General features: G+C 35.0%; 2 protein-coding genes across 5 annotated transcripts in view; both read left to right on the forward strand.

Annotated features, from left to right (window-relative positions):
• Positions 1–2,522: 2,522 nt before the first annotated feature.
• LOC145662633 (eukaryotic translation initiation factor 1A, X-chromosomal-like) lies at positions 2,523–30,906 on the forward strand. The gene is made up of 6 exons (XM_081728403.1): positions 2,523–2,654; positions 8,789–8,872; positions 12,240–12,343; positions 17,769–17,901; positions 20,656–20,759; positions 30,474–30,906. The coding sequence occupies exons 1-6, from the start codon at positions 2,639–2,641 to the stop codon at positions 30,477–30,479; spliced, it is 447 nt and encodes a 148-aa protein (XP_081584529.1). The 5' UTR covers positions 2,523–2,638; the 3' UTR covers positions 30,480–30,906.
• Positions 30,907–70,342: 39,436 nt separating this feature from the next.
• Positions 70,343–72,089, forward strand: part of LOC145662658 (transient receptor potential cation channel subfamily A member 1-like) — a 426,395-nt gene continuing 424,648 nt past the window's right edge. Inside the window, exon 1 of one of the 4 annotated variants that reach the window (XM_081728551.1) lies at positions 70,343–70,408. The gene's annotated coding sequence lies outside the window, so the exon portion shown is untranslated. The other 3 variants (XM_081728517.1, XM_081728526.1, XM_081728536.1) reach the window with 3 other exon arrangements.

The following is a 72,089-nucleotide window of genomic DNA, read 5'->3' on the forward strand; positions in this document are numbered from 1 at the left end:
TTTTTAGAAAGCTTAGTAGAGTGATTTTATATTTAAGCAGCACTTTACTCTTTTAACTTAAGCTACCCTAACCCGCACTTAATGTGAAAGGGTTAAAATACTTAGTGAAAATTTCAAGGGAGTTGCTACATAATTAATTGACCTGTTTTCAAAATGATTTAATATATCGGTAATCTATTAAATTCCAAATGCCTACAGAAAGTTAGGAAAGATACGCTAATATTATAGTTATTCATGCTCATGTCTCAACTAAATCAGTACGCAGTTTCGCTTTCATTTGTTTTCATAGTTCAATCACTTGTTTTGGACTTCCACCTATCAACAAGTATATAAAACATGATTCAATAACTCTATGATCGTTTAAAAGTTGTTTCAAGACCATTCGAGACTCTTGTTCGAGTGTCTTGAACAATACTCCTTTGAACGTGTAAATTTGAGGCATTGAATGGTCTTCATCAAGCATTGTTTGATCGTCTACAAGCAGCATTATAACAGTGTCGGTTTGCCCCAATGCTTTTGACTAATCCTGTATACGCATCCACATGTATATTATTAGAACAAAATTAAACAGGTGTTCTCCACAGAACATTTTCATACTAATAAGTAATTTTATACTTAGATCCAGGAGAGGAAATGGAATTTCAAAACTAAAGAAATACTAATGGGACAACCATTAGTAAATATAGTCTGTTCGAACTATGTCACAAGAATTAAAGGCCATGGAGACAGGACTGAAACACATTTTCATGTGGAAGCGATTTAAGCAATAGCGTTTTCATTCTGACGCGGGCCTTCTGTTGGGGAGTTGTTTTAACAGGAGCCCTTTTAACGCGGGTATCTTTTGATTCGAGGCTTTTGCTCTAGACAATTTTGATCGCACTTTTCTGACATGGAACCATAAGACTGAAGTTTTATCGGCTATGACAACACTGGAGCCGCCACTCAACTGGATAGTAAGGGCTTTTTGCAGAGTCGTTTTGACGTATGATTAGCATCATACTAAAGGCCTGACTAGTGCAGGAAACATATGTTACTCGAACTCTTTAGTATGGCACGCTTCAGAACGACTCTGCATAACGCCCTAATTGTTTTATATTTTTTGAAGGATGTATTACGATCTGATCAACTTCCAGTTTGTTTGTTGACTTTTCGTGCACATCCATGTTACAGTTTGTATCAACGTAGCGCAATACAGAAGATAGAAGCTATAACTACTACTACGATTGTCAATACTACTACTGGTACGGAATAACCATGGGCACATTATTTTCTATTAGATGATGTGAAACAACCAACCCTGTCTTCTGAAACTGATCAGGAACTTTCCGGAATATAGTACATTGTTCTTTATCCCTTAAAGTAGTTTCCAACCCTGCTCGTTTAATTCGGGCCAGTGATGCCAATTGAAGGGAAATTTCCCTTGGCGCAGGGAAATTTTGAGTAAATTTTGGAGAAAAGGGAAAAAGGGAAATTGCTTGTAATCTCTCAATATTGCAGGGAAATTTGAACCTCTCTTCAAACATTTATAGATTGAACATATTTACGTATCTGATTAATCTCATTAAAATTCAGTATAAATTCAACATCCTATTTGTTCCAAACATAATCCGTTGCACATATTTCACATAAATTCTCACAAGTTATCTTGCTTTGCATTCGTTAATATTTATCAACATTACATTACAACAATGCTTATTTAAAATCTTTTATCAAAATTAATCTTCCCATTGTTGAATTAAATGCAATGCAATAAGATGAAATATTTCTCAATTAAATTATCACTCCAACTATTGTAAGTTTGGTTTTCCCAATCAGAAGATGTTTTTCCCAACCAGAAAATTCATTGTGAAGAGGATTGTGAAGGACTGTGCGCACAGAATTATTAATTCTTAAGAATTCCGCATCTCTAAACTTTGTATTGTGCTTACGAACATTCCTCGTGTACAGCCAAAGACAGTAGCAAGTAGAGTTTTCTTTGTAACTGTTCGTATTCGTTTCAGTAAATATGGGAGTGCTGTTCTTAAGTAAGTACATACCAAATATATACTTAATATTTTCTTTGTACCTTAGGTTACATTAATATTAAAATCTATCATGATGTCTAGGATAAAAATTAAATTTACATAATATTTATTTTACATTTTTTATGATTTCTTTAGGTTGTCCGTCCTGACAGAGGTATTTATAGGGTTTTTCCTCAGTCACACCAGGCGAATGCACAGATTGCACCTTTAACATAGGCCCTGGCCTACACCTTTCCATATCATATTCCCTCCTCTATCGCGACGCCTTAGATACCTAAACAACAAATCAAGTTCAAATTTTGCGTAAGCTCAAAGGAAGGTTTTCAGGTTTCTGCTTGTATGTGGTTATAAGATTGGGGTGAGGGGGTGGAAGCGAAAACGATTAAAAATACGTTTACTAAGTACTTGAACGGTTTGGATGAAGGGAAATTTTGTCCGGAAAAGGGAAATTCTGAAGCTTGTGAAGGGAAAACGGCTCTGAAGGAATTGGCATCACTGATTCGGGCATTTTACTGACGTCTGGAATGTTAGAACGGAAAGAAGGAAAATTAATTGTAAAGTTAGGACTACCAGGTTATAATATTCTTTTTAAATAGTGTATTGTTTTATTAAACATGCCTAAGAATAAAGGTAAGTACAGAAATATAATGGTTATGTTGTCATTGCTATTCTGTACACTTTTAAAGTTATTTGCTAACTAGTATTGTTCATAGAAACAGCCATGATGTGACTAATAAAAAAAAAATATTTAAAAGTTCATGGAAAATTATGTATAGTTCGTGGTAAACGTTTTAAGAACATACTACTGCTTTAAGTAAGAAAGCAAGAGATATTATAGATACGATGCATTCACAATTCAGTGATACTAAGATTTACTTCTGAAACAGCTGATTGCTCCATATGTCACAATTACGGAAACAAAATCAAGCAGGAAATGTGCTACTAAATTGTTGAATCTACTTGTGTGTACGGCGGTATGACGGACATGTGTACAAAAACTGGGTGAACTTTACAATGCTCACTTCAGTTGGTATGCATACACAGAGGCGAGAAATTACACGATTCATTTTAACAAAATGGGTTCAAACTTTCCTAACCCAACTCTATCCGGTTAAACTGTACAATACATGGTTCAGTTGCGCATTGATAAGTAGGACCGCTTTAAATGGGTATTATAGAGTAGAGTAGAAAAGGTAGGGTAGGGTAAGGCCGGGATAGCTTAGAAAAGTTTGGACCCATTCGGTAAAAATTAAGTATAATTTCTTGTTTCTGTGTAAGGATACCGGTTATAGTTAAGGAGCCGTACTTCCCATTTAGGGGAGGACGAGAAACGCCATACTTTCAGGAATTATTCATTGACTATCTAGGATGTTAAAAAGCAGGTAATAGACTGAGTTCTTGCCCTTGTACTTAGGATGTTTAGGTAGTGCAACAATAAGATGTATCCTCGTGCACGGGAGATGAGAAGTAGCTGTTCTTAACTATTACCGATTTTCGTTTGATTATATAATATAACGTTATATTAGGTTAGCTTAAGGGGGTCCAGTGTAGTTTTGGACCCCCTTAACGGAACATGGACCAAGTTTATTTACTTGATATTTTAATATATTATTCATAAAATGTAAACTTCTCAGCAGGAAATGTACTCTTACTGCCTTAGTAAGGAAGCTGGGGAAAATTGTAGAACGCTGGTCTGCACACCTAGATGTAGGTGGGTTAGGAGTCAGGTTGGTTTCTTTCTTTATCAAAGCTCAATACTCAGTTCACATAGTAATGCCGAACGAGCGATAGAGAGTAAAGGCGGGTTAATAATCAGGTTCATTATTGTCTTTATTACCATTCAGTTGGTGTGGACCAGTGTTGTAGAACCCTGTCGAAGATTGAGTATAAAACAAACAAATTTGTGCTAGGTGGCCACTAAAAAGCACGAATGCTATGTAACCGAATCAGGGCCTGAGCGTTAGTGACGGGGTGCGTCCGTATGAAGCAAGCACGTCAGCGATGGTGGGTATAGGAGTGAACTAACTATAACAAGGAAGCTGACATACCTTTTACTGAATTTCCGCTAATCTTTTCTTATGTACGTTTTCATGATCAATTTCTATATTTTTTTCACATCTCACTTCACAGCAGTACCATGTTAAGCAATCAACTAATTCATTTACCTTTATTAATGTAGTGTGGTGTCCGGTTTGTCTCATTACAACATAGACCCTTGCAAAAATTTAATTACTTTGCTTCCTACAACCTAGGCGGATTGAATCTTTATTTGAAATTGAAGATAGGAATTCCTTAAAATCCTAAGGTTTTATCTTTCCCACGTCAGGTAATTCAAATTGCTGTTTTAATTGTTATTGATACTGGAACATGACACCAGTCAGTTTTCCGATTTCAACACTTCTAGGACACTTTTATCACTGCCAGTACGTTACTTCAGACAGCTCATTATAATGAGTTGGACACTTTTTTTTGACACCTTTCGATACTTTGATCGTGAAGGATCATGACTTAAAACACTGTCTATTTTGCTTACATGTGCTTGTGTTCTTACAAGTGCAGATTAGATGTTCTTGCGTTTTACGTATGCTGCAGGTAAAATCCAAATAGCCTATATTCGGATTTCTTATACTTCCTTTGAAATCATAATGCATGTTCCTTCTGTAAATTTTACACAGCTGTGCGCCCATAAATTGGGAGGCACGTTTATTCGTTCATTCATGTTTAATAATTTATTAAACTTGTAATTTGAGATAGGCTTGTGAAAAGTACAGATTCTTAAAAAAATAACTCAGCTCAGTGAGTTTTATTAAATTGTGTATGTAGATTTAAAGCTATATTTCTGTTTAAAATACCAGTTGAGCATTCATGTTCCATTGTACAGTCCGCAGCCAAATAACCTGCAACATGAGCATGTAAGCTTATTGTGAAACTACGTCTAACAGCGCAGGGAATCAATATAACGTCGAAGTGGCACGAATCACGCCAGGAGAAACTTTGGTGTCCTCCCCTGAACACTTATTTTGGAGCAAAAGACTTCGTCGTTTCACAATAAACTTACATGCTCATGTTGCAGGATATTTGCTTCGGACTGTACGTGTTTGGAATGAAATTATTGAATTCACTTGTCGCACAAAGGAAATCCGTGAAGACTCATCCGCGCTTCGTGAGACGTACTTTGCACTTGATGCTCCATTATATTTCGATTTCTAGAAATAAATAAATAGACAGTTCAGTATATTAACAGAGAGGGAGATATTCTATATAATATAGAATGTTCATAAAATTCCCTTTTACACACAGGATTCAAGGGTTAGCCGTCTTGACTGAAGATTTTTTTTAACTACCCTTAAAACACGCCTGGAAAATACTAGGATTGTGCCTCATGTCCGGGGCCAGAGATGAAGCAAAGCGGCTTTATACACCCCTTTGGCACAAACTTTGTCATACACTCATATCATCAATTATCATTTCCTACAACCCATGTGCTTGATTCAAAGTAACTTTTTATGTCTTATGTTCAGAGGGTGTAAGTTAACGAGTCATCCATGTCAAATCAACGTAAATCCCTGCCTGACCATCTTAGGCCTAGATTTTTTTTTTATTATTATTATTATTTTTTATAATAATACAAAAATTGAGGAGTTTATTCTAATCATAGAATGTAGGTATCATGGCAATTTTAAGTCTCGTATCTCTTGTAATTTTAAAATGATTCAAGGTTTAAGTTCATAGGAAATGCTATTTCTGAGCCCATGTAGCTATCTTCCAAGTGCTGTAATTCTGGCTCTAATTGACCTAGGAAACTGAAATAAAGCTTGTTGAACAAGGACTTGAACAAGCTTCCCAATGATATATATAACAAGCACATGTTCAGAAGAAACTTGTAGATAAGGTCACATTGACTTGACCTTTGACCTTGAGTATCTCAAAACATGTCACCTTCAAAAATTCTGAAATATATTTATATATATACAGGGTTATTATAAATGATGGACCCATTTTTAAAGATGTGTATTTATTAAAGTACAAATCGAAAATGAACAATCTTTATACCAATGGAAAGTGGAAGTTTCAAAGTTTTTTTGCAATACATTATAAATGTTCAATGTGTCCACTGTCTGCTGCACGGCAAACATCTATGCGGTAGCTGAACTCGTCCCACACACGAGCAAGGTTATGTACTGTTACTGAGTGCACGGCAGCTGTGATACGGTTCCGTAGATCGTCCAGAGTTATTGGTAGTGGTGGGACGTAAACAGCTTCCTTAACATAACCCCATAAGAAGTAGTCACATGGGATGAGATCAAAGAGATCTAGGTGGCCAGAAATGTAGAGCCAGGTCTTCATTTCCCCTGCAACCTATCCAGCACTGAGGAAGGGATGCATTCAAAAAGTCGTGTACATGAAGGTGCCAATGGAGCGGAGCTCCGTCGTGTTGGAAAATGAAGTCCTGTGAATCTTCCATAACTTGAGGGAACAGCCATTATTCCAACATGTCCAGGTACGTTGTTCTAGTTCCAGTTCTTTTCGCAAAGAAAAATGGTCCATAAACCTTTGTACGGGATACGGCTCAGAACACGTTTATCTTCGGTGAGTCTCTTTCGTGTTGCAATGTTAAATGTGGAGTTTGCAAGCCCCATATGCGAACATTATGTCTTGACATTTCCACTAAGGTGGAAAGTCGCTTCATCGCTAAAAATGATGCGCTGCAGAAACGCGTCATCCTCCATCATTCCTAGCACATAACCACAAAATTCGAGACGCATCTCTTTGTCATTAGGGTTGAGAGCCTGCACAAATTGTAATCGGTACGGCTTGTAATTTACAGCAAACGCCGTCTCAGAACTTTCCAGACAGTTGCTTGGGATATTCTAAGTTCTTTACTAGCTCTATTGGTAGAATTACGTGGACTGCGAACAAAACTTTCTTCAATACATCTGACATCATCCTCTGACATATGCGGTCGGCCTGTGCTTTTCCCTTTACACACACTTCCAGTCTGTTGAAATTTCGTAAACCAACGCTTAATACTTTTTCTAGTTGGTGATTCAATACCGAATTTTGTACGAAATGCCCGCTGCACTACAATTAGTGACTCACTTCTTGCGAACTCAGGAACGCAGAAAACCTTGTGCTCCACGGTAGCCGTCTCACTCATAACTAAGAAGGAAACAAATGGTGGCCTATTGCCGCGCAAACTCTACCGGCCGCTTCGGGAACCATCATTGCCCACCGAAACTTTCAACCTTCCTCTTTTCATTGGTATAAAGATTTTGTACATTTTGGATTTGTACTTTAATTACTACGAATTTTAGAAAATGGGTCCATCATTTATAGTAACCTTGTATATTATTCTGGTTGTAGTTGGTTCATTCATTCATTCCAAATGATCTTATAAAACTACATCACAGGTCTTAAATGTGTTAATGCTATTTTGCAGGTAGATTTTTTTTTTTTTTTTTTTTTTTTTTTTTTAAACAAAGGGTTAACCTTCATAGGCAGACCCAGCGTTAACACAGTCTAACCCAATCTCTAATCTACCGTTTTAAAAAGAGTTAGAATTTAAGAGTTTTCCTTAGTCACTTATACTATGACTATTCTCAACAGATAAAGTCACATGAAGATCGAATCATAAATTTTGAAATCATCGTGGGTTTTAGGTACAACATCGGCGCAAATCTGGCTTCAACGTTGGAAGGAGGAGGAGGAAGACCGTTCCCATAATCATTTTATATACATATGAAGCCATGTTCAAAATATTTATGAAGTTGAAAAACAATGCTGTGGAACATCAAGGGAGCAGAGTTGTTTTCAACATGAGAGGCGGGCAGATTTGAGGCTTATTCTGGGGGATATGAGACTCATATTACGATAGATTAATCTGATTTCTGAGGTGAACCTGTTGTTTGTTATATATCAGGCGATGTAGATGAACTAGTGGTACATATTAGTATTACAAATCAGTCCGGTGAATACATTCTGAAATCTGAATACATGCATATTTATAATTGGTATGTTTCTGCTTAGGCATTTACAATGATCCACATTAAAATTTTAGAACACTTGTTTTATAATATAATAATACGATTCTTTTTAAAAAATGAAACAAGCCAAGGGGCAACAGTTCCATCTCAATTTCCTTTGTGGCAGAAGGGCAGAATTCATCACATTTCTCCCCCAAAAAACATATTTCAAATCGGATTATTGGGAGAGAGTGAGTGCCCCAGTTCCAAAATTGAGAGACATATCCCCCTCGTCGTCCCCGGAATTTGCGCCAGTGGATACAACGGTACTAAACTCGAAGCCTGAACACCTGACATCTTGATAAACCTGTTCTTTTGGTAGAAAGGAATTATTGCAGACATTCCTTGAAAGACTGGAGATTCTATAAATATTCCAAAGCCAATACTAGTACTGTTAGTGTTTGAGTGTATAAACTAGTGCAAATATAAATATATTAATACCAAAAGAACAAGTTTACCAAGAGGTCATTCGTTTAATTTAAAGCAAAATATTTTGATAACGACATCACATGTGAAGAAAAGTCAGAGTATAAGTGACTGAAACCGTTCAGGAAAACCTGTAAAAGACGCAATAAACCCGGCAGATTCATATTACCACTTGTTAGTATTAAAAGTGCGTATATTACTTTGAATATGTATTCTTCCTGTGCATAATTAGTTACCATATAGAGAAGTAGAAACTATTTTAATGTATTAAATATAACACAAAATAATATAAGCTACACTTCGTTTGTCTTATAGGAAAGGGAGGTAAAAACCGAAGGAGAGGAAAGAATGAAAACGAAACGGAGAAGCGAGAGTTGATCTTTCGGGAAGATGGACAAGGTAAGCGGCACACACAATAATTTAACATAGAATCGTGGAGATTAAATAAATAAAGTGAAGCAAATTTATTTCCTATTGGACGTTATACGATAAATATCAATAAATTAAATAAGCACAAAACTTCGCATCTCGAAAAAATATTTCTTGTATATAATTTCGACTTCTGTGAGGACTTCTTAAGTAATTCCTCTCTTGGTGCTGTTCCTTTTCTTGAATTTTCATTCACTAGTGGGATATTCTTCAAACACCGAAATTAAGAGTCTGACTAAACACTAATCACTCTTTTGTGAGATTTATAGGACGACATACATCTTCACTTCTGGGCTTCTTAAAAAAATGAATGGTGTAAAACATCTTATACTACTAATAGCAGTAAGAAACTACAAATGTTCTTCCGATGCTACTGCGTAAATGTAATCCTATTTATATAAAAGCCTTTTCCCACTTTTCTACATTTGCGTGTTAAAATAACTAGAAAGAACTTGTCCTTTATGAAAAGTTTTGTTGCTTCCATTTGTTAAATTTTTGGAAATTATAAACTTAAATATACTTTTGCAATATCACTTACTGTCAGTCATTCTGCTTTTTTCACCAGTCTGTGCTTCGGATAGAAAAATGTTTGTGTTCCGAGGGGAAAAAATAAATGTTTTGAGCAGAATGAAGAACCTAACCAAATTTACTTTATGCACAATGAAAAACTTTTTGAATTGTTTTGTATTGTTATGAATGAAAAATAGAAAGTAATATTTGAGACTTGCAATCCTTTATAATTTACTGCATTTACATTGAATGGTGAATTTTTGTCGGGATGAAAATGGACTCAAACATAATTTTATCCATGTTCTGGAACAAGGACGAAGTACCTTAACCCTACCAATCTTATGACCTGTTTCCGTTAAATGCCTGGATAAACTTGAAGTGGGAAGTTCCTCGAATGCCTCACATGTTCTTTCACTCTAGTTGAAATTTCTTTCGTCATACCTATATATAGGAGTTCGAGCAGAAGTACAAAATTTCGTAAAATCCTGAAGTTGTTAACTCGTCTTTGTAGTAATTTTTGAATTTGGATTGTGCTTTTTCGATTCAAAGTTACTATAAGGACATTCAAGGATCTTCCCAATTCAGTTTATTCAGGTACTTAAGGGGAAAAGGGCATAAGATTGATGGGGTTAAGCTACTTCATCCTTGCTCCAGAACACAAATAGAATCTTGTTCGAGTCAATTTTCATCCGAACCAAAAATACGGTATTAAGTCTTAATAAAGGTAATCTGGACCATAAATGGGATAACATATGTAAATGTAGTAAATTATATAAAGGATTAAAAGTCTAAAATAATTTTTATGTTTCATTCATAGCAGTACAAAATAATCAAAAAGATAGTCATTATGCATAAATTAAATTTGGTTCTGGTTCTTTATTCTGCTCTAAACTGTATTCCCTCGGAGCATAAACGGCTTTCTCTCCGAATCATAGACTAATGAAAATAGCAAAATGATTAGCTCTAAGTGATATCGCAAAAGAATATTTAAGTTTTTAATTTCCAAAAATTTAACAAGCGCAGTAACAAAAACTTTCATAGAGGACAAATTCTCTCTAGTTATTTCAGCAAGTAGATGTGGATAAATGAGAAAATGTTTTTATATAAATAGGACTAAATTTGTGCAGTAGTGTCGGAAGAACGTGTGTCAGTACATTTGTACATAGCTTCTTACCGTTGTTGGTGGTGTAAATGCTTACTTTTTTGTTAAAAGGCTAGAAGCGCAGAATTGAAGATGTATGCGTCCTACATATATATATATATATATATATATATATATATATATATATATAAAGTGATTACTGTTTGGTCAGATTCTTAATTTTGGTGTTTGAGAATGTCCTCCTGGTGGATGAATATTCAGGAAAAGAAATAGGAACAAGAGAGGAATTACTTAGGAACACCCCAGAGGTCGAAATCGTACAAAAGAAATATTCTTTCGGTGTACAAAGTTAGTGTTTATGTAATTTAAAGAAAGCGTACTTTTATTATTTTATTCAATTTTCGTTTTCTGTGCTTTAGCATTCACACTTCGTACTATTGTCATCAGCTATAAGTATTATACGTTAATTACAATGAACATTATTTTCTTCATTTGTTTACATTTTAGTACGCTATTGATTTCTGAATATTTAGCACTAAGTAAAATTTTAATCGTATACCTAACGTAAGTAGGTGGAAACAAAAGAGAGGGATAGCTGTGGTGTGTTTAGAAGGAAATATATATTGAAAATTAGAAAATGTTTGTTGAGAGAAAGGAATTTATTGAGAATTACGATTGATACAGGTTGATTGTGGCCTCATTACATATAATCACTTGTACAGTCAATACTTATTCTCCAACATAAGACGCTGTTGGCTCCTAAGGATATGAAGAAACCAGATTCTTTGCAGAATTTAATAATGATTGACATCGTATTAAGACACTACCTACTAATACATTATTTTCTGATGCATTTGAATTCGTCAGCTACATAGATGTCCAAAAAAAAGCTTTGTGCACTAGGTACATTGTACAATCTTGGATAAGATTTTCCTAATATATTTTAATTACTTCATTAGATTACCTGAAGTGAACAGAATGTAATTACAAACAGTCAGCTGTTCGTTTGAATACAACTGCCCTATGAAGTCCTCAACAAGGAAGTGGAATATCGTAGTGGAGAGTTATAATTCATCACTTCCAAAATAAACTGTTTTATTATTAGGAAGATATTACTATACAAACTATTCGTGGTTCAAAAGCGAATCAAACGTGAATAAGTATTTTTTTCTTTACCAATTACATTTGAAGGAAATTACTTACGTAAAAATTAAGTGTTCCAAGTATGGGTTCAAAAAGGCTGTGCACACCAGTGAGACTTCTTTACTTTCTGGAGATTCATAACCGACTTCGGCAAGTTTCATGCCTCTATTTACATACAGCTCTTAATTTCCGATTATGAACATTTGAGCACGAGGCATAGCGTTTTTTAAATTTAAGTCAAGCAAAAATATTTTTGCTTTATTTGTGCGTACCTTTTTGAGTTCTCAAACGGAGATACTATTTGTCAATGATTTTGAAAGCGGACGGAGTCCTTCCTCGTATTTCTTTGAACTTTTGTAAACAGCAAGTATGTTTTGTGTTAAGTTAATGGGAAACGTGATTATTTTTCAACATGTAAAAACTTTGTATCTCAAAATCATCATTAGAAATAAAAAGTGCGCTTGCTTTCGGAATTGTTGGTAAGTGATATCTTCCTTGCAATAGTTAGAAACGTAAGTAATTTACATTGAAATGTGTGTTCCCTACAATTAATTTCTATTCGACTTCTTATGTTATTCACAGAATACGCTCAAGTAACGAAAATGCTGGGCAATGGCAGATTAGAAGCCATGTGTTTCGATGGAGTGAAGCGACTTTGTCATATCAGAGGGAAGTTGCGAAAAAAGGTAGGTTTTGACATTTAGTTACGTTAGTTTGTTTGTCGTATATCCTATTTCCATTACTGTATATAAAAATATATTCTATATTAGGCGCTGGACCGGCAATGTTTTTAGTGTATGTCCTTATGAAGCATTGAGAGACTAAAGGGCCGTACGAATTATTAACAAGGTCTCCTATCTACGACCGGGGCTTGGATCTGATGCAGTTGGGGATACACAAACCATCATTCAAAATCAGCACTGACAATATAGATCATTTCTCACCAGACACTCTCGGTTCCAAGAGACCTGGATTATAGGACCCCGCCACTGGCCTCAGCCGGCAACTCTAGTGGGTGACAGTAGTGCTGATCATCGACACTCTTCTAAAATTACGTAACAAATTTTGAATTTTTTTATTTAGCAAGTCGTAATGTAATATTAATATTTTTTTCCCGTTACACTGTGGAAGTAACGAAGTTTCATGATGTGCAATTCCTGTTTTAATGTTGAGATCTTCATACCTTTACCGTAGAAGAAAATCGTAAATGAAATTCCATTATATTCATAATTCGTTCTATATCTTGTTTCTTGCCAAAATCCTTGGTTTTGGAACTAGGGAAGCAAACAGGTTCGTTTCTGCTGACGTGCTACATTGAATGAAGGCATCTGATCTAACAAGGTACATTCGCGAAGTGTCACCTCGGGATTCGTCTAAAACTGACTAAAATACAAAGTTCTCCGCAGCCCAGTGAGTATTGCACTAATTTTAGCGGCCTATGCGGATAATTTGCAAATTTTTGGGCCTTCATATATCCAGAATTCAATCATACACTACTATAACGCTCGGTCACAAAATTGCTTTTAGTTTCTTTAGATGTAAATGGACATGAATGTGGGTATATGCAAAACAAATTGGATCAAGTACTGCTTCTCTGACACATGTTACCCACCCCGGCCGCCATATTGGATTCAACTTTCGGTTTTTCAAATAGGAACAGGTGCATGTGATACATGAAATTCATATAAAATTTTCTCGGAAATTCGTTGGTGTAGTGAGTTTTACCGTAGCTTGTACCGTTTGTAAGGTATTGCATGTCAAATGTCAGGCACTTCACGAATATTGAACCAAATAGAAAGTTGTGCAGGGCCCCGTGTGTGTGTGTGTGTAATCTTTTGCATGATTTTTATCGTTGACGAAATATTCTCTGAGCGTACATACATACAGACACATAGACGTAAATATGGAAATGGTAGGTCTTCACACAAATGTGATGGTATTTGGATTTACATTAGGCATTTTGACCATAATACAATAAATACTTCCTTGTTATAGTATAACATAGAAGTAATAACAATCACTCACAGAAATGTAATAAGATTATGATACCAATGTTGTAAAGAGTTTGTTTGTACCTACAGTATTTTTCCAGTTAGAAATTGTTTAGATTTGTCAACATCAAAAACGTAAGCGTAAGTGATATTACACTGCAATGTCTATTCGCGGAAGTGCCTGGAGGGATTTAACATGCAATACCTTCCAAACGGTACAAGCTACGGTAAAATTATCTACAGCAGTGAATTTCCGAGAAAATTGTACATCACTTTGATATATCACTTGCACCCATTCCCATTTGAAAAACTGAAAGTTGAATCCAAGATGGCGGCCGGAGTGGATAGCATATGTCAGAGAAGCAATACTTGATCCAATTTGTTTTGCATACACCCACATTCATGTCCATTTACATCTAAAGAAACTAAAAGCAATTTGTATTCGAGCGTTTAGTAGTGTATGATTGAATTCTGGATATATAAAGGACCATAAATTTGCAAATTACCCGTATGGGCCGCTAAAATTAGTGTAATACTCATTGGGCTGCGGAGAACTTTGCATTTTAATCAGTTTTAGACGAATCCCGAGGGGACACTTCGCGAATGTACCTAGAGATCGAGTATGTTTCAGATGTTATGCAAGTTTGAAATATTTTGCATGTTGGTACTAAAACATAAATTCGGTGACGTAGGCGGTAGAGTTTTCACTTTTGGCGCCCAACTTTCTGCGTTCAAACCATGGGTGCATGATATTGGTTTTGCACTAATATTGGTCTAAATAAACACTAAGTGGCGGGAGATGTTCTCCCGTTTCCTCACCTATTCGCATTCCTTTCGTTTTTACATCATTAACTCAGTAATCGGTATCTTGTTTGTGCGACGTTAAACTAATGATTGGTACGAAGTATAAATGTTAAGCAGCAAATTTTCGTCTGTCAATAACTGTAAGGCGCATTCTGAATTGTGAAAATGTGAATTTGCAATGGTTGACTTTTTTCACCCGTGTAAATAATGTCCTGTCATAGACAGGAATAAGCTGTTCTTTGCTCGCTTTCTGGCACAGGAAGTTAGTTTACTTTCGCGATAGTATTGGTTGTTGGAAAATAGAATTCTATAAATACTTAAATGTTCGAAAGTAATAGTTAATACAAAGTAATAAGACATTATTACAAGGAGACCCAAATGAATGAATAGCAATCTGAGAATGAGTGTATACCTGTATTAAGAGCGAGATCATGTTTCCGTTATTTACTTTTTTTCTTTCTTTTTCTTTCTCTTGAAACTTACTAATGCTTACATGCCTGCCTTGACTAAACACAAAACTGGTTGTGTCTCAAAAAGGAAAAGGAGTAGCAAATGCAAGAACGCAATGGATCGAAACAACATGTGTGATAAGGAAAGAAAAAAAAAAAAAAAAGACAATTGTCAACAACAGTCTTTTCATTCACAGCAACATATTGTTCTATAGCAGTGTGTCCCAATTACTTCCGAGTTGCATAGTCCCCCCCCCCTTTTTTTTTTTTTTTAGGGCTCGATACAGACCCTGCACCTTTAAATTTTGGTTGTAGTTGTGTTCGGCGTTAGTTGTACCCAGTGTTCGTGTGCAGATAACAAGCATGTCAATTTCTAAGTACTTTCCAAGACCACATTGAGTTCTTCCTGGTTGTTAGATTTATTATTATTATTATTATTATTATTATAAATTCGGGAAGTATTAGATGACAAATTCTTCTCGGTGCAACATTTGCCGGCGCATCTTTCCTCTAGATAACATCGGACGGTAAGCAGTAATAAGTCGCATGAAAGGTAAAAACCATATGCAGATGACCGTGTCATTCTCAATATTAGGAACAGTTAGTGTGTCTGAATCAAAGAAACAAGCTAGTACCTACTCACTAGGAGTGTCATCCTATTTGTATCTCATGTTACAGAACTTCTCATGTACGGATTTCTGGAGATTTTGCGTTCTCGGTTGTGGATTCTATTATGCAAGTAGGTACGAGTTCGGGGACGAAACAAAGTAGTTTACAAGTATTCTTAGCAAAGAATAGCATTATGAAAGTAGAATTACAATAGTTATAGTATTCGAACTTAAGTTCCCAGTAAGTGAGATTGCCAGGAAAGTGCAGATTCAACGTGACGATATAGACATTTTCGTTTATGGGTTATCACCACCAAACTTTAGAAGTGAAATAACTTGGTTGTTGAAAAAGACAAATGTGCGGTTGTAGAGTACTGAAAAGGGGCAAAGTGCACGCGTTATTTGACATTGGTGTTTTGAGGGAATTCTACGGCTTCTGACCTTTTAGTTGCTTTCAAAGAGACTCAAATAGCAGTGTTGCTCAGCGAGTCATTGACATTTAATCCTATTTTCTGGGTATATTAAAGGTGTTACGAAGGATAAGAAAGTTCCCGTCTCTTTGAGCTGTCAGGTATGTTGGGAGAATATAAAATGCTTATTCCTAAGCTTTATATATATATATATATATATATATATATATATATATATATATATATAAACGATACAAACATCTTTTCTAACTGAATTTCAGACTTAAGTTTCTAATAATCCATTTCTTTACAGTACTTGATCGGACGTAATAAAATGTGTGATACAAAAGTTTGTAAAACCGGAAGCTTTTTGTTCTTCGTGTTTATGTACACAAATTGATGTGGAAAATGAAAGTTCTTCCTGCTAAAAACTTTGACATTGGTTTTTGCCACACCTACTCCTTTTAAAAAGTGACAACCAATAAAGGATTTGGACACTGAATTTTCGCCAGAATTTGTTCGTAAACTTTTTGGGGGAAGTCACTTCAAACGGTAAATTGACTAGAGATCTCACGTGTTTGGATCTTAACGTTTGTGCAGATCTGATGTTGGAATGAATCACAATAAGTCTTCATTTAGCTGGACAAATTGAAAATATTTGGTTAGATGGCAATAAGGCAGGTAGAGCTGTGAGGCAAAAAGTCGTGCCAAGCCAAATATACTACCGGTAATACTGCGTAAAATTACCATCGAAATAATTTTATATTAGGCATTAATTTATTTGGTTTGGCACGACTTCAAAATATTTTATGGATAATTGTAATAAATTATTTTGTGCCCTTTATTTACTATATTTTTAGAGCATTATCTGGAAACTTTTCTGAAAATCCTAATGTTGGAGCTACTCATTATTAACCAAGCCTTTATTTACGTCTTTTGGGCATTCTTTGTTAGACCTTTATCATCGTCAATCAGGGCAAAAAATGGCTTGTGTGGCAGCTGGAAATCGGAAAAAGATAAAAATTATTTTGTAAAAACCCTGTAATTATTAGTTGATAGCCTGACAAATTTGATGCTATTTTGCCATTTGGTTCTTGAGAATCCAGAGATCCTTATACTTACTTTTCACGTGTGTTTCTAGTTTTGATAATTTTTTTCTTCCTGAAGTTGGAACCAGAACGGTTCCGAAAATTCGGAATTTTAGAAGTTGTTAAATGGAAAACTTTGTCGAAGTAGGTGGTAGACAATTAGGCATACCAATCTTTCCAATAATTTTTAATCTCTTCAAAAATGCAACAAAATAGTGTTGTTCATATTATATTCTGCCCCTAAAAATATAGAAAATCTCTTAACAATCTGAAAGTTACTTCACAGACAAGAATATGTTTTCGAAAGTGTATGAAGCATATACGAATGAACAGGATCCTATATTTCGATGACAAAAATGAATGTTCGTATTAGGTTCAAGGATCACATTAGGAACTAAGAACATTACAAAATCTCAGTTTAGGCCATACAGTATTTAAAAGTAAGCAGACGACAGACAAAATACAGATTCTGGATACAAATTTGGCTTGTATTTCTCAATCTGCTTCAACATCTGAAGTTTTCTTCCTATGTTATGAACGATTTAAAATTAATACGTACATGTTGAAACTTTATCTATAAGAGTATATTGTTATAAATGTTTCAGTAATTAAACAAAGAAACTCTTTTATGTTGTACTTTAAGTGCACCACCGCATTTGGAAAACAAAAAAGCTCTGTTGCTAAACTATGAGAAGTGTGAATGTTTTTGGCATATGGTTTGTGTATTTGAATACTCTATATTTTACAGTTGTATTTTTAAGGTCTGGATTAACCAAGGTGATATCATACTAATTGGTCTGAGAGACTATCAAGATGCCAAAGCAGATGTCATCTTGAAGTACACACCTGATGAGGCGAGAAATTTGAAGACCTATGGTGAATTCCCAGAGACAGGTAATGACTTATTATTTTGCCATTCGTGTTGTAAATTGAAACTATTGTCCAGTACTACAATTATATAGAAGTTGTTGTGACGGTTTCTAGATGCACCTATCTCAGGAAAGTCTATAACAACCATCGATGATGCTCTGTTTTGTGGCATGGATTCTGGGTATCGCCAGGCATCGAAGTTTCTATTAGAGGAGACTGGCACGATGTGGACATGTCCAGTCACAGACTGCTCTTCATACATTTTCCATAGATCGTATTAGTGCGGGGTCTCCTAGGCCTGTTTGAGGAGACAAAAGGCTAACAGTTTATTGAGGAGACATCCGGAGATTTCGCTGAAATGTGGGTAAAGGAAATGTCACATATGCCAGTTTCTTCTGCCATTTTTTGAAGTAAGAGGACCGTGGAATAAAAGGTATGGGTGTGCGTTGGCTTGATGTAGCCACACTCCATTTGTCTTTTTTCCATCGCCTTGTCATGACAATAAATTGGCGTTAGGACGTAGTCTGACAGCAATTGTAATTTAGCTGGAAGTTTTTGCGGCACGGCGTTAACTATCCATTGTAACAGAATAGCAACGATAATGAATCACTTGACAAAACTTTCCCTACTGCTATCTGTGGTAGTCTCAAACACAACATTCTCTGTAGAAAGTTGCACGCGGCCTGTTCCAGCCTGAAGTACACATGCGTCGTTCAATGTAACAGAGTATTTCTATATGTCGCCCACTAGATTTTAGTCGTAGAGCTGTCGAAAATTGGTGCGACGGTCTGCAATAGTTCTTGCACGAATTTGTGAACGAATCGCTTTCAACGCTTCTCCAACTCCAAATCACAATGTATTTTGGCGTGAATTGTCTTGAGGGATGTTCCAGCAGGGTTCGCCAAACTACTTCCTGCCTGCACCTGGGTTTTTCTTCTGACGAGAGCGTGGATTTTTGAAAAGTATGTGACGTACGACTCGTAGCAGGACTGGGTTGGCTTGTTTCTGCCCTACAGATATGCTCCACTTGTAGCCTTGTCTGTCTGTTTTAACAGGTACTATGCCATTTTCCGAAACGTTGAATCCACGTTCTCTGCACATTTTTATTATAGCACTGTAAGTGTATTTGTTCGGAAACCGCCGATACGAGACCTTTCTAATGTGGGTTGATATTCCGTGGCATTCAACACGAACGTTCACCATAGTCTCGAATACTAAGGTCCAGTGTATCTATACACGGGTGATATCTTTCACTTCGCACCAGTGGCGCTACTATCACTTGTAAAATTTGTCATAATAGATTGGAAACAATCTGTACTTAATTTGTAGTTAACAAGTGAAAGTGAGTGGATACAATGATGTCGTAAAACGTTCAGAAATTCATTTTCCACTGGTAATTCTAGTTCTTACACTTCTTTCTGTAAAGCTTTCGGCTTTCCTCTAATCCCTTAACCACGAGCATTATTTCAAAGTAAGTTTTAAACAACAAATTAATAAATAGGGATAAGTTCATCATGTACTTTCTTGAATAAAATATTGTTGCAGCTCCTCTTTGGATGTTAGTATTTTTTACGCTCTTCTTTAGGTATCTGGGTTCTAAGTTAAAATTAGAAGTGAACTGCACATGGAATCACAAACCTGTGTTTGATTTTAGAGGTGGATACAAAATTTCTATACCATTAATTTATATATATATATAATATACTAAATTTTACTTTTTGTCATTGAATAGAATCATAGGAATGTTTATATTGTTCACATTGCTGCAGAAGTGAGTTAGAATTATGAAAAAGATTTAACCCAATTAAACTTCCAAGATTTTTTTTTTTTTTTTTTACAAACTCTATATTCTTAACCATAGATGGAATTGTCAGTTAGATTTCCTATTTCTACCCAAAATACAGGGTTTGTCCGGAAAGTAATAGGACTGAGTCGATTTAAAAAAAAAATTATTGAGCCAATCGTTACAATTCTTTAAAAATTTTCAAAATAGGCTCCTTCTGCGTCGATGCAGCGCTGCCAGCGCGATTTCCAAGCATTGAAGGCGTCACGGAAGTCATTCTCCGGAATAGCCTTGAGAAGTACAGTCATGGCGGAATAAAATCAGTCCTATTACTTCCCGGACAAACCCTGTATAATTGCGTTCGTACAGCTACGACCATTTCGTCTTCAAAAGATGGGTGGTGCTTTTATTTTTATGAACAGGATCATGTTATAAACTTAACCAATGGTGTTAAAGTGTTCCTTTTCCCAAGTGCATAGCACTTACGTTTTCAGTACACACAGTTCCAGATGTAATTCCACGGTGGTTAACATGCTGGAATTCCATATTAAACTGTATGAGTCTGTTCATTCTAGTCTAGTTGCAGAAAATAGGATGTTAACAAACCGTAGTATTTTTATGCAGCGGGGGCTACGGATATAATATTTATAATGCATTACATTTCAACACAAGTTGACAAAAATTGAGCATCAGAGTTGTGTCAAGACCGTTTTGAAGATTTTTTTTTTTTTTTTTTTTTTTTTTTTTCTAGCCCTATCCGAACATGAACTTCGAAGAAGCTCTTTATCTTCCAATCATAAAGAGCACAATATTACCTGCTCCGATAAATTCAGTAAAAATGATTGTCAGTGTGCATGAAAAATAGCTAACATGGCTGTTGGTTATACCATCCCTCATTAGTTTTATTGTTAGTTGGTTACACTTCAGCAATATTTTATAGTGTTAAATTTTGTTTGATAGAACATTGAAGTATTATTTTTTCTTGTTTATTTCAGTGAAAATCAATGACGTTGTAACCTTCGTTGATGATGGCATGGATGACGATATTGATTTCTGCGATGAGTTGAGTGATGAAGGAGAAGGGGACATGGTAGATAATGTAAGTGGTTATATAATGATTTTAGCTGGAAATCATTATTCTTAACTTTCACGTGATATGTTGAACAGCTACGCGAAAGGTAAATAAATAAAAAAAAAAGGATGCTTGCCTTTAAAAGCAAGCATTGATGCAATTTAATGTTTTGATCATTGAAGAATGTACCGACTTCTTCATTCGTTGAATATTGTTTATTATTAGAACATGCCTAGCGAACTGACATTTAATTGAGAGTACCCTCAAGGCATTTGTGACGTATATGCCTTGCGTCACAGTGGAGTTGCCTGGTTAAAGTTGAAATGGTAGAAGAATGCTGAGATTTTGTTCCTTCGGTGCTTGGTAGCTCTGGACTGCTGAAAAAATGTTAACTTTGGTTATGATATTTGAAGCATGGCAAATACTATACCTGTAATCATATTATTCAGATAGAATAAAAATACGTTTTACGTAATTTAAAGCATTAAGTTGATAAAAACACAGACGGGTTCCGCAGTGGATTTGAGTCAGGTTTCGTTTTAGGCGCTATTTTTATTCTATATTTTATATCATCACTTACTTATTTCTAATTTTTTACTCTTTAGCGTGCAAAGCATAAGAAGAATGGCGATCACTCTTATCAGCCATGATGCATCCTCCGTAATTCAGACGTATCCCTATATAAGAGTAATAGTGTTAAAATTAATCGGTGACACTCACTTCGAATACTGCTCTGTGGTCGTGGGTAAAACGGGTTTTCTTGAATAAATCACATTTCTTGTACTAAATTTGTAGTTTAAACTTACTGCTATTTTTCTCAGCCATCCTAAAATGTTCGTAACAAATTTGCAACATTGCATCCCCGTATGGGTACCCCTGTACCATAAGAATTCAAAAACTCAACAGAAAAAATCAGTGAAGTTGTTGGAAAATCGGATCATTTTACATCCTAACAAAACTGAAAAAGTTAATAAGTCTGTTTGTCCTTCTGTATTTTCTCTCTTCTTGAAAAAGACTTAATTTCGGTATAACTCGTATGTAATGATTTGCTTTTTTTTTTTTTTTTTTTTTTTTTTTTTTTTTTTTAAATGCTGGTTTCACTAAGTATAGGTAAGATATAAAAGAAGTATAAATCATAAAAAGAAATTTCACTAAAATGTATAATAGCGTTTATATTGTAACACATTTTGTGTTTCTAAAACAGTAGATCTGAGTAATTTTGGGTTGCACTTTAATAATTGTTCATTTAGAAAGACTAAAAAATTAACATATTTTAAATATACATAGAAAATTTCTTGCTTCAAACAGATTGTTAAATGATAAGCAATGAATCAAATGTACTATTTTTAGACATATGTACACTTTCAATATTTTCACCTTCCCAAGGCTAAAAAAAATCTTTCTGATATCCAGAGTATAAAAATGCTCAAAAGTAAAATCTAACAAAAACTCGAATCAAAAGAATTTTTTAATATTAACATATTTGAGCTCAGAAAAATACGAATAGACTTACCTAGGCTATTGCATGTAGAGAATGCTAGAAACAGATTCAATTTGTACATATAAGCACTAATATTAAGAGAAACAGAAGAACAAAGATGATTTTTTTCATAAACAAAATACTAAAATAATTTTAAAAAGGAAAAACAATTCACAGATTTGTGTCTGGTATATTTCTTCCCCACCTTTTTGTTAAATTCGCGAAATTTACATAGTTTTCCTCAAACACATTATGTATATAGCGTAATCTTTCGTTAAATGCGGGAATGTAAAATGGGGGTAATACTGTATGTCCTTGGGAGCGATTAATTATCCCCAGGAGTGACAGATAGAGGGACACATGTTAATCACAAGAAATTGGTTTCATTGTTCCATATATATGTTTAGCTGTCAGAATGACAGATAGAACAGTTAGCGTATAATTTGAAATGGGGTGATTCATGTGTATAATTTTCTTTGAGTTAAATTTTAAGTATATTTTATTTCCGTATGTTAATAAACGAGAATTATGTACATAAACTTATCGTAGATGCTTTCCGAGTAGTAAGGACGAACTCAACAAAACATTTCTCTAATCAATTAGTTGAGATTTCTATTATTATTACTTCGTGTAAACAATAATTTTAAAAAATTACCCGATATTAAGTTTTAGTACTCGGAAGTCTCACTTCGATTCGGTATGTTGCACTTCTGAAATAACTTTTGCTCGCAAAAGTAGGTCCTAAAGTCCTAGCGAGTATCGAGAGTGTAGTATCGTTATCTCCGCTAGAAAATTTCCGAAGTAATACTAAAACAATTGATTCCTTTACTCATTCTATACAGTGTCTTAAGAGAGATTTCCTGTCGGACTTACGACAGGCCGAGTATTTATAGTAAACCATGGAGAGTCATGCCTTACATTGGCCAGTTTTTTGTGCTTCTTAGAAACACATATCGTTGATCAGTAATTAAAGTTTCAGAGAAACAAAACAAGAGTTTAAATTTGGTTTCAATAAGTAAAATACTTGTCCACCAGCTGAAAGTGATGAAAAATCAGAATAACCGGAAATATTCAAGAAAAGCCAGGAAGTTCTGCTAAGAGTCAGAGAATTTCGATTTTCTAACAGTAATTTTTTTTAAAAACATTAGAAATGAAAATTTTAAAACTATTTCAAACTATTTCAGAGTTCTGCATTAATTGAGGGTAGCTTATCGTATAAATAAAAGGATTTGAAATATGGTTACTTGTATTTAAGCTGCTTTGTTTTCATTGTAATGTATTTTAATTTGCAAGGAGTTTTATTTCGAAGTTCGTACGAGTTTACGAAAATTACTGATAAGGTTACACTTTAATATACATTCGGCCAATACTCAGAGGATGGCCGCCCTAATATCATCGGACTCTTGATCTTTAAATATGTGATATACCTACAGATACCGAAATGTACTTCGTTTTTTGTGCTTATAATGCAATATATATGCAGGTTGATGCGGAGAACTTCCAAAACTTTAGGACAAAGTAACGCGATTTTTTGAAAGTTAAATTTAATGAATTTGAAGATAATAGTGAAAAGAAAACATTCGGGACGTGTATAAGAATATCAACGAATTTATGAAAGGCTATCAACCTCACACTTTATATATTATGGAAAGCCAAAGGAAAATTTTTCAGTGATACAGGTAGCATTTTAAACAGGTGGAAAGATTTCTTTGACGATTTGGTTAACACGCAGCCAAAAAATAATGTTCGTGGAGAAAGGGAAATACACGCAGCAGAATCGTATATTCCAGACCTAACGGAACAGAAATAGAACTTGCTATAAAGAAATTAAAGAACCAGTAAGTGTTATGTGATTTCATAATAAAACACGCTGTATTTATTTTTATATTATCCATTTTTCAAGTTGATTAGAGGAAAAAATATGTACCGTCGTTATCATGTTTTCTTGGTCTTGTTTTTCCATGAACATGGCAAAATCTGTATGGATAATTACATATCACGAAATATTCAGAAATATTCTGGAAAACCGGGGAAAGTCAGGGAATTCTGTCCCGTAATTTATCCCCATTATTATTCAATTTTGTTCTCGAATACGCTGTAAGGAAAAATAAAGATAGTAATTAGGGCCTAAAGCTTAGTGGCATTCACCAGGTTATGGCTTACGTTGATGATGTAAATCTGATAGCAGGTGATATGAAGATAATAAAAAGGAATGCAGAGGCTTTATTAAACGACAACAGAGATTTAGAAGTAAAGGTAGAGAAAACTAAACACATGAAAGTTTGCCGTGGCCGTAGTGCAAATTGTGAATACGTAATACCAAGAAGTACTTTCGATAAAATGGGTACTGGATCAGATTTCTGGGATCAGCATTATTAAACCAAAACGATATCCACAATGAAATTAAATATCTACTGAAAGCAGGGAATTTATTATTATTCAGTCTAAACTCTTTTCATGAATTCTGTCGAAGAATATCAAGCTTAAAATATTTCTGCATACAATAAATGTAGAGAAATTGAATTTTAGTCAGTTTTATATAAATTTAGAACATAGTAAAGAAATAACCTAGATATTCACTGTTACCAATTAGCCATTAAATCAAAGCAAATCAACTTGGAACTTTCAGTACCTTCTATTGTACAGGGTGGCCACTCACCTGGAAAACCTGGAAAACCGGGAAAAGTCAGGGAATTTTTTAATTCTGGAAAAGTCAGGGAAAAGTCAGGGAATTTTGATGAAAAACATGGAATTTTTACTCGGGGGAAAATTTACGTTCTGCTGTATTCATAGCCATTTAGCCGGTTTATTTATATACAAAATAGCTTTGGTCGCTGGGGGCTTCGCCCCCAGATTTCTCCTTCGTTCCAGGTTTCGTTTATCTAACTCTGCTGGTTTGGGCTGCGCATACTTTCTTCATATTCTTTTGTCATTTAGTGCTGCCCATGAATTGAGCTGGAGCGAAATCGGGACCATTTTGTAATTAACACACTTGTTTAGTTCGATGGCTGCTTGATTTTCAGAATTCGCTCGGGGCTGCGCCCCTGCATCCCGTTTTGGTAGTCACGTGATTAATATAAAGGCTAAACGATAGTTGAGTAAGAATCTATTAAAAATAAACATGCTAATGTTATGAAGTCGTTTCTAGTGTCTGAGTCAGTAACTAAAGCTGAAGTTCTGTGGTGTTTGCAGGCAGTAATGCAACACTTGTCATTCCGATCTGCTTCCCGACTGGCTAACAAATTTCAAGCTCATGTTCCCTGATAGCGAAATTTGTAGTAAGATGCAATTACAACGTACCAAGTTAGCTTATACTATCGTTCATGGTCTTGGACGACTTTTTAAAGGTGATCATTTCAAAGAAATAGAAGCTTGCAAGCATTATGTTATTGGGTTTGATGAAAGCCTTAACAAAGTCTCGCAAAAGCAGCAAATGGACCTTACGATTCAGTTTTGGGACAATGAAAGAAACCAAGTGTCAGCAAGATATTTAAATTCAGTGTTCCTCGAACATTCAACGTCAGCAGACGTTCAAGTTAGTTTCAAGAATGGTATCTTAGGTTTGGACCTCAAGAAAATTGTTCAAGTTTCGATGGATGGCCCACATGTTAACTTCAAATTTTTAAGTGACCTGCAGAAAGATCTTGCAAGTTCACCTTCAGATCCAATTCTTCTTGATATTAGAAGTTGTGGGCTGCATACTATGAATTGTGCTTTTAAAACTGCCATGCAAGCAACAGGTTGGAAATTAGAAGAATTCCTAAGGGCGTCTTATAATTTATTCAAAGACGTTCCACTCGTCGTGCAGATTACATAAGATGCACAAGGTCTTCTGTGTTTCCGAAAAAAATTTTGCAGCATTAAATGGACAGAAAATTCAGTCGTTGCTTGCCGGGCGATGGAAATATTACCGAACGTAAAGAAATACGTACAGTGGGCTGTTGATGAGAAGAAAGTACCACAGTGCAAAAGCTTTGATACTGTAAGACATTTCACAAATGATAACCTGCTTGGTGCAAAACTTGGCTTTTTCACAACATTAGCAAAAACTGTTGAACCTTTCCTGCGTGAATTTCAGGAAGAAGCTCCATTAGCTCCTTTCCTTTACAACTTGCTCCAGGCCATAGTATTGTCTGTTGCAGGTCGTTTTGTGAAAGATAGTGTTTTGGAAGGCCGGCCATTGGTTAAGATTGATTTCAATAATAGCGAAAACGTAAAGCCAGCCAAGCTTGTAAACATTGGGTACACATCAAAGGATGCTATACGAAAAGCCAATACCGTATCGGATAGACAGACTCTTGAATTTCGACAAGACTCGCGCAGGATGTCAGAAATTCATACTGAAAATAATGGACAGGTCACCTCTAAAATTCAACCTGGCAAGAGCAATTTCTTTCCTGGATCCAAGTGTGTTTGTTATGGATGACACTGTAGCTGCAAAGAGATTGTCCAATTGCCTAGAAATTGTAGTATCCAAATATTGGATTTTAAGAACATTAGCTGATGAAATCCAAGGTGAATTCAAAGTTTTTGCTAAAAATCCTCTTGTATTGGAAGCAATGAGGAATTATGACAGGAAAAGTAAGAGATTAGATGACCATTGGATGGAGATACTGCATTTAGGCGCATGCTCAATACATATGACTGATTTTGTGAAATTTCTCCTCATTTTATCTCATGGAAATGCTAGTGTGGAGAGGGGATTTTCAATCAACAAAGAATGTTTAATTGAAAATCAAAGCGAGTTGAGTCTAATTGCACTCAGGCAGGTACATGATAAAATTTCAGCTGTGGGTGGTATTGATAAGTTTCCAATTACAAAGAGGGTTGTCCATGCTGCCCGCAATGCTCATGGAGTATATGTTGATTCTCTAAGGAATCAAGAAGAGGAAGAGAAGAAACAGAAGAAGAGAAATGCCATTAAGGATAAAGTTATTGAACTCGAGGCGAAGAAAATGAAGTTGTTGAATGATGTCAAGGAGAAACTGTCTGCAATTGATGATGAGATTATTGGTTTGAAGTCTTAAAACATTTAAGTGGATGTGGTCTTAACTTCAGTTTGATTTTAGTGAACTGCAAATCTGTGATTTGAGGTTTTAAAACATTTCAGTAAAGTAGTGTTCGTTCCAGTAATTTGTGTTTTAGTAGTGGACTGTAAGTGTGTGTACTTTTGTAACTAGTATTAAGCTTAAGGTTGGAAAGCGATAGGGATAGACATTCCTCTTCTCGTTCTGTGCAGCAGTTGGTTACAGTGGAGTGGAAACACATAGGAGAATTGAAAATTAGGCAAATAAGTGATTAAAATTAGACTATTTATCTTCGCTAGTGTTTTTTGTGATTCTTTTTTTAATAATGATCCTCTAGTCCACATTGCATTTCACTTGTAGCTTCTGTTTAAGCTTTGAAAAACAATGATATACCAATTTTAGATCTCTCTAGAAATTTTCTGGAAAACCGGGAAAATTTCTGGAAAAGTCAGGGAATTTTGAAATTCTAAATGAGTGGCCACCCTGTTGTAGTAAATTATTGTTCTTTTCAGAGTTAATTACAAGGGATCATAACAAAGATCCTGGGTTCTAGGATCGTGCTGTCCAAAACATAAAATATTCCAACCTAGATTGACAGCATTGATATGTAACATAAATATTACACAGTGTAATTATAAATGTATCCAAAGAGTCATTCGCCATGAAGACGAATTTCGAGAGAAAGCGATATTAAGCTTGCTATCTACTCCAGAATACACCTGGACAACGTCATAATGAGACCTAGTTAACTCTATCTTGCACTATCTTAATCAGTTATGCATACTTGTAATATACGACTTATTGTACTTACATAATTACAACCATTCCTACACTATAAAACAAAGTGCAACGACGAGTAAAATTCGCGATTACACAAAGCGACTTAAACACATGGCCGTAATTCAGCTAGGTGAGATAAGTCTCGGAGCTGATTATTTACTTGCCCTACAGACCACAAACAATGACTATAAAAGATGGCATGTGAAGTTCTTTGTCTGCATGATAGGCAATGCTAATGTGTTATTTTTCTTTTTTAATTTGAAGTGTTAAACATTCTTGTAGTGTTTTAATTCGTCTGAAAAGCTAAAAAAAGGTTTCATGGCTAGAAGATAAGGAAACACTTGCTCTAGTATAAGCCATGAAGACATTTTGCCAAGTACTGGCAGGTTTTGTTTATACGTAGGCTGCTATCAAAGTACTGGGAACAACCAAATCTCGATATAAGTGGTCCTTAGTAATATTCTGCCAGCGGAATGATGATATATTTGACCTGTCTCATCTACCTATTCGTGGTCCATAATTTTAGAGCTAGATCTATCCTGAGATACTGTTTAGTGCCACCTAGGTAGACATCGCATTCCATACAGGAAGTAAGTAGACATATTACACAGTTGTAAGCAGACTCAGATACTTTCATACTGTAGTACATATAAGTGCTAGATGAACTCGTTAATTTTGATGTCGTGTGTCTTGCTGGTCATTTTATAATATATAAATGAACTGTGAATGCATAACAAACTTTTCTCACTTTCCATGCACTTTCGGATTAATATAAATTTTGCATTGTAACGCAACGAATATTCTGTGGGTGAACTTGGCACAAAATAGCTCAAATGCGTAGTATAAAGAGGTGTGAAGTCAGTAATATACGTTATTTACTAAATGGTGTTAAGTACCGTTGCCATTTGTTTAGTCGATTACTTTATGAGGAATTACTTTGCTGTTTTCTTCGAAAGGAGCTGGAATTTCACAGGTTTGATTTTATTGACTTCTTCAAATATGTTTAAATATCCTTTGCGTCACGAAAATTTCATTTTGTTATAGTTAATATTTAATAACCAGTTTTCATTTAAGAAAAAATTATATATAATGCAAAATTGTGTTGAAGATGGGACATGTAACCAAACTTGAAAAAGGAATCAATAAGTTCACATCTTTTAAATTCCAATTCGTTTCAGATAGAAAAATAATTTTCCATATAATTCAATGGGTAACTCTATCCATCATGACACTGGACTTTAGTAAAGAAATAATTAACACTTCTGACCAGAGTACATACACTTAAATACAGTGTAACGTTTCGGCAACTTAACGGTATCTTCATCATACACTAACTTTTGTTAGTGTTTGATAAAGATTACATTAAGTTGTCAAACACTGTATTGAAGTGTATATACTGTGGTCAGAAGTATTATAATTCAATGGGATGAAAAACAAAGGTAGCATAATAATAATAATAAATTTACATTATAAATACTAAATGAACTGATAGAATGCATATGTATTAATGAAATACTAACCTTGAACTCCCCTTAGGCATCCCTATTATTAATGTGGTTTTATACGTGTCGACGACTGCTTATCATTATCATCAGTACGCGATAATTACGAAATATTTACATTGATTGATGGACTTACTTAATTGTAAATTTTCAGTTCTAAGGAAAAAATAAATAAATAAATAAAAGCACTGTTAAACTCCTTTAACAGTGAAAAACTCAAATTTACACTCCAATAAATCATTTGAAGGGCTACTATATATCCTTGTTACATAATCATTTCCTCCGTTTTGCGTCTTTGTTTAACTAATTTGTGGATGAGGAACTCACTGTTTTAATTCCGAGCTCATAATATAAAAAGCTTACCTGAGTTCGTTATCGCAATAAAATATTACGGGTTACTACTCCCTGTTGTAACTTCAGTTCGATATATCCGATGGAATTAAAAATGCGTTGTTTTTTTTTTCGTAGAACGAAGTTGAATAGCTTTCTAACCTCTTGACTGCCAATGACGATTTAACTAGTCATGAGAATTTCGCTTGTATTTGCAGTCTGACGACTACGTTCGTCATAATAAGATTCGTATTGGGCGTGACGAATTAATACGTATCGTATTGGGCATGGCGTGGAATGTGAAACTCAAAGATTTCGTTTTATTTCATAATATGTATTTTTAACAAATTTATTTCTCATTCAGATGCAACTTTCTCATTCGGAAACTTCTCAGTTAACAGGTTAAGGACTGAAAATTTACAGCATTATGTGAGTCCACAAATCATTGTAAATATTCCTTAATTGTCATATATTGATAATGATTACAAGCAATCACCGAAACGTATACGAGTAAATTAATAGTGTGTGTGCTTAAGTGAAATTCTTTCATTAATTAATTAAATATATTAAATATAACTATACAGTAAAACTTGAAGAGAGTATGTCTTTTTTTCCCTCACAGATTTGATAACCCGCAGCACATATTTTGGAAGTGGCTACCCAGCGTTCATAGAAACTACTCGTTTCCCGTAAGAGTGGTGAGAAATCTCCATGTGACATGTAACAAATCCTCCTGATCCGTTATTCTTAATAATCGATGTATATTCTTCCTTCAAACTGGGTATGTTATGTATCAACTATTGGCTACTTTGGTCTACAAGAGCAGTTTTTTTCTTTTTAATATACTTATTTATTGGTTAAAACTTTCATATTTACAAAACAGTATGCTTTCAGTAATTATTTATAATCTCATTAAGGCTGTTCTTTTTTATTACTATTTTACATTATCGGTATTTTGTAATTACCTGTATTCATTGTATAGATCAACTGTAAATTTTCGAAAGTATTAAAATTGTATGAAATCGATTAATAAAATTATACCTTAAGAACTTTTATACTGGTATTTTCTTTCATTTGATTTTTGTGTTTTTTTTCTCACAATTTTAAACAGACAGAGAAACGAAGTTAAATCACAGGCTTCTTAATCCACGTACGAGGGGATATAAAAAAAATTTGTGCAATCACCTAGAAGAAATTCACTCTGGAGAACTATGACACATTATGGTATTAGTCCTTCTCTTACGTAGTCACTGTGCCTAGCAACACATTTTTGCCAGCAATTCTTCACTTTCCGTAAGCCCGTTGTGTAGAAGTCTGCAGTTTGACTTTGAAACCATAGTTTAACCTCAGTAATGAGTCATCCCTACTCTCAAAATGGCGTCTTCTGAGTGGACGCTTCATTTCTTGGAAGAGAAGTCACTTGGTGCTTGGTTCGGTGAGTATGGAAGTGGGCCAGTATTTCATAATTCCACTACTTCATGCTGGATGCATGGGCGGAATGAGCTGTTGCATTATCTGCTAGCATCAGCACTTTTTTTGTGATCAATCCTCGACGTTTCTTCTTCAGTTCAGTTGTAATTTAGTCAGGGGAAGGCAATAAGAGGTACTAGTAATTGTTTGCTTCTGTGGTAGGTAATCTGTCATAATGATCCCTTCACAGTCCCAGAAAGTTCAAAGTATCATCTTGGCGGCAGACTTCTGCACTCGTGCCTTTTTAGGGGATGAGTGTTTCCAGCTTTTTTTAGGGGCCGCGGTGGCTCAGTGGTAGAGCGTTCACCTCTGGTGCTTGCGATTCCGGGTTCAATCCCAGCCCCTTCCAAGTGAACTTTGTGGTGGACAAACACCGTGTGCGTGGGTTTTCTCGGGGTTCTCCCGTTTCCTGCCACTTTCTTCATTCCACCATTTCATTCATTACTCATCATCACCGTCTCTAACCGGCCTAACCGTGGGACGTAAAACTCAAAGATTTCATTTTTTCCATTGTTTTCTAATTTGTTTTGTTTGTGGGTCATAAAGACAAACCCAATTTTCATGCATTGTCACAAATCTGTCGAAAAATTCTTCATCCACCTCATAGCAATGGAGCATTTCTCTTGCAGCGTCCTCGCGATTTCTGTTCTGGGAAAGTGTGAGCAGTCGTGGCCCTCACCGTCCTGACATCTGAAGATGTAGTTGATTGTGAATGATATTCCAGGCAGAGCCTAACTCATACCTATTGCACAAATAACACTTTCAATGGTTATCCTCCTGTCTTTCATTATGATCTTCCCAACTTTCTCTGTCAAGTGGCATCATCAGTGAAAGATGGTCTTCCAGCTCTAGAACAGTCCGCGGTGGTCAGTGGCCAGTTTCGAATTGCCGTTTCCACTTGGATACCATGTCATAGGATGAGCTTTAGTCCCCATAGACTTCTTTCGTCTCTTCGTGGATCTGCTTTGCTGATTTTCCCTGAAGATGGAGGAATCTAACGGCATTTCGTGCCTCAAGCTTGTTAGTCATCATACCTTCATTGATTTATCTGGAGAAAAATAAAGTTGTAACGAGTCCAGAATTTGCATGGTTAATGTACAAGGACCTAACTATAAAATGCATGTCTAAAGGATTCGTACTTTGTCACTTTCTAGGTGATTGCACGAACTTTTTGATACCTCCTCGTACTATCCAAAGTAGTTTGTCACTGAAGGTAATGTATGCACTATATATTTTTTTAAAAAAGTTTGAAACAAAGACAAATAACAATAAGAAGATGAGTCATAAACTGATATTTGCAAAGCAAAGCACTTGAAGTACTAAATACTAGAAATTCTGTACTATCACATCAGTCCATGCTTGATGTTTTCGTAGGTGTCCCTCAGGTATGTTAGCAGTAGAATTGTATACCATTCATTATTTAATGAACTGATTGAATGCATCTTGAATAATAAAATATTGATCTTGAACTCATGTAAGCAGACATATTTTTAACTTACCCGTATATGCTTTATTTCCACGACTGCTTGTTATCATCCTCAGTACATACCAATCTCAAGTTACTTCGTGTACTCTCATTCCCAGTAATATTTCTGTATCATAGACAAAATGTTAATGTATTGACACCAAGCACAACTCTATATTTACTTTGATAAAACGCACTTCAAGTGGATTCTTTCAAATCAAATTCCCGGTTATGTTTGATGTCAACGAAGTACAATAAGTTTTCTATGATACTAATAATGTGAGTCCACGAAGCAACTGAAGAAATTCCGTAATAGCTTGTATTGAGGATGATGATAAGCAGCATACATACAAATTAAAAGTACGGGTGCTTATATGAATTTAAGATCAATATTAGACTTCTAAACCATTTTAGAACGGCTGTGTGTCTATCTGTTGAGAGGAATCAGAGCAAAAAACAGTAAGAGAGACAGAAGCGGTTTTCTGGAATCGATTGAACCTCCCCAGAATAGGTTTCACCTCCTCTCTTAACCCTCTATTCCATGTGTTTTCAAACTTTTTTACTGTATACCCCCGTAAGTTATATGTACCACCTAGTATTGGCTCGGGTACGACAGGTTGAGAAACCATAATTTAAACCAACAGTGGTACAAATCAACAACTTTAGGTTTGAACGTCGACCACCGTAGGACGAAATTAGTAATAGATAGTGAAATGCGCATTCAGCATTCCAAAAATAGATTTCCATTCCATCTTGATCTCTGTGCTAAAACCGGAAGTAGAAATCTACTATTGCTTTCGGTTTGAATATTGATCTCCATAGAGTGAAAACGGTAAGAGAGCGGGAAATGACTTATTGATATGATTTCAGACGATAATCTCGGACTTTCATACCTCTGTTCAAACTGGATGTTGTGAAAATCTACGATTTCCGGTCCCAACACTGATCGCCATAGTAAAAGAAAGAAGAAAAAAATATAATGGTGGAAAGATAATAGCAGATATGTGATATTGATTCATAACCGCAAGAATATGCTCCGTCTCTAATTTTGGTCATCTGTTACAACTCGAAGTGGTATAAATTGATTACTTTTTGTTTCAGTATTGAACACCATAAAGAGAAACCAGTAATGCAGAGTGACGCATGACACACACATGGGTGTGAATAACGTATAATTTTTTGTGAGGAAATGCGTGTAATTATTCCGTTTCAGATATGAAGTACATGGTTGGGAAATGTGGAAACACTAGGTGTGGAAAATTGTCCTTCAAATGACTGCCGTTCATTATCTCTCAGTGTGTGACTCTATTGAGTATATTGTCCATAACTCTGCGGAGAATTCGTGACTGTAACTCACGAATCTCGGTCTGAATATATATATATATATATATATATATATATATATATATATATATATATATATATATAGTAGTTGGGATGGTGGCGCTGAATGGTTGATGTATACACGTGCTTTGAGAGATTCCCAGAGAAAAAATCTGGGGCTGTTAGGTATGGGGAACGTGACGACGAGTCTAAATCTGCGTACCTGGAAATCACATGCTCTCCAAAAGTGTATATGTGCTGTGCGAGCAGTCCCTCCATCTAGCTGCAACCAGTGTGCAGGATTATTCGCTACAACCGGTCTTTAAAAATCCCTGATCATTACGCGATATCGCTCGTATTACTGTTACGGCAATACTTTCTTCTTAAAAGAAATAAGGATCGATGATCCGTTCTGAGGTAACACCACACCATACTGTATACTCTAATGGATGCAAATCATCCTGACAGATGACCTTGGGGTTTTTCCGGACCCATATTCTACAATTTTGCATGTTGACAGCTTAATTTAAGTAGATTCCAGATTCTGAAGAAAGTCCTGTTGTTCCGTCGTCAATTCTCGAAAGCTAACTGTATATTTGAGACTGGCTTGAGTATCTCCGGGTTTCACCAGTTGTACTTTGTACGGGAACAATTTCAACTGTCTTTAGAATTCTTTGCAGTGGCCTTCAAGTCATCCCAAACTGAGTGACACGTCGAACTGATGTATTTGAGTTGTCACTAATCCTGTCCCCAACTCATTTGGGCGTCCGAACTGAATGTGGTCTATCCGTTCCTGGGCGGTCGCGGACTGAATAATATTGCCGAAAGTGCGTTACCAGATGGATAATCGTAATCTGATGAGGACAGTTGCGTCCTTTGAAATGGTGAAGGTATGCCGTCTGAGTAATAGTGAATCTTTGGTTTTCAAACCACAATTCTATCAGTTCTGTACGCTGTTCAGATCTCAGTCTTTTGACGATGAATCTCCCAAATTTACTTCGTTGACTTGCAAAACAAAAATGACAATCAGTAATAAAAAAAAAAAAAAGGTGCGCGGTGGCTGTGGTAGAGCGTTCACCTCTGGTGCTTGGGGTCCCGGGTTCGATCCCAGCCTCCGCCAAGTGAACTTTGTGGTGGACAAACACCGTGCTCGTGGGTTTTCTCGAGGTTCTCCCGTTTCCTCCCACTTTCTTCATTCCACCATTTCACTCATCTCTCATAATCACCGTCTCCTTTAGCCTAACCGGCATAACCGTGGGACGTAAAACATAGAGATAGAGAATTTAAAAAAAAAATGGCGCATTGCAAACCATGCGTTACATAATGCACCAACCTGTAGATAGCAAGATTCCAAGAATAGGTTCCATATTCAACTTCTATTGCAACCTGAATTCTACATATCTACCATTTCTGTTCCCAACATTTATCACCATAGAGCAAAAACGGTAAAAGATTCAGAGAAGCAGTTTTCTGGTATAAATTCAGTACCGCAGGACAGGGATTGCCAAAACCAGTATCTGAAATACCCGGGTTCCGAATTATGGATATGGGTACCTTATTCTCTGTTCTGGAAGCGGGTACCCGAATCTCGTTTCTAGGTCCAGGTTTGATCGTTACAATAAGAGTGCAGTGGTGGGCAAATTACGTGTCAATCGGAGTTGTGTACCTCTGAAACGTGGCTGTTTGTGCCTAATGCTGCCCGTTCGGAACAATTTAGTCCAGTTCTGTTCTATCGGTTTCTTTTGTAGCAGAGCTCCTCTGTGGCTAAGCGGTTAGCGTACGCGCCTTTGGCGTGGGAGACCCGGGTTCGATTTCCGGCGGGAGCTCATGTGGTTCGGATTCCACGTTAATCAGTAGATCCACGTCTCATATAGCCTCGCTGCTGAACGGGACGTTAAACCCAAACTCAACTCAACTCTTGTGGCATGTTTCCAGGAACTAAAATGTATTTAATGCAGGAAAAGGCTGAAATTGTGTTCTTTCATGTAGCTGAAATGTGTCAACGGGAAGCAGCAGCAAAGTATCAAAAGCGTCATTCAAATCAGATAACACTGTCCAATTAACTCATTTCGATATTCATGGCACGATTCAAAGCTATAGGCAGCGTGGTGGACAGTCCACGTAGTGCAACTTCAACGCCATGAGTATCAATGGAGTTGCAAAGCTAACAGTAAGTCCGGAACGATACACAAGAGCCTGGCATAAGTCATATATTTGTCGCCAGAATTTTGTTATGTGAACAATATCACACATACAAGATACATTCTGTATAAGAGTTACATGAGACGACAGACAGAACGAAGTTCTGTTAATTGTTTCAGCAAACACTAATACAGCATCGTAATCTAGATGCTGGCATTCTAGTTAGCGATGAGGCTACTTTCCATGTTAATGGTACAGTCAGCAGACTCAACGCTATGTCGGTCTATAGTGTTGTGGAAGCTCATCATCAAACTGATACTCGAATGAATGTGTATGCAGGATACACAGCAATATTTTTAGACCTTTTCCTGACAGGTTAACATAAGACTAATACCTACATCACCTGGAAATCACACTGCAGCCGAATCTGGATGATATTCTTGACATAAAGGCGTTTATTTTATTTCCAGCATGATGGAGCACCACAACATTACGGCCGTGCAGTATGACAGCGACTAAATGATGTTCTACCTGGTCAATGGATTGGTCGCCGGGGTCCTGTGGAATAGCTACCCATGTCACCTGACCTAACGCAACTACTTGTGGGACTATCTCAAGTCGGCTGTGTACCAAACCAAACCCAGAACCGTTGATCACCTGAAAGATAATACCAGCCGTGTGTGTAGAGAAGTAACACTCAAAACATTGCGGCGTGTGTGTGTGGTAGTGTATGACACTGAATCCACATGTGTTATCACCATCTACCGCACGATGCTAATGATTGCAACCGAGATTTGTAGTATTCTTGTTTCCTCCCTACGGCATAATTTTTGTTTGCTTTATGTTCAATTATTGCGTGAACTAATGCTTCTGCTCAACTGGCAACGTTGCTTTTTCAATTACTATTGGGACGACTACCAGTGTAGAGCCAAAATTGCTATTCCGATTTGGAAAATTCCAACACTTTAGATTGAAAATCTATCATTTGCAACAACTTCGGTTTGATTACTTTTTTCATATCTGCACTCATAACAAAGTTGGCATATGACAAGGCACTTTTGTTTCATCTTGTATATATGGGTAATTTCTCGCTACTTTTTAATTTTGGCTTCATCAAAACTCATTTTTTGAACTTTACGTGGATATAAAGCCATTATGTTTTCAAGATAGGGCCAACTGTCCGCAATTATTCTGCGAAGTAGCAACGAAAGTGTCTCACTGTTAACAGTGATATGGTCTCAAGTTACTACAATAGTAGAAAAAATGTCAAGACCGTCCCTTTTGGTGTTTTTTTTTTTTTTTTTTTAAATAAATAAAAACGATTACCAATGTTACCTTAGAGAGGTTCAAGCTTACAATTCAGGTCATAGTGAGTAACTAAAATTTGTGAAGTGCATCATTAACTCCTGAATTCCTTTATTTCCCTCAAAAGAAAGTTTATTTTTTCTGTGGTAGAATGTAATTTCAAAATATTTTAATATAGTCAATATTATATAGGTGTACACTGACAACAGTATGATTGAAGCATATCAGGTCCTAGCTCTTACACTATTTTACAAAGTTACTATGTATTTTTCAAGAGGGAAGGTCTTGACTTGCAAGTGACGGTCGTTATTACTTACAGATAGGTTGAAACATAAGAAGATGGTTTTGACGATCAAGACACCTGGGTTTAGTAAGTATCAAATAAATTATAGATTCCATGCTATATGACTGAAATTTATACTGTATTTCCTGTATACTACAGTTACCACAGTACTATCACTTTAATTCCATACGGTATAATCTAGAAATATACTTTTCACACTACTTTCTTCAAAATTATTTTAGAATATCTTTCATTATTTCTGTTATAAAAATACCCAGTTAAAGGAGGTAAATGTATGGTAGAATTCTTTGATTATATTTTTCACATGCTAGTATTACATTTTCAAAATAATTTAGTATTACATTCAGTATGTTATACGTTCAAGAAACTAATATTGATAAATGCAATTACTAAGAAATTCTTATATATCTGAAAACAAAGCAAATCTTTCCTTTCTGGTTGTTGAAACTAGTGGGGCTCAATTTCTTAATAATGTCTTTGAAGGAATACATACACTCATCAATAGTTATTGGCCATTTGTACTTTTTTGGGTCTATAATGCTGGGATACATAATTTTGGCTCTAACACCATCATGAAGAAGAACAGTCATTGTTCCTGGATAGCAAGTACCATCATATGTATTATGAATCCAATCATCTAAATTTAGACTTGTTGAACCTGAAAAGATTAAAAAAAAAAAGTATGATATCCTGGTTTAAGCTAATTCAATTAGTCACACAAGATCAAATATTACCAATATTGAGCGCACAGCAAAATTTTTCTTATCTAACATTCAATGAGTTGGACACTACTGTTATAAGTTGTATATTAATTTTTTAAGCTATTTTGTCAAAGATTTCATATTTTTGTCGGTTTTGAAACAAGACGTCATAACTTTGCAAGAAAGTATGAATTGCATCGGACACCTCAAGGATCGTTGAGAATGAAGTCCAGTATAACATAAGTACAATGGAATTATTTTATTTATTTATTTTTATAGCAAACTTAAGAAGTTACAAAAGAATTCCGTAAATCAATAGTTAAAACTGTAAGTTGCCATTCATTGCCTCGTGGGTACAATGCCGGCAGAGTTAACGTTAGTGATAGAACTAGTGTCTCTCAGGAAAATGATTGCTTGGTGTATTATTATAATCTGGAACCTTATTTCCACCTCCTGTTCATTTACTTTCTGTCCCTTGCCTGTTCAAATTGAGATGAATCTGTTGACTAATATGCCACATAGCCCGGACCTATAAAAAAGTTCAACTCAATATTTTCTCTTAACCGATAATGGATTAAGTAATAGAACTGAGTAGTGAACCGAGAACTGACTTACCTTTAGAGTCGAATAGTTGCGTTGCGGTTCTTGAAGTTACGTAGTCCTCAACTTCTCTGCAGGCAGGGGTATCAACAAATTAATCCTTGTGAGAAAACAGTTGATTGGTTTCAACGCATTTCCTTCCTCGTTATGGACTTTGCTTGGTCGCTTTTAGATTAGATGTATGTGCAAGATGAGAAACCAAAAGATCAAGCAGAGGAAAATGGTTGCAAGTTTCTGAGAGTCAATCTGGACCATTTGTTACATCATTCTTCTGCATGAAACTCAGAACTTGTTCAATAGAGTGGCATGAACTAATAGGCGGAACCACATAATTGTATGATTATTCAAGTCACTTTTTATCTTCTTTTGAATCTACGCACTTGGTCATAAATTTTGGCTGGATTAGACTTTAGCGTCTCTTTTCAACAGCGAGGCTATATGAGATGTGGATTTCCGGAGTCCGAACCACTGTAATCGTTCAAATACTTTCCCACTGGGAATGAAAACTAGAACCCCGAACACCATTGGAAGCAAGTACTACGAGATCATTAAATCGTAGTAAAAAAAAAAAAAAAAACGAATTAATTAAGAACATGAGAGACAAGGGAAAGAAAAAAATGTTCCGACTATGCAATGAAGTATATGAAACAAGAGAGTGGTCAAAAGACTTCCTGAAGGCGATCATGATGCCGATCGCTAAGAAATCGAACCCAAAGAGATGTGAGGATTATAGAACTGTTAGTCTCATATCTCATACAGCTAAAATTCTGCTCCGAATACCGAACAGAAGGTTATATGGAAGAACAAATGAAGAAGTTGAAGAGGAGCAGTTTGGGTTCAAGAGAGGTAAGGACATAAGAGATGCTATTGGATTATAAGGGCGATCAGTGAAAGATTTATAGAAAAAGGGAAAGAGGTGTATGTTGTATTTATTGATCTAGAAACGGCTTTTGACAGCGTGAATTTGGAATTATTGTTGGGAGTTCTAAAGAAGATTGGGTTGGAATGGAAAGATGGAAGACTCATAAGAAACTTATACAGGGTGTTAATGAACTATACCGACAAACTGTAAGAGGTGATTCCTCACATCAAAATAAGAGAAAAAGTTCATATGGACCTATGGGTAGTTTCAGAGCTAGGGCTGTCCAAAATCACGAAAAAGCTAAATTTCAATAGGACCTATTTCGAATTCCAGAAACCGTGGATGGTGGTTCTTATCAGCGAAAAAAAAAAAAAAAAAAAGCCACGCATACACAATCCAAAAATGCATATTTCATCAATTGTCAATAGGTGTAGAGGGTATTCCCTACAGGGTGTAATTCTCAGATTTTCAATAGGGTTTTCAGATACACTCTGATTTCAAGAAGGTCCAAAGTAGGCAGGAGGTAAACTTTGACAACATTGGGCATCCAAAGACTCGGAGGGAAGGCGGAGGTGTCAGGAACCGGCTATGTTTCTTTGTGTCCGGAATAACGTGTGATATGTATTTCGTCGCGGTATATTTCACGATTTCTTCACTTTTAAGCATGAAAGAAAACATCTCACTATGCGTTCTCTCGAGTACGAGAAACCGTGAAACTGACGATCCTTAACACTTACGATATCGCGCCAAAGGATTCCATGTTCACTGCTATCAAAGCTTATCGTTTGCATACTTTAGACCAATTATAAAGTCAGAGCATATCTCAAAATTCGGTTGAAGGGATATCTGGGAATTTCACCCTGCAGGAAATAATCTCTACATCCATTGAACATTAATGAAATATGTATTTTTGGATTGCGTATGCGTGACTTCCTTTATGCTGATAAGGGCCACCATTCACAGTCTCTGGAATTCGAAATAGGGCCTCTTGAAATTTTGCTTTTTCACGATTTTGAACAGCCTTAGCTCTGAAACTATGCACTTTTCGCCATAGGTCCATATGAACATTTTCTCTAATTTTGATGTGAGGAATCACCTCTTAAAGTTTGTCGGTATAGTTCATTAACACCCTGTATATGAACCAACAAGTAGGTGCTAGGATAAAGGAAGAACTGACGGAAGAGAGTTCAATTGGAAGGGGAGTTCGACAAGGATGCTGTCTCTCGCCAACAATATTTAATATCTATCTAGATCATCATCATCATTATAGATATTCTGCCTTTATTGGCAGGACACTTGCCGCAGCTGAGAAGCTTCCATGCTCCACGGTCCTCCGCTAACTTCTTCGTCTTCACGTATGATCTTTCTGTTTTTATATCATCCATTAATTGTAGTCTCCTTCGCCCCTCCCTCTCTTTCCCGACACCATACCCTCTAGGACGTCCCTCATGATACAATCTCTTCTTAGGCAATGTTCCAACCAGTTTCTCTTCCTCTTCCTAATAATATCTAAAAGTGTTCTTTTCTCACCCACCATTTCTAACACTCTCTCATTCGTTTTGCGCTCGACCCAACTAATTCTTTCCATTCTTCTCCACACCCACATTTCGAATGCTTCCAGTCGATTTTCATCACCTTTACGTAATGTCCACGTTTCCGCCCCATACAGTGCAACACTCCACACGAAGCATTTTGTGAGTCTTTTTCTCAACTCTTTATTCAAGGCCCCACAAAACAGACTTTTCTTTCTTTTAAAGGCTTCTTTCGCCATTCCTATCCTTGCTTTTATTTCACGTTCGCACTTCATGTTATTACTAAGAATACTACCCAGATATCGAAAACTATTCACTTGTTCTATTTTCTCCCCTCCTACTTTTATATTTGACACAGACTCTTCGCTCCAATCATCATGGCTTTTGTCTTTCTAACATTTATTTTCATCCCATATTCTTCAAAGCCCTTTCTCATTTTTTCTAACATTTTATTGATTTTCTTTTCAGATTCTGCAACAAGCGCCATATCATCTGCAAATCTTATGCATCTAATCATTCTACCTCCTACCGAAATACCATCATCATCATGTAAACTCTTTTTCACTATCTCTTCTAGATAGACGTTAAATAGTGTTGGCGAGAGGCAGCATCCTTGTCGAACTCCCCTTCCAATTGTACTCTCTTCCGTCAGTTCTTCCCCTATCCTAACACTTACTTGTTGGTTTATGTATAAGTTTCTTATAAGTCTTCTATCTTTCCATTCCAACCCTATCTTCGTTAGAACTCCCAACAACAATTCCAAATTCACGCGGTCAAAAACCTTTTCAAGATCAATAAATATAACATACACCTCTTTCCCTTTTTCTATAAATCTTTCACCGATCGCCCTTAATAATCCAATTGCATCTCTTGTGCCCTTGCCTCTTCTGAACCCGAACTGCTCCTCCTCAACTTCTGTATTTGTTCTTCCATATAACCTTCTGTTCAGTATTCGGAGCAGAATTTTAGCCGCATGAGATGTGAGACTAATAGTTCTATAATCCTCACATCTTTTTGGGTTCGATTTCTTAGCCATCGTATCATGATCGTTTTCAGAAAGTCTTTTGGCCATTGTCCTGTTTCATATATTGCATTGCATAGTCGGAACAATTCTTTCTTTCCCTTGTCTCCTATATTTTTAATGAATTCGATTGGTATGTTATCTATTCCGGTTGCTTTTCCATTCCTAATCTCGGATATAGCCTTTTCAAACTATCTATCTAGAAGTTCACTAGAAGAGATAGTGAAAAAGAGCCTACATGATGAAGATGGCATTTCATAGGAGGTAGAATGATTAGATGCATAAAATTCGCAGAGATATGGCGCTTGTTGCAGAATCTGAAAAGAAAATCAATAAAATGTTAGAAAAAATGAGAAAGGGCTTTGAAGAATATGGGATGAAAATAAATGTTAGAAAGACAAAAGCTATGGTGATTGAAACGAAGCGGTCTGTGTCAAATATAAAAGAGGATGGGGAGAAAATTCAACAAGTGAATAGTTTTCGATATCTGGGTAGTATTCTTAGTAATAACATGAAGTGCGAACATGAAATAAAAGCAAGGATAGGAATGCCTTTGGGAATAAGAAAAATCTGTTTTGTGGGACCTTGAATAAAGAGTTGAGAAAAAGACTCATAAAATGCTTCGTGTGGAGTATTGTACTGCATGGAGCGGAAACATGGACATCACGTAAAAGTGATTAAAAAAGACTAGAAGCCTTCGAAATGTGGGTGTGCAGAAGAATGGAAAGAATTAGTTGGATCGAGCGGAAAACGAATAAGAGGGTGTTAAAATTGATGGGGGAGAAAAGAACACTTCTAGATATTATTGGGAAGAAGAAGAGAAACTGGTTGGAACATTACCTAAGAAGAAATTGTATCATGACGGACATCCTAGAGGATATGATGGAGAAGGAGGGAGCGAAGAAGACTACAATTAATGGATGATATAAAAACAGAAAGATCATACGTGAAGACGAAGGGGTTAGCGGAGGACTGCAGAGCATGAAAGCTGCTCAGCTGCGGCAAGTAACCTGCCAATGAGGGCAGAATATCTATGATAATGATTACTACAAAATGTGTCTATTACCTCAATTGGAAGTAAATGAACATCGCTACGCGTTTTTTCATCTTAATTTCACCTTTATGTCGGTGCATTATGTTTCTGTCCTTTAAACCAAAGTCAAGACCGAACACTACTAATGTTAGTCAGGACCGTCCCTATCATTGCTTGTCAGAAGAGTGGACGGTCTTGATGAGGACGGTCGTGACAAAAACTTCCATTTTAGCATAAAACTGTCGTATTTATTTCAGTTTAAACTTCGTTTTTACTACGCCATTAGTTACCACTACAAAGAACAATTTCATGAAAAAACCTGCATAAACATACTAAATTTTACTATAAAAACACTTAAAACGGTCTTGACAGCAATAAAAACACGCACGAAATTTCCAACATAAGTTTCTACTTACATGAAAAGAGCCACTTCTTTTACAAAAGTTTACACGTGCACTTTACACGCTTAGCTTCTCATGTGGGTGCTTTCCACTGCTAACAGCGGTAACTAGTAGCGCTTGATTGAACAATAAATAAAGGGTCGGTTTTGACATCATTTGTTGGGGACAACAAACAACCTATAACCAAAGCTTAACTATAAAAACTTATTTAATACTGCAAGCAAAAAATTAAACAAGCAACTTAAACCAATATTTATAAAGAATACACCTTTTTATCAACTCAAGGACTGCTGTACAGGAGACATTTGTAGTTGAAAATTAACTCAAGGGACATGATATATTAGTCTTGCTTTTCATTCAAATACCAAAATCTATTTTAAATACACTTACTTGTAATGTGTTTAGTAGGTAACCATACATCCCGTTCAGGAAAAAAGATTTTTTATTATTATTATTATTATTATTATTATTATTATTATTATTATTATTATTATTATTATTATTATTATTATTATTATTATTATTATTAACCATTTTGTGTAATTCATCATCTTCAGAATTCTTCAATGTTTCGAGTGTGTAAGATATACGTAAAGCGATTTTAACTTTTTGATCTCGACAGGTATTATTGATAGTAAAGCATTAAGAAAAAACTACCAAGGAAAATAATTGAGAAGACGACAAAAATGTTCATTATTTACAAATAGTAAAATTTTGATTTGCATTTACAGTGTGTATTATTATATTTGTTTCAATATATATCACAGGAGCTCTTCAAAATTTAGTTACGCTTTAGTGGTAAATATCTTGGAGTAGAGCAAGTCTTGATTTTACTGTTTTGACTCTTTCCTGCAGAATTTTTATTGATGCTGCTGTGATTTCATGTTATCATCTTCATTTTCTCCTTTTTATATTCTTTCAACTTCTGATAAACATCCATAAACATACGTCTTTGAAGGAATACAACCCTGTGTACCGAAACTGAATAATTGTGTCCCTAAAACAGTGGCGTATGCAAGGGGAATTTCCAGGTTCCAACTCTTCCCTTTAACAACACATTATGAAAAAAACAAATTTACATATAAAAATGTGTATGCAAAAATCCTAAAATGATGTAAAGTTGGATGTTTGACCTCACCTTCCCCCTTGACAAAATTATGTGTAGGCTACTGGCGATAAATAAAACAACCTGCAAGCTTTATTCCCTGGACGTTCAAGAAAACACTTTTGTACGGAACTGCCACATTGCAAAACAGAAAACATCTTTTCAACTACGAATGATGGCATTCATAATATTTGGTTTAATTAACAAATTCAACAATTTAATATGTAAAACGTCTGTGAGAAAGAACTAATTGATTTTGTGGTAGTTGTTTATCTCTTACATGGTAACTTTGTTTTCTAAATGCATTCCTTCTTAAACTAATAAATAATACAATAAATAAATTAAGATATTCCCCACAGTAAACATTCTTTTTTATGTATAAATAAAGAACATAGATTCACATCCATTGTAAATCATACTGTTCCTTTACTCTTCTAAGCCGATTACATTAATGCTAATAATTCACCCAGTAAGTGGCGTAGATTCAATGAATTCTACCAAGACAAATGTGGAAAAAGGTGTAACTCCATTTACATTCCAAGAGAAAAGGTCAAATCACTCTATTTTCCTCTAAAAATGCTCTCTTGCAAAAAATGAATTTTGCCACTTATGCCTTTTTGTCATAAAGGCGATAATATTGAAAATTTTGCAGCGCCCTTCTAAGACAGTCGTGGTTCTCCAAAGTTACTAAGGCGCACGAATTATTGACAAGCACTACTATAACTTACATTTTTAATTTTGGTTAGTGAACTTTATAACATCGTGGGAATCGGAAAAGGCTTCACTTGTAAGAAGTCCACGCGGTCGTAATGAAGCCCCCCCCCCCCCCAAAAAAAAAAAAACGGCCTTAAAACACGAACAACTGAAGTCGGAATCATATATGTTATACCAATATGTCAGAAGAACATTTCTGACAACCCTCAATCATTGTAACATGCCAGAACTATCTATTTTCTCTGTTGGTCTAGTGGTTAGCTTGCACCTTTGGTGCATGTGGTCCAGAGTTCGATTCTCGGTGGGAGAACACAAGAAATTTAATTTTACAATCATTCACTTTCATTAATCATCCGTCTGCTTAACCCTAAAGGGCATAATGGTGGGGCGTTAAACACACACACACACACACAAAAAAAAAAAAAAAAAAAAAAACATATCCCGTGAGAACATAATTTTGGCTCATTCAGGCTTCAACGTCACAGTGTTGGTAACATCGCTGTAAGCGGATTGACTGACGTGAGAGAAGTGTTCAAGGTCAAAAGCGAATTCGACTTCCGCGCACAAAGTGTCGATATGTAGGATATACCACGAAAGCCAGTCTTACAAAATTTTTCAGAAACATTTCCATCAAAAAGCAGGGGAAAGAAAGAAATAATAAAAATTATCAGGAGCTTTAAAAATTTTTATTGGCAAAGCAAAATACGGTGTTTTGCTAATAAATTTCTTACAATAATTAAACTCTTCCAGATTAATTTGTTACACACAGCCATCTTGATGAATGTCTTCTTCTTCCGATTACATCTTTTCTTTTACCAATTGTTTTGTTCTCGACTCTGATGTTTTTTAAGTTCCAATGGTCCTTGTAACTTTTCTTCTTTCTCTTTTATTGGAAGTATTCATTCCTCTTAGTTGATTTCATTATTTTATTTTATTTATGCCAACATAATCCAGCTCCTCCCAGGTTTAATAGGGTGGCTGAAAGAATGGCTAGGTGGGGGGAAGACAGACAAAGAAGCAGGACAACTTCGGGAGAGACATAAGGGACTTAGGGCATCGGGTCAGATGAAAATGTAGTCGTCAGACCAGATTTTAGGGCGCTGGTGTAATATAGGCCATAAAATAAGAGGCAGATGGAGGTATAGTGTCTGTTGTTCATGTATTTAACAGGTGTACTTGTCGACCTACATAAACAGCAACCGTAAGTATGTGAGTGTGTATGAGGAGGATTGAGCTGCACAAGCCGAGGTTGGAGACTTGTCTCGTGTAGGAAAGGTGTTGTGAAAGTGATGTGTATTTGTTTCTATTCAGTGGGCTCTGCCTCGTCTCGGCTCATGGACAACTCTAGAAAGGACGGTGTAGAAACGTATGTATGTGCAGAAAATGTGATTGAAAGTGTATATGGAAATTATACGTGTTGATATGGTATAGACAAATATTTCAGCGCCATATATCATATACATGAAACTTAATATGTATACATTATATGGTGCAGAAATATTTGCCGTGTTTTATGAATAGCACGCACGCACACACGCACCCACGTTATATAAGGTGGACCATTTATCTTGCTACACTCTTGAAAGTTTTAAACTAATAGATACAAAACGCCTAAATTTCGTAGTATGCAAATATTGACAACGGGATATCGTTTGAGATACTCGCCATACAACTGGATTAATAATGTTGCCAATCCAACACAAATGGCATTACGTCAGATTATTACATACTTCAAATATACATGTTAAACGAAAACTTACAGTATCACACTTATTATTCAGTGTTGCAAACTAAGGGCGTTACAGTATCACAAACATTAAAAAATCAACCAAAAAAATGTGTTGAGCTCTACAGCAGCAATAACGCAAGTAGAACGAATGGGACAACACACATGCAAAGTACCTTAGTGTTGAAAATCAAGGTCATCATTTGAAGAATTTCAAACAGGTAGAAATACAAGTTACACGGAATTGAAAATTTAACTTTTTTCAAAGCATTTTATTTCGAAAAAAGTGTTTAGATAATTATCACAACCAATCACGTAGATGATTCTCAATAGATATAAAGATCATAATACCGTTTACAGCAAATTGTTATCTCAAACCATTTTGGAGGTATTTAAAGAAATGGTAAAGCTTGATGTAAAATGACGTATTTATGGAAACTATTTAAAACAATTGTTGATTTGCTTGGGTTTCTTCGTCAGCTGTTGTGGAAGAGAAAAAGTTCGTTGAAAACGCTGAAGTAATAGTTACACGTATTAACTATTTCTGATTTGTGCGGTGCTTGGAACAAATATGTGCTAACAACCTGAAGGAACTGATTTATTGTACTGATGGATATGAAAATTATTTCCATGGAAAGTGTACTATACATTCAAACCAGCTGGCTGTAAACATACGTAAGTTGGGAGCAAGAAAAGAACAGTGTAAGTGCTATACTTGCAAAGCAAGAAATAGTGACAATTACTAAACCAAGAAATAGACTTGAGAAGACTAGTTCGGCAAGCAAGTGAAATACATGAACCCCCGAAAACTGAAAAAACTTAATGACGCTATTAGTGAACTGGAACGAAGTGTAACTCTTTCGACTACCAAATTTAATGAATTTATGAAAGAAATCATGCTTGATAAATACTGTTAGTGGGCTAACCAAAACAAATCAGAAGAATGACAACGAAAATCGTAACCTAAAACAATCTGTTGAAAAACTACAAGAAAAATTAGGCTACTTAGGGATGCAGTTGTAGGAAAATTAAAAAATTGTGGGAGTCCCTGAGATGAGGGTAAAAGACACGGAGAAGGTTGTGATAGAAGTGGCAAAAGCATGTGGACTGGAAATAACTCCTGAAGAGATTCAGAAATCATTGAGGGTTCCCAATTCAAGGAGAGGTAAAACAAGATGGGTTATTGTGACATTGGCATCAAAGACAGTTAGGAATACCTGGCTTCAGAAACATCATTAAAACAAGGTGTTACTTATAACAGAAATGAAGAAGAAATTTCCAGATGGCCTCGTATACGAAAACGAATACCTAACAGTCAATACCCGGAAAGTGATTTTCGAAACAAAACAATTTGCAAGAACTAGTGGCTTTTGTTATGTGGGTGCGTGATGGTAGGGTATTACTAAAAAAAGTGAGTCATCTCGAGTGATACATGTGAAATGAGTAGATCTGCAAAATGAAAGATTATGACTAACAAGAAAGATTAGGACTAACAAATTTTATGGTGCAGGTTATTAGTGATATTCATCTTTAGGAAGAAATAGAAACAAATATATGTGACGATGTAAGTGCACTTAACAAATCATTTAAAAATAAATCGGGCTTAACGGTTATATATTTTAATATATTAGAAGTATTAGTTAAAGTTTTGATGAATTTCTTATAATATTGCTAAACAGAAATCTGAGAAGTAATTGTATTTGTAATATTAACTTAGCTGGTTATCACTCTTACTTTACGCAAAGGCCCTTAACTCTAGCAGACGATGTAATGATCTTTATAAACGAAAAGGTCAACATAGATAAGTTTAATGAACCTGAACTTGTGCATATCAAATGGTTGTGAAAATTGTAGTACAGTATCTACCTACTGATCTCTTAATACTAATGAAGATGCATTTCTAAAATCTTCAGCCAATGAACTTTAAAAATTTAACTTTTTCTTTACTAATTTGAGATATTAATTTTGGTATATTAAGAGACATGAACTATACTCCAAACATCAACTACCGACTAGTAACTTATCAGTATAAATGCACCAATAACACTACCAAAAAAATATAAAATATTATCCAACTAATATCGACTACCCACTTTTAAATTAAGAATCAGAAAAATGTGATCGGAAAATTGTATTTCAGTGTGTTTGTGTAAACTCATCAACTAAAAATGTTATTCATAATATTAAATCCTGAATATATAGAAAAGTATAAAAACTTGCGTGAAAAGTACAATTATAGTAGTAAATTTCGAAAGCTAAATCCATGGATAACAAACGGAGTAATAGTGTAAACGACGAGAAAGAGACAGTCGTATTTAATGAAGGAAGTTTTGCAAAATAATATGGAAATAAGATAACGTTATTGATAAGAGAAGTAAAAACTGAGTATTATAGAAAGAAAATTTTTTAATGGGAAAGTAATGCAAGCAAATTATGAAAAGTCATTGCTGATATTGTTGATAAGAATGATAAGAGAGAAATAGGAATAATAGAAATAGGAATAATAATAATAAATAATAATAAGAGTTATATACAGAAAAAGGGTTGGTAAAATTTGAACAAAACCCCATGTTATTAGTCAATACACTCAATTAACACTTTTCAAGTATCAGTGTAAAATGACAATACAAATTAAATCAAAAATACATTAGGAAAACTTATTCAAACTTTAAAACTAAAATTAAAGTAGTTGAGTCCATCTTTTTCATTCCCATCACTGAACAAGAAATTGATCAATCAATAAATCAACTAAAATAAAAAGAAAGCCCCAAGAATAGATAAAATAACTATAAATGTATTTAAGAAAAATAAACAACATATCCTTAAACCATTGTAATTCATATTTAAACTAAGTATAGAAACAGGAACATTTTCGATGAATTCAAAATTTCAGTCATAAAACTAATATATATATAGGAAAGGATTAAAAGCTCATGTAAATAGCTCTAGACCAATTTCGTTACTTAGTAACTTTGTCAAACCATTGAAAAAATGTATCAAAAATAGAATAGTTGCTTTTATGAAACAATTTTTTTTTTACAACAACCCAATATGGTTTCTGAAGTGGTAGAAATACATCAAATGTTATAAATAAATTAGCAGAATTTATCAGTAAAAACACAGCAACAAAAAGGTGATTACAATATCTTTAGACCTAGCTAAAGCATTTGATACAATATCACACAAAATTCTGATATGTAAACTTGAGAAAAGTTGAATACAAGGAGCAGTGTTATTTTAGTTTGGCAGCTTTATGAATAACAGGAAACAGACTCTACAAATTGGACGTTCCACAAGGAACAGTCCTAAAAACCAATTCTATTTTTAACATATATTAATGATATATGTAACTTAGAAATAGATGGGCATATGTCTTTCACAGATGATACTTCTCTTACTGTTGTTGGCAAGGCATGGGATGAAACATTCTTAAAAGCTTAATTAGAATTGAGTAAAACAAGGCAATAGCTCAGTAATAGTCTGATAATGGTAAATGCTGATGAAACTAGGAATTTGACATTCCCATCTACTTCTGTTGAACAACCAACGAATAAATTACTAAACTTACATAATTGTGTCAGTACTACAAGATATCAATGTAAAGATCTTGTTAATGAAGAAAATGTAAAATATTTTGGAATAAAATTGATAAACATTTAAATTGGAATTAGCATTTCCAATACCTTAACAGAGTTTTCACAAAATTGTCATACAAATTTGCCCAACTTAGAAACATTGCGTATCGTATACCATGCTTATGTATTAAATTACGCTATATGAAGTTGCTGTTGCTTATTCTACACACTTAAAACCAATAATTGTAAAGCAAAATATTATTTTGAGGACATGTCTTAAAAACAATTAAATGAGAAAGTAAATTTAGAAACGCTATATAAGGAATTTTCCGTTTCCGTTTTTTTTTTTTTTTTTTTTTTTTTTTTTAAGAAATTTATGTGAAATTATTTTAACTTACCTAAAAATAATAAAGGTGAATGGGAAGTAATTAACCATGTATATAAAACTAGAAGTGTAACACAAAACAATCTATTCAAAATAAGAGCTACTAGGTCTATAACACAATTTCAAACTCATTAAATGGAAATAAAGTTACCGATACAGATAAAATACGAGAGTAACATCAAAATCTACAAATGCTTAATTTCACAGTGGGTACAAGGTATGGCAAATGAATGAATTGAAAGAGTATTACAGAAGTATTGTCCAGCATAAATTAATGTACTAATCAGCTGACTTAAAGAAACTGGCTAACGCACAAGACTGCTTATGTAAGCCTTTATCTCATTAGGAAAACAAGTGTTGGAATTAATGTATGACGAGTTATACTGGTCGGGACCATAAAATTAGGACTTCTAGAATTCCTAAGACCTATCATCCTTGGAATATGGGTATTTTAAATCGTATTGGTGTGTGAAAAAAAAAAAAAAAAAAAACTTCATTCGACAAGGATGAACTGCACAATCATAATAGAGAAATTTGAATTTAGCCTATTTCCACTGAGTAATCTCAACTTCTCTTTTTATTTTCTTTTGTATTTTGTCAATAATAGTCTCGTATTATTATACTGTTATTTTATAATTTAAGCACATTCTCTTTAATTTTGTACGTATATCCTTCTGTATATGTGTAATTTTTAATATACTATTTAACATATACTATCTATATTGTAATTTTACTCCTCTCTTTCAATAAATTTCACAACTTCTATAACATTACAATACTTTTTGGTAGGTGTAAGTACGTCAACTTTTCGGAATTATATAATTTTAAGTAATGTTGCAAACTTTACCATTGTATTTCAGATTGGTTTGAGATGCCAGTTTGCTATAAACAGTATTATCATCTTTACGTCTATTGAAAACCATCTGTGGGATTAGATAGGGTATTTATCTAAGCAGGTTTTCGAAATAAAGCTTATGAAAAAAAAAAAAAAAAGCCAAATCTTCAATTCCTTCTAACTTTGTTCCTTTTCATTCGAGATCCGTCATATCATGAATATAGCAGTACACACTAAAGTATGTTGGATATTTATTGTCCAGTTTTCTGCTTGTAGAAGTCTCCAAAATGTGGATGTTTGTGATACTGTAGCACCCTTAGATTACAATATTGAATAATAAATATAATATTATAAATGTTCTTTTGACATGTAGACATATAATAATGTGATGTAGTACTACTAAATAACCTTATGTTGAGTTGGCAATGCCATTACCCTGGTGGTAATCGCAGAGTATGTCAAACAATATCCCCCTGTAGATGTTTGCACGGTACAAACTTTCAATGTTTTCTTGTCTATTAATTTAAAATTTATAATGTATCAAAATAAATGATCAACCTTGCATATGAAGTTTCATGGAGTGAATTGTAATGTGATGATGGAAGTTGGAGCATGTAAGGACAAGCCGGTTTATGAAAAACACCACACAGAAAATAAATGTAAAATGAGATAGAATTAAGGAAAACAACTGAAAAACTCGAATTATTTTTATTATTAGACTAAAGATCAGAAAAATAAAGCAAGAAACTGAGTGGAGAGATAGATTATGAAAGAAGTGACAATAGAAAGAATTTGAAATAGAAAACTGGAAACAGAAACAATAAAAACATAAATAATTCGATAAACTTACAGTCCAAATTGTAAAGAAAAGAAACTAAGAGAATTAGGAAAACTAAAACGTTATAAAGGAATCAAAAAATACGCATTAAAAACCATGAAGATTCGATAGACACCACCAGTTAAGTGAAATATGAAATTCTTATGATTTACCCATAATGTCTTGAAAGTTTGAATTTGGGACAAAATTATATTTATATCGTGGTTTCTAGTATTTTCTTACGGTATAAGTGATATATTGAAGGTTTATTCTGTACGAAGATCAGACGTTATTGTGGACAGTTGTGGTATTATTTCGCAGAATAAGAGATAATAATTTTTCTTTCCGAGATCTTATTATGTCTAGATACAGTACAAGTGCTTGTGAATAAGATGGGAATGAGATCGATAGTTGAGTGATATTGACACGGGGCGAGTAAGATGTTGTGGTTGAAAATTAAGGAAGAAAAGACAGAAAACTCCCAGAGTGATTTGTCCTACAGTAATGGAATTCAGTATACAATGTTATATCGGGGGTGTTTCAAATACAAGAATGGAACAAAATGTGATTTAGGAAACTGGCATTTGACGTATCGAATGGAGTGCTCTATTTGTCCAATCAGATCTCCACCAGAGAGTCCCGAGAAGTTATTCAAAAATTTTCAATAGCAAGATATGTAATTTTTTACATCATTGAAAAGATCGTGGAAAGAAAACAAACAAGCTACGTGGGTAAAAGTTTCTCGTGCGGGCACTGTTTACAAACTGGTCTCCATTTAATTCTAAGTTCTTGCATACTCATATGAAAAGTCCAATGACTATAAATTGCAAACAGCTGGAGATAAAATGAAACAAAAAGTGAGACAGGACAATGCCATATGGACATGAAATGGACAGCTCTATTTCACTCACAGAGAATACCAAAATTCTAAATGGTAAATTCCGTATTTTATACATCATTGAAAAGACCAAGAAAAGATATTTTTAAATAGAAAAACTTCGTGTGAGTTACCGTTTATGAAACAGCCACCATTTCATTGTGAATTTTTCCACAGTCAGATAAAATTCGCAGTTAAACTATGTATATTTCATAAACGATACCACACACGAAAGCCGTTTCACTACAAAAATTATTTATTTTCAATGATCTTTCTAACAATGTATCAATATCTATCTATCTATCTATCTATCTATCTATCTATCTATCTATCTATCTATCTATCTATCTATCTATCTATCTATCTATCTATCTATCTATCTATCTATCTATATCTATCTATCTATCTATCTATCTATCTATCTATCTATATATATATATATATATATATATATATATATATATATATATATATATATATATATATATATATATATATATATTTCCATTTGAAATTTTCAAGAATCATCCTTGGACCTCATAATAGGGGTCTTGTGTGGTGTTAAGCAGAGCACTCCATTCTATGAGACTTTCAACATTTTCAATTATTACCTTTTGTGTCATTCTTTTGTTTCCAGTCGTTACTAATTATAAGCATTGAAAATTTTATCTGGATGTGTAACAACTCAAAATTAATGTAGATGATGGCAATTTTGTTAACGATGCTTCACACAAAAATTTCTTCCTATTTTTCCATGATCAAACGAAAAAAAATCATGCGTTGCTAATGAAAATTTTTGAGTAACCTCCCAAGGTCTCACGATAAAGGCCTTTGTGCGACAAACACATAATTCCATTCGATACGCCATTCGTATAGAGTGCTAATGAACTATATCCATAAATTTTAAGAGGTAAGAAAGAAGTTCTTATGGACATGTAGAAAAAGTGCATAGTTTCGGAGCTAGGCCGTGCAAAAGCTGGAAAACGTAAATTGCAATGCGCGTTATTTGTAACTCGAGAAACTATGGAGTGGTGATCCATATTGTCGTAAAGGAAGTCACACACACCATTCAAAATTGCATAATCTCAGCAATGTGCAATGGTGCGTAAGAAATTCCTCGCAGGATATAATTTTCAAATATGCTCTAACAGAATTGCGCCAATTTAAAAGTGGATCCAAAGTAGGAAAAAAAGCCTCGATGTTGTGTGTGTTTTCACAGGAAATCAGAAGTGTTAGGAACCGCTAGCTTCGTGGTTAGAATTCAGAATAACGCTTCGATTTTCCCACCCTTTGGACGATCCTAACTTTGTAACTATGCACTTTTCTCCAACATTCCCACTGATATGAGAAATTACCTCTTAAAGTTTGTTGGTATAGTTCATTAACATATTGTGTATGCATATAAATGGAGAATATATTTAGAGGGAAGGTGAGTATACTATGTGATATTGGAAAGTGTTTTTCAGTGTCAGTGATCGTCAGTAAGTATGGGTGTTGAGGAATTATGTTGAGGAATTGTGGGTGTTTGAATATTTTTGTACTGTACATGAAGATGATTTGGATGTGAAAGTGAGTGTGTAAACATGTGAGGTGGATAAACTTGTTATGTAAGTCTTTGTGTGTGTGTGTGTGTTTAGATAGGCTACCCTGACTGCATCATTGACTTACCTATATGCTGTAAGACGACCCATCCACCCAATCCAACGCCACCCCCCCCCCAAAAGTATGTAAATCCAATAAAGTAAAAAAAAAAAGAAAAAGAAAAAGAAAAGAAAAGAAAAGAAAAAGAAATAGCTACATCCGACCGTCTGCCCAGCGACCCAAACGTCTTTCCTTCCACTCCTTGCTCCCCTGTCTGTCAATCCAATCACCACCAATTTTCAACTTTTGAAGTTTATGTAGATTGGTGGTAGACTAATCCCACCCACCCATTGAACCAACCACCCCATTTAATAAAAGCTATCCACCCTGAAAAAACATTCCTTTGAAGCCTGAAAAATAGAAGTACAATATTTAGTTTTCCATATTTTTGATTTTTATATATGCCATAATTAATAAAAAGTTATTAATATGACTCTGGACTATGTTTCTTAAGTGAATATTAAGGCTGAATAAATAAGATCGTAAAATTGAAAAAAGTATGTAACTTTACTTTTGCTCTATTTCAAGTTTCCTTGGTGAAATCTAAATATATAAAGGAACGCATAGATCTTTAAGATAAGTACAAGTAGAGAATCATGAATCAAATGAGAGTTTTACACATACGTAGTTTGGCAGAGAACGATTTTAATGCATTGAACAAGAAAGTAATTTCTCAAGGAATTCTCGAAGGAAAAAATGTAGAAAGTTTTAAAATGAACAGAAACTGTAACTCGGAGATAGAGCATTTGACTCGGAGTTGAATATTGAACATTCTAGGCATCAAATTTTCTGGTAATCAGCCGTTGTTCTCAGTTATCTTTCCCTGATTAGTCATTTTTATTTCTCATTATCTCCATTAACAATTCGGATATAATTGTCGTACTTTGTTAGTTAGAAGTAAACTATGCATTCGTTCTTGTATTCATCAATCAAAACTGACAAGAGTTTCAATTGAGATTATCAAAAGTATTTTTTAATATTATATTGGATAAATCACTTATAAAATGTTAGTCATCACCATCTTCTAGCTTTTCCACGAACATAACAATTACAAATTATTCTTAAAATTAAATAAGAGAAACTCATCTTCAAACGTTTCCTTAAATTTGCTGGAAAATTCCTCACAATTAAGAAATGTTTTGTACTTATATACGAAAATAATTCAGTTTTTCATTTATTTCTTATTTGTGCTGTCCTCTGTTATGTAAAAGCTATTATTGTTGCCAAAAAGAAGATGACGATTAAGCTGTATAGCATCTTATCTGTTTACTAGTCTTCCCTTACAAACATTATTTTCAAAAGTGAAAAAGTAACATTATATATATATATATATATATATATATATATATAATCGATATGACCTAGTAAATATGTTCTCTCTCTGAAACAAGATTTTCATTGTACTGTATATTTGTTCATACATTTACTTGAAGAAATGAAAATATCACTTACATTTAACAATGAATAATAAATACTACTTATTGAAAATTCACTCTAACTTTTTGTTTGTTTGTTTGTTTGTTTGTTTGTTTAACGAAATCTCGATCTCTTTCTCTGAAATTTAAACTGGAAAACATAAAAGTAAAGTAACTAAGAAACTTAATAAGATTAAGTCATTATTCATATTGATTATCGAATTAGCTTGTCGTTACCTAATGAATAAAGCGTAACTTGTACTACGTTACTTCACTAAACTGAGAGTTAATAACAATTGCATGTTGTTATTACTTATAGTTACATGAAAGCATCGTAAAGCTCGAGACAAGAACTGGCTTCTTTTCTTGATTTATGGATAAAAATATATTCTATGGGGAAAAAAATATTCATTCAATACGAAGAAAATAAATTTTGTGACGTTTAACTTATTTCTCCAATGGACGAATTTGAAAATTTATGTTGTAAGAGACTTAATAAAAAGCAACTTAACAAATACTAGTTCAAGGTTAAATTCATATACAGGTACTTACAAAATGTTCCTTCTTTTCATAAATTAATATACAGTATTATCCGTAGCAAAAGTACATTTTAGGAGTTCAAGAAATAAAGAATTTTGGCTTAATGCTAAACTACGAGACTGAAAGTTAAAATTTGACATTTTATTATTAAATCTGCAGCGGTTAAAGAAGATCTTACAAACGTTTTACATTACTGATTCATAACATGGAAAGACATAACAGAATACTGGAGACAGATAATCAAATCTTAGATTTTAATTATCAAATATTACTTCCAAAAAAAATAAATAAATAAATAAAATAAAAAAATAATAAAATAAATAAAAAATGAAACAAATTATTCGTACAACAACTAATTTATAACTTTTCAGCATTTGTAGCACAAATCCATTATGGGGGTGCAAGGAATTAGAAAAACACCAGTAAAGGTGAAGAAGACAAGACAAGATTCATAATTCACACTAATAATGTCAGAAGCTTTTCTGGTTGTTATTCTATAATTTGGAGTGTGACATCTTGTAGAATCTTTGAAATTGTACACATAGTTAGAAGTAAAGAGGACAACATTACAAATAATTATACAATTTAATTTTTAATGTTTTTGTCTTCTTAGATATTTGTACAAAGACATTTATCTTAAGTGCTCAGGAACTGAATTTAAGTTGGTCTATTCATTACAATTTTGTTGATACAGTATGATAAATGTTTATCATGCCATATGCCACATTTTTAAATTCTAAAAGCGTTAACTTTACTAAACTTCAACAATTTGAAATTATAAAATAGAACCTTATAAATACCGAAGAGAGAGATTTATAATTTTTAAAGTGCTTTCCCAATTTGCTGTTTAAAGGAAAGAAAAACCAGTTTTAAAAATAAAAAGAAGATAAGTAAATACCTAGAGTCATCACATTCGTTAGAGTTAATTCTTTTATCAAATTCCAAAAAATCGTCGTGTTTGACAATCCTCGAAAAAAAAAATTAAGTTCAATGATTAAAGAAAAAGCAGTAAAAACTCACGCATTCAATCTGGAAGAGTTGTATTGTTCTTTCCTTCTGCATGAAGTGTATGCTAAATAACGCTTGATTTGTTTCCAGAAACTCGACAGTTGCTCTTCTTGCGATTGAAAATTGCTTTGGAACCTAAAAAGAAAATAAGATATTTGTTCTGTTGTTTTGAATTTGTTACATTCGGAGATAATTGAGTTATTTAACAATGAACTTGGGTTTTTGTAGCGTATTTGATATTAAATTAGAGCCCCACAAAATTCAGACAAATTAGAACAGAAAAGAAATTTCCGTGTGAACAGGCACATGAACAAAAACCCAATTCTAAAGTAGGTAATAAATCAGTACAACTTGCTGATAGATTCCAAAGAAACTACGAATTTTGTTCCAAAACTCTCTATCGCCTACTTAGAATAAAGTGCTTTCTTTTGCTTTCTTCAAATGAAAATAGTTGTTTCCTTTGTTTCAAGTAGTAAGCTTACGGGGCGGGGGGAGGTGTTAAATATGTTGAGGGTGCAAGTCTTTAAAAATTCTAAAGCACTTTACACCAATAATTACTCAGATCTTGTATGCGTGGCAACTATAATTATTGTTATATTTCTTCAATCTAACTCTCTTCTATAATAATAATAATAATAATGGATATTTCAAGAACGTTTATTAACCTATTATACCTAGATACCAGTGCAGCGATCACAGAACCATTTAGCCTGATTTTCCACACTGGAAAGCTTATTGCACGCATACTGAACAGACGGCTGGAAAATAAAATAGATGAGAGGTTAGAAGAATAAATTTGAATTCTGGAAAGGAAAGTTACCAGAGATGCTATTGGACTGATGAGAATTATATCAGAAAGAGTCCTTCGTGTAAAGGAAGAGTTGTGTTTGTGCTTCATCGACTGACGAAAAGCTTTTGACCGGGTCAATTGGACGAAACTTCTGAAAATACTTAAAGAAATCGGAGTCAACTGGAGAGATTAGCGACTCATTCAAAACCTGTACATAAGACAACGGGTGAAGTTGGGGAAACGAATAGTGTGGAGATTGGAATAGGAGTCAGACAAGGATGTAGTATGTCGTCCCAATTGTTCAGTATTTAGAGTGAATGTTTAATGAAATAAGCATTAATGGGAATAGGGGATTTCAAGATTGGAGGGCAGAACCGAAGGAGGACTACAGGAGATGATTGACAAAATAGTTGACACTGGAAAACTATATGGAATGAAAATCAACATCGAAAAGTAGAAAGTCATGAGAATATCCAGTGGAAACGCGCCCTTACTCATCAGAGTAGAAGAAAGAGAACTTGAAGAAGTCTATAATTTCAAGTATCTGGGAAGTATTTTGACGAGAGACGCTTACTGCACTAAAGAGATCAGGTCAAAAATTGCCATAGCTAAAGAAGCATTCAACAAGAAAGGATCACTCTTAACTAGCAGGCTCAATATTGGACTTAAAAAGAAGTTGGTCAAGTGCTATATATGGAACATTGGACTGTATGGTTCAGAGACTTTGACATTACGGAAGTTAGAGAGGAAATATCTTGATAGCTTCGAAATTTGGTGGTGGAGGAAAATGGAGAAGATAAAATGGACAGAGAGAGCAACAAACGAAGATGTGTTAAAACGTATAGGAGAGAAGAGAGCACTTCTATCCAGCATCCTTCATAGGAAGGCCAATTGGATTGAACAATTGAACACATCTTGCGAAGAAATTTCTTCTTCACACCGCCATAGAAGGAAAGAAGAAGAGCAGAGTTGATCGATGATTTGAAAAATAGAAGAAAATATTGGGAGTTAAAAGAGGAAACTGAAGATCGAGAAATGCGGAAAAAACATTTCCAAGCCCAAACATTTAAACTGAAATAAATAAATAAATAAAAATCCTCATTAGTCCCAGGACCTACTGAAAGGCAAAATAGTTAATAATAATAATAATAATAATAATAATAATAATAATAATAATAATAATAATAATAATAATAATAATAATAATAATAATAATAATAATAATAATAACATAAAATATACTAAGACAAACACTCTTGTTGGGGCTTTAAAGACTTCCTATAATGAAATTTTATTTACTGAATTAAGTTGTAAGTAGTTCAGCGTTTTAGTAGCGTCAAGGAATAAATATTTTAAAAAAATATTTTTTTTTTTAAGGTTTTACTTTCATCATAATTTCTTTCAAGCAAATAGCAATAATTTCTTTCTTTAACCTGAACAAAGTAAGTGTGGGGGCTGTTAATACTACCCCTATTAATTAATTGATTGCAAAATGGATTAAGATTAGATTAGATTAAGTAAGCATAATACTCTTTACTATTTTAATAATAATATCCGAGAAATCTATGAAAATGCATGGCACTAAACTTTATCACTCCAATTATTAATTAAATTAAATCGTGCTGCAGTCATTAGTGAAACATTTATTTGTAAAATACGAATAAGATTATAATAGATGTCTTCGAAAAACTTCCAAGAAAACTTGCACTCAAGGCAAAACCACTCCTTGTTAATGTTACACACAAGATTTTTTTTTTTTTTTTTTAAGAAAATTGCCTGAAACATCTCGCCAATAATAAAGTAATTTTTGTGACTTTTCCAGAAAAAAAATAGCTCCAAGTGAATAAAATAAAGTTATCTTTTTTAATGAAATATGAACAAAGTTGACTAAGCAATTTTTGAGAAAATCATGTCAATAACATCCCAGGAGTTATTATAGCTAATTACGCCCCTTGCACCTTCATTACCTTCTTCGAGCCCAACATTAGGATTGGCAGCTATGCTTCGCCAAGCATGGCACCCCGAACTAAGTCCGGAAGCCGAAGCAATGCCTTCCGGACTTGTGTGCCGAAGCAATGAATTAACTAGCTCTACAAATGTTTGTTTTTATAAAAGTAACGGAACCTAACACTGTATGTCCAAAGCACGACAAGTCAAATAACCATCAATGAGCCTAGCAATGCAGAGATTAATTAGAATAGGCGAAGGGAACTTATGTTATCTTTCCTTTGTACTAGCACGTTATATGTACGTCATAAGATATATATTACGTACATATATATATGTAACAGCCGGTATATATATATATATATATATATATATATATATATATATATATATAATATATATATATATATATGAACAAAACTGTATTGTATTTGTGCATATAATTTTTCCAACAACTGCTGTTTGTTCAGCTGAAAAGGAGAACATGTCCTGCCTACTCCAAATTAACATATAAATTAAGTATTATACTCACCAACAACTGGACCTCGAACACACATGGACAGTGAATCCACTTCATTGTATTACTATATTAGAAGTAAAGTAAAACCTTTAGTCTTTTAATAATACTAAGGAAACACCAAATTTGGATCGATGTATTCTAACAGTGGTATCTTCCGTTTATTTTACAAGATTTTCTGTAAGAAACTGTTCGAGAATATCCTTCGTTTTTTCGTTCATGACTACCTTCATCATCGAAATTGACCTTTTGTCGTTGTTTGAAATCGTTATTCTTTAACACTTTTTTATTACTTTCTTCTCGTAATTTTAAGATAGATTTTTTCTTATGATCCAAGTCTTTTCATTATAACACCCCTTGAAGTATACGATGAAAAACCACACCACGAACAGGATCATCTCCATCGCCACAGTTATCTATGGAGTTTTCAAGATCAGAACACTTAGTAGATGTATAACTGCTCTTCCATTGATGCTACAATAGTAATAGTTAATCCAGATTCGTCGTATCACTTAAAAGAATATGTAGACCTCATTCAATTGAGTGAATTTTTAAATGTTTTTCATTTGACCATAATTCAAAACCAAGGTCGTTGATTGGATAAATGTAACGCCTAGAATCTGCTTGTTGAAAAACAATACTTTTAAGAATCTAAAAGCAGAAGCTAAGACAATAAACGATTTATTATTTTTTTCTTTATAAGCTGCAAGTAGTGTCAACATATCTCTTCAAGAGAAGATTTAATTTTCCCAAACAACAAAACAACAATTTTTATATTAAGTAAAATATCTAGTCTATTCACGTAAACCAAGAGAAAAAAGTGTATGCTATAGTAAAGTGATTATTCTATGATAATTAAAAGAAAACGAAATTCTGTATTTAAAAAAAAAAACTGAAATGGTATGATATATTTACAGCAAATCTTATTATCCTCAACTAAGTAAAACGTGATGTAGTAGAGAGTTAGTTTGCGTACTAAAACAACAACAAAACAATACAATAATTTATAATTTGTACCATTTCATTGTCACAATTTTCTAATAAAAAGAAACAAGTACTTTTCAGAAGTAAAAATTTTGCTTCGGATGAATGTCAAAGTATTGAGGAAAAACATCTAGATATACCGGTAAACGATCTTCATAAATTTTATTCTTTCGTTGATAGATAAATTTCCCTATGATTGTGATTGTTCCTTTCTTTACTAACCTTACATTATACTTTTACTATGCAAAGTATCCTAATTTTTTATAGGTGAATTTCAATTATAAAACAATAACTGTGCAGCAAACATAATCAGTGAACTAGACTATTTTCTACTCTATTGTGCTAACATATTTTGGAGATTGGTTATCAAACTGACGTTATCAAAATAGACAAACTTCTTCACATGGTCGTACCTATCACAATTTCAGATTAATAGACAAATAAAAACGAACTATGCTAATATGATATTTTGCATTCAATAATTGGAGGGGTTAAAATTACAGTGGTGTAAGTCACTTTTTCAGAAAGAAAGACTTACACCTAGAAACTAGATCTAGATAAGTTAATCTGATAATAGTCAGAGCTTCATTCAACTGCAAACAGGTGACAGTGGAAATTCTAGTATTAAAGGAAGCAGCTGTTCTGTTCCTGAATTTAATACAGTATTCTACCTTTTGTAATAACAAAGTGTGAGCTACACAGCCGCGCTCCCACGCGGAGGGTTCACCGGTTCTGTATATCCCCAAAACTTCGTAACTTGACTTAACATTCGTACACTTTCTTAATACAACTATATTCTGTACTTACTTAACGGAGAAATTATTAATGTAGCCTAAAGATTCAATTTTAGACCTCATCTGTACTCTTTCTATTCTTATAAAAATAATCTAGTTCTACCATTTTTCTAAGAACATAGGTGATAGTAATTAAAATTACTTATCGTCTTTTCGGGTGCAAAATAACACAGGTTCAATACTACATAGACGTATTAGATCTCCCTCCCCCCAACAAAAATGTCTGGGCGTGCGCCTGAGCTTTAACTTTAATTCGTGTGATCAGTGGCGTATTTAGGGGAGGCTTCCGGGCTTAAGCCCCCCTGAAATCTTACTTACTATAGTAAAGTATATGAAATATCTTTCAGAATTTTCACATTTTCAGGCAAAGCCCACCAAAATTTAGCAAAGCCCCCCCCCCCGAAACAAAATCATAAATACGGCACTGCGTGTAACCATTATAGTGCTGCGAATGATGATCTTCGCCATTTAGTACAGAATTTTAATGTCTTGGTGAGAAACTCTTCCATATTCAGTATAATTTCTATTTCTCATCTACTTCTTCATGACACATGTCTTCCATTCTATTCAAGTGTGACAACCAGAAATAAACTCTTAACGGTCGAAGGATAATAGTAAGACCTCTTTCACATTATACGCCATGCCGTGTATACAAAAGTCGTGCCGTGAAACATACGGATTTTGTCGCGAACATCACGGCAGCTTTTTTTGCCGTCCAAACTGATCTGTCGTTTTTACGATAGAGACAGAGGATGATCGAGATAGGTTATTATATTTGTACTGGTTCTACTTAAAATCTAAAAGAGGAAGGCACAGAGGAAGTAAATAGGTTCATTTCTTAAATATTCAAAGTCCTATAGCGAGTACATTTGTGCTATTATTTAGTGACTTAAGAAGTGATGAAACGAAATTTTTAAAAATTATTTTCGTATGTCGATAGCAACTTTCGATGAGTTGTTAAACAAAATAAAAGGACAAATTTTAAGGCAAAATACCAACTTAAGACATGCTATTTCACCGCCTGAAGACTTGCCGTAGCTCTGAGGTATAGTTGGAAATTCTACGTTTGAAAAATGTTTGGTGTTCATATTTACACATTCGTATCCAATTGTAAATTGGTTTTGAAAATATATATCCCAAGCAATAAAATACTAAATTTAATTTTAAAAAACAGGATATAAATCACATTATCCAAAGTATTAATAATACAAGACTAAACTATAGAATTTTGTCAGACACACGCCGCCTAGTCTGCAGAGAACCTAAATGGTAAAGAATGATAATTGTTTACTATGAATCAGAATAAAGTATTTTAATTATACAGATAGACACAGATATAGTTACCAAAATAATGGAATCGCTCCTGTACTGCAGTACGTAATCTTTGTGAGAGTGTAACACTGAATATTAGTGCACTGTGACTGTCTTGTTATTGCTCTGTTAATCTGTGCCAGTGAAGTATACAAAGTAATGTAATATGAATTCGTGTACAATAGGAAATATATTGGTGGTGCGAAATCACAGAGCTTCCCGATTTTTAAAGGAGGCAAATTGTGGGTGCAAGGTTGATTAGAGAAAAAGTATTTAAGGTTGGCCACGTGATAAGTGTATCAAGAACAGTGGTGTCGAAGTTGAAGGCAGCATGCAAAACTCGTGGCAACACATCATCAGAGAAGAATATTGGACGGAAAGTAGATCAGAGACATCGTGGAATGTTTGAAGATTAGTATTAAAAAGGAAAAGAAAAAAAAACTATAACTCAAATTAAACACAATTGACTGGAGAATTCAATTAGCGCGTAGAACAACCTATATTCACAATCACAGTCTCACGAGAGCTCCATACCAAAAAACATACATCAACATTTGTGTTTCCAGGCTACTTACCATCAGCTTCAGAGTAGTATCGCGAAAATTATTATCGAAAACATATGAACTGCCGATAATTGGAAGACGTCTATGGGCCGATGAGTTTTCTTCTAGTTTTAACAACAGGCCGGGCCGGGCCCTATAAATGGTGTGTGTTCCGCAATTCCTTTACTTGCTACCAGAGCCGTAGCTAGAGGGGGGCCAGCGGGGCGCTCGCCCCGGGCGCTGATAGCAAGGGGGCGCCGAACGAGTAAAGAAGAAAGGAAAAGTGTTGAAAATGAATAAACGATGCGGCGTCCCGTAAAAGTTCTGGCGCCCTATTAAATAAATATTGTCGGTTAGCAAAGAAATGGATTTGTTAAAAATTTTCTTGCTCGCTCCGCTCGCAACTCAAACGTTTCAATAACAGTCACAAGTTTTTCACTTATTAAAGAAAGTTATTATATATGAGGTATTAATGACGATGTGATATCAAGATGCCGAGTAATGTCATAGATTACGCAGGAGCATTTTCAATGTCAAACGGTCAAAGTCTGAAATGTGTTTTGATGGTGATGAATTTGCTTAGTTAATCACGCCTTTCTACCCAATCGGGTTAATCACGATGGTGAGAATGCAGGTATGAAAAGTAGAGGAGTGAAGAGAACATGCAAGCTGCTGTTTGTGTGGGAATATTAAAAATGAAAGTAAACAAGAATAATAATATTTTCGAACTTGAAGAAGTTGTAAAATAGGGGTTTAAGAGGTCAGAACTTAACCAACGATTTTGTCTTTTCCAAAGACTGATCACTACCAGTGATTTTTAAAAATTCAATTGACATACGAATTGCTTCCAATTTGAATGTTTTATTTGTATCATTTCTCCATGGATATTTTTCTGCATATGTATCTAGTTGTGTGATATTTTTACCTATCTACATACATACAAAATATACACACATTATAGATGTATTCCGTTACATTGCACAAAAATATTTTTTACCGTAAAAGATTCGAAATTAAAATTCTCAAATAGAGAATAAAATTACGGAAGTTTACAGTTATTACTGGAAATCAATGCTGTCACCCATTTTGAACATTTTAAAAGAACATAGCTTCTAATGTATTGAAATTCCATTTCTTATGAATAGTTTGAAGCGTTGTAAATAGTTGTAAAGAGCCTGGATAAAATTCAATTAAAATCCTTCTACAGTAGGGAAGCCATGTTAGACATGGAGTTAGTGAATGCTGATGGTGGCGTTGGAAAAGTCCGGGTCTCCTGAGCACAGCGGAGATATCAGAAACCGGGCCCCAGCTATGAGGCTCCAGAAAAATGGGGTCCCGAAGTTTTGGGCGCGGGCTCTTTTTATACGCCTATTAAACATGGAATTGCACGTGGGTGGTGCAGTTGGAAAGGTCGGGTCGTTTGAGCACAGTGGTAATGTCAGAAATTGGGCCCTTGTGTCAAAGGACCAAAAATGGTGTCACGAAATTTTGAGCTCGGCTTCATTCTATTTTTCTTTCAAGCATGGAGCTATTGGATATAGATTATGGTGTTGGAAAACTCCGGGACGTGAGGCACCAGAAATGAGGTCCCAAAAGTTTGGGTTCGGGTATTTTATTTGCCTATTTAACATGGTGTTGTACTAGAGTGTTGGCGTTTGAAAGGTCGGGGTCGATTAACGAAAGTGGTAATGTCAGAAATTGGGCCCTGGCCTTGAACCTCCAGAAATGAGGTTCCGAAATGTTGGGCTCGAGTCCACTCTATTTCTCGTTTAAGCATGGAGTTGTTGCCCGGTTCCCCTCAGCACAGTGGTGGTCAGGAACCACGCCCCCACCATGAGGTCCCAGAAATGGGGTCCCGATGTTTTGAACATGAGCCCCTTCTATACGCCTATTAATCATGAATTGTTGTACGGGGGTGATGGCGTTGGAAAGGTTCGGGTCGTCTGTCAGAGGTAATATCAGAAATCGGGCCCTGGATTCAATGTCCGGGAAATGAGATCCCGAAATATTGCTTTCGGGAATCTTACATTCGGCTATTAAACGATGTGTTTTTGGACGCAGGAGGTGGCGTTGGAAAGGTCTTTGTCCATTGAACAGTGCGGTGATGTCAGAAATCAGGTCCGGATCCTGAAGTTTGGGTTGTGTTTTAAACCTTTGCAATGGCTCAATCTCAATACTTGATTGCGAGAGATAAAACCATCAATTCAGCTATTAATATGGTTTTATCTTCCACAATCAGGTATTGAGATCAAATTAGACAAAAGGTTTACGACACAAATTAACAAATGGGGGCCCGGAACCAGTTTCTCATCAACGTTGTGTTCAAGGGACAAAGACTTCCAACGCTACCACTTTCATCCTACAACTCCATGTTTAATAGGCAAATAGAAGGAACCCGAGCCAAGGACTGCGGGACCCCATTTCTTACGCTTCAGAGCCCGATCCCCGGTTTCTGACATCATCGCATTGATCAGAAGACCCAGACCTTTCCTACTTTACTATTCTCGTCCAACAACTCCACTTTTAATAGGCAAATAGAATGGACCCGAATCCAAAATTTAGGAACCCCACTTCTGAAGCTTTGAAACCAGGACTCGATTTCTGAAGTTACACTGTACTCAGACGTCTATGACCTTTCCAATGCCATCACCCGTGTCCAACAACTCCATGTTCAAATGAAGAATAGAAGAGACCTGGGCTCAAAACTTCTAGATCCCATTTCTGAGGCTTCGAGACCAGGATCCGATTTCTGACGTCACAACTGTGTTCAAGGGGCCAAAACGTTTCTAACGCTACTACCCTCGTCCAACAACTCCATGTTTAATAGGGAAATAGAATGGACCCGAATTCAAAATTTCGGAACCTTATTTCTCGGGCTTCGGGTTCCATTTCTGACATCACCAATGTGCTAGTGAAATCCAGCTTTTCCATCGGCACCATCCGCGTCCAAGAACCCCAAAGTTTATTGTCGAATAAAAAGAACGTGAGCCCAAAATTTCAGGGCCCTATCTTTATGGATTCGGAGTCCGGATTAGATTTCTGATATTACCACTATGCTCAAGGGACCAAGACCTTTCTAATGCTACTAACTCCGTCCAACAAGGTCATGTTTAATAGCTGATTAGAAGGGCCCCATGGCAAAAGCTTATTACCCCATTTCTGGGGGCTTGAGTGCCTGATTCCATTTCTGACATAATCGATGTGCTAAGGGAACAAAGATCTTTCCAACGTCATCACCCGCGTCCAAGAACTCCATGTTTAATAGTCGAATAGAAGAAACCCGAGCCCAAAATCTGGGCATTTCTGGGGTCTCCGGGCCTGGGTTCGATTTCTGACATAACTGCTATGCTCAGAGAAACCGGATATTTCCAACGCCATTACCCGCGTCCACCAACTAAATGTCTAACACAGTTTCCCTGGCTTAGAAGAATTGGCTTGATCTCTTTCCATAACTGTTCTGCAAATGGATTTGTGTACAACCAAAAGTAGTTTTGTCAAGTTAAACAGAAAGTACAAAATAAGCATCTTGAAACCAGCTCTTATTTGTAAAAGAATACATAATGATCGCTTCTGGCTGTTGCAATGGTCTGTCCAAGAAGCTTGATAAAAATTTAGCATAACAATTCTCTTACATGTAAAAAAAAAAAAAAAAAAAAAAAAAAAAAAAAAAAAAAAAGCTTGGTAAGATGAGTGTAGAGGGGCGCTGAATTCTACTTCGCCCCGGGCGCCGAAATCTCTAGCTACGGCTCTGCTTGCTACCGTTAAACACAAATCTGTTTCAATGCTCAGTCGGTCGGTCGTATTGTCTCTCTGAAAGGTGAATTACTATCAATGATTATGTAGATATTTGGGGGACCAAGTGCAGATATTCTCTAACAACGACCCAGCTTTTCAAGATGCCATATATATATATATATAAATGGAATAGCAATTAGGAATTTGCATGATTCCGTTTCAAGACATAAGTGGGAAAAAATGCTCATGCCAGTTCAGTTCATTTCTGTGGCTTTGTCCTCTTGAGAAGACGTCTCCAACACCAGCGTCCTCTCACTCGCTGATCTAAGGAAATCTTACATGGAAGGATGCGACCGAATTCCCTTTCTTGTGTTTCACCAGAGTATGTTCCGATGAGAACTTCGAATTCAGGCTGTAGTTTACAGTACTGGGGTTGCAATAAGAACACTAGCGATGACGGCGGCAATGTTTCTTGTAAAGTAATTAACCTTCAAAAGCGATCTGATATAAATTGAACTAGGATCTGTGTAAATAAACTACAACCAAATATAAGGTTTTAACAGAACTCAAATGAAAATATGTGGTTTTGTGGTAATAAAATTACGATGCAATTATTCATCAATAAAATAATAACATCTATCAATTAATAATTTCTTTTTAAAATCACCTTGCACAGTTGTTTGAAGCCAGTTTTTAACAATTCCGATATAATATTATGTTTTTGTTAAACAATAAACAATAAAGTTATTGACATAATACTATACATATAAATATATACAAGGTAAAAGTGCGGAGGAACGCGGGGAAACGCCGTCACTCCACCTCCAAAAAAATATGTACGGCGTCCCTGTAACGTTCCTCTTTGAGCGTTACATTTTCTCAAAGAGATTATTTAAGAGAATCATTTCATTAGCTCTAAGTTAGTGTTATTTCTTTCTCTTTTATTTTGCCCTCAATTCTCGACCCTCTTGAAAGATTCAAGATGGTCGACAATTGGGCTGGCATGTGTAATTGAAGTACGCTACTTTCTTTGTAAAGTCTATGGCCTGCATCGAGTGGATATTTCTCAAACCCAATAGATGGCGTTAGTTGCTTGAAAACCGGAGTTTTGTATTTTCGTTTAAGACTGAGTAATCTGTTGTGGGTACACATAATTATATAACACTTTGTATAATTTTGTCTTTCGTTTCGTTATATTTAAGTAAATGCTATAATCTTCGTTTAAGTTTGCGCAATGTTGCGTAGTTAGGAGCGGCCAATCAGAGAGCGAGCGGGATCCCTGAGCGTGTTCTCCTTTGTTCTACCTCTCTGTACTGAAACATGGCGTCGAAAGACTAGTTGATAGTGCGCCGTTTTATCTTTTGAAACGAAGTTTCTTTGTATCTACGCAGCAATGTGACCAGTTTTCTATCAAGAATTCTCTATAGGAGATGGTGTAGTGGAGTGATATTGCAAAATCCGTGTAATATGCGATAAACGATAATAGCTCTTCTGTAATTCTGTTCGTGTCTTCCCCTGTTACTATTTGGACTTACTTGCTGTTTTCTAACTGTTCATCATGATATTGTTGGAGTAGACTGATGGTAGTTACATCAGGAACCACCTTCCTGATTTAGTTCCAGCTCGGCCCTGCTGCACTTCCTTGGATTGACTGTCTGTGACGTCGTCAGCGCAGTTATTCTTCGTAGCGACTTCTCATCTTCTTCTTCCTCTCCCAGTTTGGTTTGGACTCACTGCTTTTTAATTATCTCATCATAGCGCCGGTGTAGACTTGTTGCAGTGACACTGGAAACCGTCCTCCTGCTCTAGTTTGATCTAGGCCTACTGCCTCCTTGGATTATCACCCGTGGTCGTCGATGTGGACAAATTGCTACAACGACTTACACGGTTGATTTATGTCCGTCTAGTTGAAGTTGAGGATGTGCTTCTAGCTTGCTGCCGACTTAAAGGTCGCCATTTGGTCAATCTGTGCCCTTGGCTGAAGTCTGTGATCATCTCATGTCGAGCTACCTGAAGGATTGTTGGAGATCGGTTGCTGCCAAAGATGCTGCCTGAAGCTGTGCCCTTGAAACTAGTCCGTGGTGCTGATATTGTTTACTAGTGGGTATTTTGTAAGTAGCAGTTGAACGAGCTTTGATCACCGCCTCCAGGTAACTCTTGTCATTATTATTTTTCCGACTCAATCTATTGAAGGAGTGAACATTGTTCCGGGAACTGTAAAGAAATTTCGTCAATAATTCATATAATTCATTCAATTGTTTTGTCTCTGTTCGTAATTAGCCGGTACAATATTATCAATATCGTGTGCTTACTCTATTGTTTCGAATCACTTTGTTTAGAGAAAGACAATATATCACTCATCAACTGCTTTGCTACTTAGTGTATTCACTCAATTTTCAACTTTATTCTGCGATGTCTACAATGTTGTCTCTTATCATATGTTTTGTCTGTAACATGTCTGAGTAGACAGAAGTGAGTCCTCCATCCAGTAAGTTAATTCATACGCCGACGGGGTAATCCGATGTCAACACCATTTCTCTCTTGCGTTAAGTGAAATTAGTTTCTTGAGTTGCGCAGATGTATAATGTATCACTCGCTACAGCTAGCTCATGTTCGTCCCAGTAGTGGGCACTCCGTATTGTCTATTCTGTAGTTATCATGTTTTGGTAAAGTTAAGATTAATTAGCGACAGCTAGCTCATGTTCGTCCCAGTAGTGGGCACTCCGTATTGTTTACTCTAACTTATAGTTCATAGTTTAAATATTAAGTCGCCACGCAAGGAAAAGATTCATGTAAATCCTCGAGTTGTTTCCATGTCTTA

This window comes from Thermobia domestica, chromosome 1, assembly GCF_964235325.1.
Source record: "Thermobia domestica chromosome 1, izTheDome1.hap1.1, whole genome shotgun sequence".
In the NCBI taxonomy this organism is placed as follows: domain Eukaryota; kingdom Metazoa; phylum Arthropoda; class Insecta; order Zygentoma; family Lepismatidae; genus Thermobia; species Thermobia domestica.

Bases quoted from the DNA above. Each gene is read 5' to 3' on its own strand.
- LOC145662633 (XM_081728403.1), top strand. The intron at 8,873-12,239 runs GTAAGCGGCACA...TGTTATTCACAG, and splicing joins CTTTCGGGAAGATGGACAAG to AATACGCTCAAGTAACGAAA. The intron at 12,344-17,768 runs GTAGGTTTTGAC...TGTATTTTTAAG, and splicing joins GAGGGAAGTTGCGAAAAAAG to GTCTGGATTAACCAAGGTGA.